This window comes from Typopeltis vanoorti, chromosome 24 (genome assembly GCF_054136105.1).
Source record: "Typopeltis vanoorti isolate ZY-2024b chromosome 24, IOZ_Tvanoo_1.0, whole genome shotgun sequence".
Classification (NCBI taxonomy): domain Eukaryota; kingdom Metazoa; phylum Arthropoda; class Arachnida; order Uropygi; family Thelyphonidae; genus Typopeltis; species Typopeltis vanoorti.
Genome location: NC_143572.1, coordinates 64580404 through 64652492, shown reverse-complemented (window position 1 = coordinate 64652492; position 72089 = coordinate 64580404). Strand labels below are relative to the sequence as shown.

Here is a 72089-nt window from a genome sequence, read left to right as displayed (position 1 = left end):
TGGTGAATAGGAATTTGAAATTGAAATGTCACAATAAAAGTTGCCAATACAAATTAGAGGATAATTGAGATGTTGAAGCGTACCTTGACATATACGGATAAGGTAGTTATTTTGCTTCTTTATAAGGTCTGGATAAGACACACCTGGATGTGCCAGATTTGATCTCCCGGGTTCCAAGGGGATAAAGAAGCTATGAAAAGGATACAGAGAAGAGGTACAAATAATATATCAGGATTATGGGATTTTTATTATGAGGACAGATTGCGAGTATGTAGATCAGACTGGTTAACAGGTGAAAGAAGAGTGATATGATAAATATCCATAAACTTCTGAATGGGTGTTAAAGGATATTGTATGATGAAATGTTTTGTTATAATGCAGGTGAGGAGAAAACATGGTTCAACTATGAAAGCTATGATCCCCTCCACCCCCACGAAGAAGTAATTTTTCATCTAATAAAGAGACATCCATCCTGAGAACATACATTAAAACCAGTCACAATAGCTAGTTCTGCAGTGGTGGAACCACAACAACTGGTTTTAATGCAAGCAACTAGTTGGAAGTGGTGGGAAGTGGATATTTAAGAGTTGACAAATGGCAGGACTTGGATGTGAGACCATAAATATTAGGAATCTGGATAAGTGAAAGATGGCTAATAATTTTAATTCAGCCCACAAGAATGTATTGAGAGATTGGTTTAGACAAACATCCATATAAAGTCACACATTTCGCATGAGTATAGTTGGATATGTGTTCGTGATTTCGATGGTTTGGTTGGCTAAGGATGCATGCATATATAACTGAATTTCCACTTCCTGCGATTCATGTCAGAATTGAGATTTGGATTAAATAACGCCGTCAGAGGCACTGTTGGTTCATTTCCACATTCTCATAACACATGAGCATCCAGGTACACTGCTGTATTCACATTGATGTTGGTCAATATACCGAGTGTCTCCCGTTCTATCTACGTCAGTTCTCACAGTAACTGCAACGTCACCACCCTTGCAAAGTGATCACTTGTTAACCGAACTATTTCTTCTGATTCTGTCACTTTCCAATCGTCAGCTGAATCCAGATATATTTCCATTATCATTCTCTTATATGCGGCATAACGAAACACTATTGGAGAATATTATTTAGCAAAGCAGACCAAAGTAACTTTTTTGGATTTACTTTAGCCTGCTTTGCTAATATTCTCTCAAAATCTGTTTTAACCTTCCTAATCATATTAGTTACCTTGCTTGTGTTTTATATTACTCGTAAGCATGCCGATCACTTTTTGTTTATATTCCTTCCACAGCGTTTTCTTTTTTTCAGTACCTCCTTTATATTGCTACTCTTGATGATGTCATTGTGGGCTTAGCAGAAATGGTGGTGCATCATGGATGCCCGTTCTTCTGAAGAGCACCCATGGAAATATCTGTAGAAGAGAATGTGGAAGGTGGCAATCAGTAAGAATGATTGAAGAGAGTACACGCTCTCTTCTGAATAGCAAGAAAGTTTAGAGAGGTTTTTAGATGCACCTCCTCAAATGTTGGTGCAGTATTCCAAGGAGGGGCATATTCTGGATTTGTAAAAATACATTGTCAGACAGGCGAAAAATAATGTCTTGAGCAAAAAAGGACACCAAATGTTCTGCAGGCCATGATGCCATTGAAGTGATGTATTTTTGCAAGAGAAAGCTGAGTAAGCCCGTCTGCAAAGAGATTTGATTTTGATTGTTAAGTTGATCATTATCAAAAGTGTATGGGAGCAGAGAAAAAAGATAAAGCATTTGGGAATATTGAGGTTATCACTTCTACTGAAGGATGGTATGTAGATCATTTTTTGGACATTTATTGATCTCGAAGCTTAAAATGTCTGAGCTCTGTAAGGCTTGTTATACAAGTAGATGAGTGAAGATTATTATTATCAGCAAAACTAAGAGCGGAAGGTCATTGATGTATAAAAGGAAGAAAATGAGTGAAACAGCAGTGCCCTCAGAAATCATTGAGGTGCAAAGGTACTTTTTGGTTTTGCTTTCTCGTATATGTTGTATCTATGTTTCTATACTTAGAGCCTCCTTAGTTCAGTGGGTATAGCTGATGCTCTTTTTGTCGGAAAGACCTGGGTTCGATTCCCTCCAATGCCGTGAGCAACGTTTATCTGGTCGGTTTCGATGATGTAGCTGGTCCCATACGGAGGTGGAGGGTTTTCTACAGAAACGGCTTTTTCGTCCGTCAGTACAGGCAAATCAGCCCTTTGAACATGGATCATAAGATACATACTTAATCCCTCATTAGGAGTGTTCAGCCCACCCAACAAAAGGGACGGAGGAGATAGAGGGGCAATCTCATACGAGTAATATACTTAGTAGCTCTTTATTTATCAAAAGGAATAGTAGTCAGCCCAAAATTAAGTTATACACTTACAAGAAAGACACAGACGAAAGTACCGTAATAACATTCACTCAATACTGCATACAAGGCATCTAATTTCACATAAGTGGAATGCAAAACTGCCATAGATAAATTTTCTTAGATAAAAAAAAAAACTTTTAGAATTCTTCAGTCACATCATAATATTTTATCTTTCCATATTATTTCATAACGTATATTAATCTAAGCAATCCCTGATGCCTGGTATTGCAGATGCATCGGATGAGGGCTTGTGATCTTAAAAAAATTCCTTTAGAATTCTTCAGTCACATTATGATAATATTTATCTTTTCACATTATTTCACGTCCATCTAGTGATTGGAAGTTTTTCCACTTGGTTATACAATAAATTAAAGATACCAAGAAGTTATATACTTGTCTAATCCTTTATTCAATCGTAAGCAAACAAGTTTGTGCCTGAACTACTTTCATGACTGGGGCAACTCGCATAAAGAAGCTAATGACTTCACTTTCCTTATTATCCCAAAATGCAAAGCACATCTCCTTGCAGATATGTTCCTGAAAATAATTCAGGGCCAAACCTGTTTGCTTACACGTGGATAAAGGATTAAACCAAGTGCATAACTTCTTGGTAGTCCATCTAGTAAGTTAAGCAATCCTTGATGCGATGCATGTTATTACAGATCCATTGGATGAGGGTTTGTGGTCTTAAACAACAGATATTTCGACGTGTTAATAAAAATAGTAGAAGATTACTAAGTTGTAAATATTCCAGTGTGTTACACGATTTCATTTTCAGCAAAAAAAAAAAGATGGCAATTCACAGGTATTTTTTTCCATGGTGGATTCGAAGTCTTAATTCCTTTGTTGGCTACTCTAATGGAAAAAATAAAATGAACCAACGTTTCTATAGGCGACTGTTTGGACTTATGATCATGCATCTGATATTGGAAGAGGAAGATTTAGTGGATTGCAGAAACTCGTTTTTAACCATGTATATCAGAAAATTAACCATAGTAGAATTTCCAGCATTTCAGACACTGGGACAAGCATTAAGTCTTTAATATCATGAGATAGTAGGATTTGTCTCGTCAACTCCGAATACCTTTAAAACAATCGATAACCAGAAGCTCTGCTATTGGTGATGGTGAAGGTTGACTGCCTATCCATTTCCAAAAACGTTGAGTTGAAAGTTCTGCCTAATCCCTATGGGAAAGAAAATGTGTTATTTGGTAAAAAAGATATATTTTTAGAAGTAGTAGAGAAATATTTTTTGATAGAGTCATTTAGAGAGGATAGCTCACATCGCCAGTTTGGTTGACTGAGTGGTTAGAGTATCCGCGCTCCAGCAAAAAGGCTGCGGGTTCGAATCACACCGTGGGAATGGATAGTTGTTGTTGTTGTCTGTGAAAATACTAATGGTAGTGATGGATAGTAGATGGCGTTGGTGTATATGATGCCATTGGTGGCTGAGGTTGATATGGAGACGGAGAGTTGTAGAGTAGGTGCCCTTCCATGATGAGTCTTTGGACTCTCTGGAGGTGTCAAGTAATAAGAATAATAAAGAAAAAGGAAAGAAGAGCTTGTCTTTCCCTTTTCTTTGGCAACTTGCCTAAACAACAGCAGGAAACCACTACCAGAATTTTTGCAAAACATGTAGAAAAGATAGTGAGTAGATTAAATACACCATGCTCCATCTTAAACAATATGCCCATACAAATTGACCTGGAGGGAACAGACAACAGAGTAAAGCCTTTTTATTACTTTATTTTTGATATGGATATCTTTAGGTTGGTCCAAGGTAAAAAGATACACATGGGGTTTTTTAATAAGAGCCCCCCCAGATAATGTTGTATAGGAAATTATCAGTGTCCCAATGAAATGTTTCGAAAAAGTATCGAAGTCAACCCACATTTGATCTGTGCACTCAAATATGCAAACATAATGGAGTGGGACAATTAAGTTTGAAAATAGAGTAAAAATCATACAGGCTGATTAGCAAATCTAAAAAAAAAATGCCACTTGGTTCGCCAAAATGTGATGACATACAGGGTGTTCGGGATAAATTTGACATATTTATAATTAATTATATTTTTCCGTAAGTTACATGTATTAACACACACTTCTCTTCATTTAAAAGTCTGGACCCTTCTTCATTCATATACAAGATGTCAGAAAGGATGGATAGCTGGAACCCACCTGAATCATGGAAGAGAATAACTTGTATCATGATGATTCGTGCCCGCCATCAAAATAAGGATATTACGACTGCTGCCCAATGCTCCCTGAATACAGTAAAAACAATCAGGCATGAACTAGAGACTTGCAATGGTGAGTACGAGGATGTAGCAAGAAGAAAGATCCCTAGCAGACGATCTGATTGCGTTCGTACAGCAGAATTCCTCGCAAATCTGCAGGAACAGGTGTTGAAGAACCCTGGCATTGGAATTCGGGCTTTGTTCGTGGAGTTGCTAACTGTAGTCAAGCCCTGGATAACAAGGGTAGCCAATGGTAGGCCGTATGTATGGCAGCAGGATTCGGCCCCTTGCCACACCTCTGGGAAAAGTCAAAAATGGTTGTCTGAAAATTTCTACGACTTCACCAGTCCAAATGTTTGGCCTCCAAACTCCCCAGACCTTAACCCCATGGATTATTTTGTATGGGGCGCAGTTGAAAAAGACACCAATCGCACTTCCAGTAATACAAAAGCCCAGTTAATGGATAAAATTAAAACAGTTTTTGCGGCCCTTCCCAGGGAGACTGTAGCATCAGCTTGTTCGAGGTTCCGAAGCAGAATTGAAGCTGTGATCGATGCTAATAGTGGTTATTTCGAGTAAATCTTGTTGATAGTATTGTAATTAACTCTGCCTGTAATGTTTTTTTGTCAATTCATTAAATTTAATAGATACAAAGAAGATTTTCTTTTTCCTTACGAAACTGTCAAATTTATCCCGAACACCCTGTATTTTATAAAAGTTTAAGAATAATTCGTGGATACAAGTGATGAACGAATCCACGAAAGAAAGGACGCTTATAGAAAGTTCTTAGCTAGTAAGCAAGCACATGTTCTCTTAGAGAATTTGGAGAAAAATGTTAAAAAAAAACCTGTATGTTTGTCAGAGAAGCAAATGTTAAGATTTTGGAAAGGATATATGAGACAAATCAAAAGTTTATAAAATGCTTTAGGGATGATTGTACATTATAACGTAATGGTTGGATAACCTGAAAACTATCTCTAACCAAATATGAAACTGTTCATGCTACTTTAGACTTGTAAAAAGAAAAACAGCAGTCTTGCACTGTATGATGAGATTCGTCTCTCAACTGATGACATTCACAAGAATTCATACTCACGGAGAGATTCGAATCGCACGCTATTCGATGAACTGCAAATGTGATACTCATAAGTGTTTAAACTCAGCTGAAGTAAATGAAATTCCCCATAAATGAAAAACTAGAGTGGTAGAAATTTTACAGTAGCAGAGAAACTCATGTACCACTTTTAATCGAATGTTTGCTAAGTTTGATTTTAGTCATGTAAGACTTTTTCAGTAATTTCTGTGGAAGCGATTTGGGAACACATAAGTAAAACAGTTTTAACAATGAAGAATGCCCAGTTTTTATCCCTGTAACTTTCAGAAGGCATATGAACCATAGAAGTAAATGATAGGTAATTTTTAGTGATTATTACATTTTATCTAGTGCCACGGGAATGCACTGAACTTCAGCGATAGTGAAACATTATGTATTGATTTACAAAAATATTTGGCTGGAAATAAGACTTGCTGCTTAGTCTATTTAGGAAATGTATAGCTGTTATCGTTTATTTATTTATTTATTATTTTTGTGTATGCGTGTGCAGCTCAGTAGAAGTGGTGGCGGTTTCATCTTCTTTGCTAGGCCCCTCCCCGAAACATAGTCTTAAGCTCGAGTCTAGTCGTCGACTTCAGGAACTTGTTCTAAGCTTTTCTACGATCTCTTCCGAAGATAATCGAACTCTTGCATGGGCAAGCTGGTGTAAATCCTTGAAACTCGGGTGTTTCGTACAAGAAACTCAAGAATATCGATCAAGAATAACATATCGAATGTATGTTAGACAATAACATACATTCTGTTATTGTCTAACATACATTAGATAATAACATTCCTATTAGAATTAGTGACCGTGAAATGGCAGCATTTATTTTTCAGTCTATTTGTTGGTTGCCGCTTATGATGACTGATTATCTTGAACAAGCCATCTCTGACTGCTTACTGGTGAAGCTTGACTGCCCTCTCAGTCTCCGAAAATTAGCTGAGTCAGTCTCTCTTCTCTTTGTGTATAATCCTGTGGAAGTTTCGTTTGCTTCCATATCGTCATGCTGTCTGAAGAAAGCCGATCTCAGTTCGATTCAAGTCTCTGAATCGTGGAACGAAATCGGCTCATTCGACATGGAGTTGTTTAATTAGTCGATCTTGTGACATAAGAAAACGGGCTTTCTTCCGGACACTTGAGTGTTTCGTTCTGAACACTTAAAACAAATGAACTATACTTTCAGACGGATAACGTATTGTTATGTTTAGGGACCACAAGATGGACGAACTTGGATGCAACTCATCTTTGGATGTTTTTATAATGAGTGCTATTCTTGGATTAGACTGTCCCTGATTGGGTACGGTGGACACTGAACTTGCTTCTTTTCTCCAAAAGTTAGACAGGGCTATCACGGCATCATCTACGTAATATAGGGAATGAAAGGTGTTGGTAGGTTTATTTTTTATTTTTATGTTAGTTTGATTTAGGAAAAAAGCAGACACTACACAGAAAACAGATAATAGCAAAATATCAAAAGAAAAATCTGGCGAAGCAAAAGCTTGATTTAGATAACTGAAATTTTACACCATAACAAATGATGAATAAATCTTTGGATTATAAGCACCTCTATAAAATATTTCTTGCTTTATCGTATGCTTTTTTCAAGCATAAAAGAAGGCACCATGATGAAAGGCAACTATTTAAAACGTTTAAAACCAACATATACTGTTAACAAGTCGGAATCGGAATCAAATATATTGGAAGATAGTTAAAGTTGAATAACGGGAAAAGCGAGCTTGTGGTTGTGTCTATAGAAGAATACCAAGCGTTATGCAGACAGCATCATCCTCTTAAATAAATGTGCTAGAAGAAGTGTTCGATGGTCCAGCCAAAATTATCTAAATACTTTCAAAATTTCTGTATCAAAATAATCAGCAAAAAATCCCATTAAACCTGTGAAAACGAGAAGTAAATGGAATATGTCAACTTTTTCACAGTAGCGAACCTAGAGCAGCAGACATAAGTTAGCTATAGTAAATTTCAATGAAGATATATATATCGATTAAATATGATATAATAAATAATCAATTAAAGCTGTTAGAGGATTTATATTGCTTTTATTTTATATTAATCGCCTGTGTAGCTTGTGTAGCTTACTAGAAATGGCGCTAGCATCCTTCGCGCTAGACTGGCCGAAGATAGTCCTATAGATCAAGTCTAGTCGCTGACAGAAGGAACATTTTCCAAGCCTTTCTTTGATAGGTTCCTGAGTTAGTCGATCTCTGGCATGGACAAGCAGGTTTTTTCTCCCATAAACTCAAGAATATAGGCCGTAGAATCCATATTATTTCAGGGAGTAACATATCCTGTTAGTATTAGGTACCAAGTGATGGCAGCAACTTGTTTTCTGGTCTCTTCATAGGTGTCTGCGTATAATTAGTGATAGACATGGGCCAGCTATCTCTGATTGGCTACCGGAGGAGATTGAACTGCCCACTCAGTCAGTCTCCTAAAGCTAGACAGGATTTAAGAGGTCTTGCCTATTCCCTATAAGGAAAATGAGCTGTAACAAATGCAGTAAGCCATTAAGCGATGAAGGGGACCGGTCGCAGTGTTCCGGATGTAACAAAAAACAACACTTCCACTGTTCAGGGATCTCAGAAAGCACGTGGAAAACAAAAGGAGCTGTGAAACGGACCGAATGGCGATGTCAACAGTGCCGTGAGAAAACGAAGAACAAAGACCAGACACCAAAGAAAAGTAACGACGCACATCAAGGTAAGCCGCTTCCGGATCCTAAAATTACAGATAACTTTGATTCATTTAAACTCACGGTGAAAGACTTATTAAATGCACACATGGAACAAATTAACAAAAAATTCGAGGAGTATGAACATTACATACAGTTCAATAACGAGACCTCTGAAGAAATGTAAACCGTGCGAGAAATAAAGACGAAATTAACGGTAGCGATAGAAATGCAAGAAACACTCCAACGCGAAAATCAAGAATTGCGGAAAGAAGTAAACACACTCAAGTGTCAAATGGAACACATGCCACAAAAAGAAAGAAAAAAAGAACTTCGAATTGAGGGAATAACGAAAGAAAATACAGAAGACTTAAGAAACATAATGCAACTGATCGGCAGCAAAATTGGAATTCAAATCGCAACCACAGATATCACCTATATCAACCGAGGCCCACAAAAAAATAAAGAGAGACCGCCACCAATCATCGCTCGTTTTACCAACAGAAATCTGAGAGACTCCATTCTTACAGCAAGCAAGAAAACAAGGCCGACAACAACGATCCTAACTGATAAGAAACTCCCAACACCAATCTATATAACGGAATACTGGACCCCATACTTCAAAAATCTTCTATACCAAGCAAGGAAGACAAAAACTGAGAAAAACTACAAGTTCCTGTGGACAAAGAATTCCCAGATATTTTTGAGAAAGAATGAAAACACTCAAGTATACATAATTACAAGTGAATCCGACTTACAGAGCCTACCAATATAAAACACTAACTTTTCACATCCTTAAGAATAAGATTAGAGCTCATTTAAAAACTATATAATGGAGATCTCAAACATAGGCGAACATATCCAGTCAGACAATATAAACTTCAAGTTCTTTGACTCTTTGAAGAAATGGTTAGACAACATTATAAACACAGATGATAAACACAGATGCGCTAATACTGACCGAAGTTGCGATAAACGACACAGAAATTTACGCATACAACATAAATAATTATCAAACGTACAACTTATGTAGACCAAACAAAAGAGGAGCTGGAATTGTGGCATTTATCAAAGAAATATACAATGTGACAGAAAAACAAACTCACTTCGAGCATGCGGAAACACAAATTTTGGAACTCACAAATAGCCACAATAGTATCAAATACACAATAAACACAATATACAGACCCCCAGATAATAATCCACTCAGTTTTATTCACGAGTTAGAAACATGGCTAAGCGGCATCGAACCGCGTGCAACACACAGGCTCATCCTAATAGGAGACATTAACATAAATACTCTTGATCACGCTTCTTCAACCACTAACACATATCTTGATATACTAAGTCAGTACCACATAAACCCTACCATTAACTCCCCAACAAGAGAAGAAATACTCAATAACTCACTAACACAATCATGCATTGATCATATCAACATACGGGCTCCCATCCATACATACATCATCAGTAATTAACGTAAAAATTGCCGATCGTTACTTTGTCTTTTACGTTTCCTACTCTCCCTCCCACCACCACAAAAGTCGACAAAACTCGATCATACTAAAGAGCATTGTCGATAACCAAGTAAAAAATACAGACTGGAATTCCATACTTAAAATAAATTATCCTGTAACATTATACGAGAATTTTCAACTAAAGTTCACAGAAGTATACAAAAAAGCAACAAAACCTACACAAACGAGGCGACAAACAGACAACAATCCATGAATAAATGAACATACTAAATACTATTACTGTAAAAGAAAATCTATGGAAAAAACTTAAAAAGTCACCCAGTAACACACATATACAAACTTTATACAAAAAACACAAGAAATAAACTAACAACAAAAATTCGTAGGGCAAAAAGACGCAACTACTTTCAAAAATTCATGGAATATAACGACAACATTAAGCAAACATGGGCTACACTCAACGAACTAGTAACCCGAAAAAAAGAAAACTTCAACACAAGATTTTATTTCAAAAAGCTTCGGACAGGACACAAACCAAGAGGAACTAGCAGACTAATTCAACCATGCTTTCACAAACATCACACAACTCAAAAAAGACAAACTACCAACGGTCAACAAAAAACTACCAATACAAATTCAACAACAAACGATGTATTTTCCACCCATAACAAAACAGGAACTGAAAGAAGCACTCCTAAAACTAAAACCAAAGACCACTCCAGGAATAGACAAAATAAGACTCACAGACCTTATAACACACTTTGAAAAAATAAATCCAATACTTTTGAAACTCGTGAACATAATATTCGACACAGGCATTATTCCACAACAACTAAAAACTGCAGTAATTATGCCAATATACAAACACGGCAAAAGAAACAATACTCAGAACTACAGACCAATAGCTACACTATCAGTCATCTCAAAAATTCTAGAAAAAATAGCACACATCAGACTACAGAACTAATTACAGAAGTACAACATCATCTCAGAAAACCAATACGGCTTTCAGAAAACAAAAAGCACCATTACTTTATTAGAAGACATCGCTGACACAATAAACAAAGCTCTCGACAAAAACAAGTACGCCGTCCTTATACTGCTGGAGCTAACCAAAGCATTTGACACACTTGAACATGACATGCTACTCACCAAACTATACTCAATAGGTATAAGAGGAACACTGCATGCATGGTTCAAGAACTACTTCTTAAACAGAACACAAGTAACAAAAATAGGTACAAGTCACAGTCGGAGTATACAAGTAAAACACGGTGTACCTCAAGGTGCCATATTATCACTCACTTTATTCAACATATACATTAACGATGTTCATAACATATCCATAAGAAGTCAAATATTTCAATACGCAGATGACACTGCACTACTAGCAATCCACACAGACATTAACACAGCTCTCTGCAAAGCACAACAAGACCTAAACGAAATCACAACATACTTCCACCAAAACGCAATTCTAATCAACGGCACCAAAACACAGATGTTGATAATACACAACCCAAGAATCATACGCCCTGCATCACTATCGATACATTGTCACACACACATCGCTGCATTAACAACAAAAATACCTGCCGATGTTCCGAAATCAAACCTGTAATGCACGCAAAATACCTTGGTCTCTATATAGATTCCCACCTTAAATGGACAAAACATATTGAATACCTACACACCAAACTCCGGATCATCGCAGCAAAACTCTTCCAAGTTAAAGATATTATTCCACCCAACATAAAAAAACTCCTATATCACGGTATCTGCGAATCCCTACTCAGATACGGAATAATAGTCTATACAAATGCATTAAACAGCCACCTAACAAAATTAGAAACACTACACAGGAAAATCGTGTCAACAGTGATCTGGACACCTTACACGCAACAACCAATATCCAACAAGCACATGGCGAGACACAGAATTCTGAGCATTAAAAATCTGAAACACTACATGACATTAACAAGGAATTACTTCAACATCACCTATCGAAACAACAGAGACACATATCGTATAACACGACCTACAACAACTCATACGGTTCTTTTGTGAGATCACATCAGATATCCACGCAACTCAACAACCTACCAAGAAAGTTAAAACACGTAGATAACTACAGAACATTAAAACACGAACTCTGGAAAATATACCAACAAAGTTAAGAAACCATTTCCAGTAATATACACATCACAAATCACTAGCATCCAATGCTAGTGATTTGTGATGTCCTAGATCCCATACATACACAGTAGCAACAACACAAATAGTGAAGGCTAAATCCCACTCTCTTCATAAAAGCAAACTCAAGCATCGAAGTAGGTGGGATTAACTTGCCTCACTCACCTACAAGTAATCCTTATAAGCAATTGCAGAAATTTGTATGTATAATCACTCTTTGTCAAACTTAAAAAAATAAAATACAATAAAATAAAATAAAATAAAATAAAATCAATAAATAAAAAATTATACAAACAATTCTGCATAATCTTCATTGTTAATATTAGAAGAACATGTGTTGTAAATACATAATATAAAGGCAAAAAAAGTATTATTAAAATTTTTAATTGAAATCTAATGTAGGAATTGCAGCGCTTAGTGCTGAACTCTGTAAAATTATAAGGTGCAATGTCACACAAGATGTTTATCGTATGTATAAATATTTTAGCAATTTTTTTTAGCAAAAAAAATTATTTTATATTATGTAGAAACATAATAGAACAAACGAAGCTGTAAATGCTGAGCAGGTGAATTAATATGAAGTAACAGAAAAATTCACAATAGGAAAGCAAAAAAAAAACAGGCATGTACTGACTAAGAACTATTTAAGACACTTGAGTACCATATACAGTAATCAAACCGATTTAACCTTATGATTCCGAAAACCTTTGTTGAATGTTTCCTTCAACATTATCATTAGTCAGGTAGCAAATGCTGCTATACTATACTATACTAGAGAGATGATTATGAAGCAAAGTGGACTGTACTTATTTATGACTATCCATGTGTGTTCAGGTACTGGTTTGTCTGTTTCGAGGGATGAAAAACCCAAGTTACCAGGAGAAAAAACTGTCTACTACCATATGAGACCGCTTAACTCGCCTTTAGTCGAAAAGACATGATAAAAGTTTCTTATGTGATGGACAGGAATCGAACCCAGGTCTTTCTGACCAAAAGGCTTCCTTTATACTGACTGAGCTATGAAGAATCCGAACCCGTGTAAGTAAAACAAATGACTGGTCTAAAACTATACCTTGAAGAAATGACAGCAGGTAAAAATTCATGGAAGTATTTAGATAAAAACGAAGATTTAAAAAAGAATAAATAAATAAATCTACAGATACCTTTTAATACCCAAAGGGAATACAAGTGAGGCTGGTTAGCCCAAACTAACTTTGAAGAAACATGGGAAGCCAATCTGTCCTTAGGGAATTGCAGTGTGCCCAAGACAACCTGTGTGTTTAGTATCTGTGGAGGGGAGTACAGCAGACAAGCGCCGCCATGTCATGTTCACTAACATATACATTATTGTCTGAAATATTGTGAGTTCTTCAGTAGATTTTCTTGAGTGTGAAGGATGAAAAATCTGAGTTTCTGGTAGAAAAGTTTACTTGTCTGTACCAGAGGTTGACTAACTCGGGAACTGGTTAAACAGACGCTCCAAAAACTTCCTCTAGTTATCTACTAGCATCCAACTTACAACGGTTTTCTTTGTGTGGCCTAGCACAATGGATGCATATGCCATTTCCACTGGGCTACCAAAGCATGTATGAGAGAAGTTGCCTTTATTATTAATATTTAAGAATATTTAAATAGGTACCTCTGTACTATTGTGGTAATGCATGTGGTCTGTGTCCATAATGCTGGAATTGTCAAAGAAAATCCATTATAAGGGGGTGGTCTGAAAAGTTCTCGGCCTCGACCATAGATGGCAACACTATCGGCAAGATTTTTTGCTAAGTTGGTACATCTGTCATAAGCATTCATGTGAACTTGCAAGTTATTCTACCAAGTAGTTTTATACACCTGTCTGAAGCAAAAGTGTTGTCTGTATTGATTGAAATGGATAAAATGTACTATCTTGCGGTTATAAAATTCTTTGTAAAAGAAAGTGTAACGACAAAAGAAATTTATTTGAAGTTCATAAAAGTTTATGAACACTCTTCTTCTTCGTTTTGGACAATTAACAAATGGACTGCCGAGTTTAAACGTGGCCGTACCAGCCTTGGAGATGATCCACGTGAAGGACGTCCAAAAAGTGTAACAACACCAGAAATCACTGATCAAGTGCACGATACGGTATTGGATGATCGGCGAGTCAAAGTTCGTGAAATTGCTGAGACTATAGGAATTTCAAAAGAACGTGTAGAATATATTTTGCATGAAGAATTGCAAATGAAAAAGCTTTGTGTAAGATGGTGCCTCGCTTGCTCACAGCAGATCAAAAACGTACTCGCATGAAAATCTCCTAACAGTTTGTTGAGCATTTTAGCAAGAATAAAGCTGATATTGTGCGTCGATTTATTACTATGGATAAGACATGAATTCACCATTACACACCAGAATCCGAACAGCAGTCATAACAGTGGACAGAATCTGGTTGTTCAGCACCAACGAAGACAAAGTCGGTTCCAGCAGGAAAGGCCATGGCATCGGTATTTTGGGATGCTAAAGGCATTTTGTTTATAATTTATCTTGAAAAGGGTTAAATAATAACCTTGGAATATTATTCCGATCTTTCAACCAGACTAGACGAAGAAATTCATGAGAAAAGTACCGGTTTGCAGAAGAAAAAAATCATCTTTCATCAGGACACTGCACCTTTCCACAAAGGTGTTTTGGAAATGGGAAAATTAAGGGATCTGCACTATGAATTGTTAGAACATCCACCCAATTCCCCACATTTGGCTCCCTCTGACTTCTGTCTCCGTTTTCCTTTGAATCAAGAGGTGATTTCAGCTGCCGATGACTATTTTGCAGATCTTACTGAGAACTACTACAGGCAGAGCCGGCGGAAGCGGGCATGTAGAGCATGCGGTGCATGCTGGCGCCGCTACGAAGGGGTCGCCGCCGCCAGGGGTACCGTTCATAAGTTCGTTTTTAAGAAACAAAATTTTTATCATGAAAACAAAAAAATCTTAGAATGATCAATATTAAAATAAATATTGGCCGGATACACAGAATAAAAATTAAAAAAAAATTGTATATTGCCGCCTCTTTGATTAGCCGGCTGTTTACAGTTTTGCAGCAAGAGCAGGCTAAATGCTTGCCTGCAGCATGTTGTGTCTACTGCAGTCTATGTAAAGTGAAATGGTGAACGGTTTTTATGTGCAGAAACGAATTTTCGTACAAAACATTTGTTGCTAGTTAACCAGTCATATGGTACACATCTCAGTAGGCTACTGACAATAGCGCAGTGCCGACTATTATTTCGTCTCTGTGTCGTGTTGTGTAATAATTTCTTGTGGGTATAAAATAGAAATGGAATCAAAAATTTAAAAAAAAAGTTATCCGGTGCACAGAATCGTAAGCGTCATGCTGCGAAAGAAGTAGATGTTAAGAAGCAAACTGGGGCTCTTAATAAATTTATTAAAATATTAAAATATTCTGATGCAGATTGTAACCAACTCGATACATCAGAAATCAGAGTTGAAGAACCGTGCACATCATCCTGTTTGCATGAAAGTACTATTGCAACTATTGAACAAGATAACAAGACGCATGATTTATGTGAAAAACAGTCAGGAGAAGATTTAGTTGTAGTTGACCACGAAACTAACACATTATTAGTCTCTGTAAATATAGAAGATCCAGGTGAATGGGGAAATATTGATGAAAAATTACGATTTGTTTTAATTGAAATAGGGCCTGTTCAAAAGAAATATCTAATATATCCCAGAGACACATATGGTCATAAATTTGGCGACACGTATTATAATTGAAAAATGGAAAACGGTGAGCTTGTGCCAAGAACATGGCTCATTTATTCCGAAACTTTAAATTCTGTTTTTTGCTTTTGTTGAAAACCTTTCGCACCTACCGAATCAAGTAGTCTTGTAGAAGGCTATAACGATTGGAGAAATGTAAGAAAACTTTGCATATACATGAGACTAACTTAACTCACATGAAAAATTTCTTAAAATGGAAGGAACTTGATAAAAATTTAAAAAACAAAACTACTATTGATTGAGAGATTCAAAGTAAAAGAAACATTGGACGAGTATTAGAACGCTTGATTGAAATTATAATATTCCTTGGTAGCCAAAATTTAACTTTTCGCGGATCATCTGATAAATTATATGAAAGAAATAACGGCAATTTTTTAAAATTAGTCGAACTGTTTGCGAAGTTTGATCCCGTTATGGAAAATCATGTTCAAAGGACCCTACAACGAAACAGTAGAGTACACTGTTTGAGTAAAGACAATCAAAATGAAATATTGGAAACTTTAATTAACGCAATCAGGGATACAATTTTATTATCAATTCGGAAATCTAAATATTATTCCATAATTTTAGACTGCACACCTGATGTAACTAAAACAGAAAAAATGACCATTATTATTCGCTTTGTTTCCTGTGAAAATGGAATTGTTAAGATCAGGGAAAACTTTTTACGTTTTGCAGATATATCAGATTCCAGAGGACGTGCTTTATGCCCAACAATAATGGAACAACTGGAAAAATGGAACATTTCAATTGAAGACATGCGACGTCAACGGTATGACAATGGGGCAAATATGAAAGGGAAAAAATATGGGCTCCAAAATTTGCTTTTGAACAAAACTTCTCGAGCTTTTTACGTGGCATGTGCTGCTCATACTCTAAATTTAATCATTAACGATGTAGCCAAAGTGAATGCAGATACAATTAGTTTCTTTGCAATTATTCAAGAAATATACAATTTCTTTTCATGCTCTTACAAACGTTGGGCAATCGTTTTAAAGTTCGTAAAAAAATAACATTGAAACAGCCATCAGAAACGCGATTGGAAAGTAAAATTACTGCAATCCGCCCTCTGCGATATCAGTTAAGAGAAATTTACGATGAACGTTTTGAAATTTTCAATAATGAAAATTTTAATAAAGAAACTCAGCATGAAGCACAAACATTATGTGCTAAAATAAAGGAATACAAATTTATTTGCTCTCTTATAACTTGGCATGATTTACTTAACAGAATAAACCCTGTGAGTGAAATGCTTCAAGACAAAAATATGAACATTACACTTCCTTTAAAATCTATCGAAAACTTAAAAATATTCTTACAAGAGTATCAATCAGATACAAATTTTAAAGAAGTTCTAAAAACGGCAAAAGAATTGAGTGAAGAGGTGATGGAGAACAGGAATTTAAAACTGGTAAAGAAGTTGGACGACGAAAGTAGACACGACAATTTGACTACGCACTCATGACGAAACGCCACAATCGCCAGAATATAAATTTAGAGTGAATGTGTTTTATGCACTTCTAGACGTTGCAATGTTTTCGTTAATAGAACGTTTTGAACAACTAAAAGCATATTATGATAATTTCGATTTCTTGTATAGCTTACTACAAATTAATAACGAAGATTTACGAAAAAATTGTGTCGATTTAGAGATTCTCTTGAAGGACGGCGACAATAACGTAAATGCAATAGAACTATATGACGAGTTATGTGCTTTCCGGGATATTGTTCGGAAGGATAATTTAAATATTCAAAACCCTTTCGACGTTCTTAATTTTATTGTGTCCAATAATGTATCTTTCCCTAACTTTTCAATTGCTTTAAGAATACTATCAACCTTACCTGTTAGTGTAGCGAGCGGTGAACGTTCCTTTTCCAAGTTGAAATTGATTAAAAGTAGGTTTTAATTTAAAACCTACTTAAGAACAAGTATGTCACAAAAAAGGCTTGTGACATACTTAGGTTAGGTTAGTTTGGCGTTAGTAGCTATTGAAAATGATATATGTGCGGAATTAGACGTTAAGACCATTATTTCTAATTTTATGAATATGCAATCAAAAACCCTAAAATTTTAATAAAAAAAAATTCAAATATATTTATGTAATTTAATTTATTTTCTGTTATTCTGCAAAGATGTTATTTTTTGAATAATTATATTAAATGTTCGAATTATTTCTGAATTATTTTTTTATTTTCTCATCTATCTTGAGTTTCTTTTAATTTCCTAAAAGATAGTTCCACTTATAAAAATTATTCAACATTTTTTACAAGTTATTAAGAATTTAGTAACTTGTAAAATGCAAGAATTTTTAAAACTTTAGTTCAAATAAATTTTAACTTTAATTAAAATTCATTTTAATTTTGTTAGCGATTCGGGTCGGTGAGAAGGCTATAATCCCTCTATCATTATATTAAACGATTAAAGTGAAGTGGGTTTATCAAAATTTGCTTTAACTTTTGAGAATTTTTTGAATATCAGGTTTTTAATAATTATCCTGCCTAGTCAACACCCGCGGTTTGTTACATTTAGCGAACCAATATGTGGCTGTTCTATCAAAATTTATTTAAGAAATTTCAAATAATTTAAATTTTTATTATCGTAAAAGAACCACACAAGCCGGATCGTTAGAGAGGGCGCTTAGATAGACATGCATGTGGGCAGCAAAAGACCCTAGCGCCAGCTCTGACTACAGGGATGGGATAATGGCGCTGTAGCATCGCTGGAATAAATGCATTCGTCTTAAGGGAGAATACGTTAAAAAATAACAATAATTTTGAAATTAAAATTCGTTTTTCTATTGTTAGGCCAAGAACGTTACAGACCTCCCTTGTATATCATAAAGATTAGTGAAAAAAATTAATCCCTGAACCATACATACGCTAACCTGAGACGACAACTAATAACAGATATAATACACCGAACCCTCAGGTTTAGTAGTTTCTGCTTTAATTCCAATCAAGCAAATTAAAATTTTCGTAATAATGGTATACACTACTTTAGATTAATAAAAGTTTATTCTCAAATTTTTCTAGTTGTCATTGATATCGTAGTCGATTATTTTAATTTTTTTAATCATGAACACATAAGCTTTATAAACGATGGATGTCAATCCTTAAGTGCGTTTCCGCGGTACAAAGCCAGATATCACATATCCGAATAACTGTCCTTCCCTTTGCTGTAATCCGGATTATCACGTGACATGTTTCCTCATAACAACCGGTTCTTTCAACAGTCGGCTTCTGCATTTGTGCTAGTCATCCAAGTACGTGCAATCTCGCTCCTACTCCCAGTCAGCCTCCTTTAAGAGACGACCAAGGGTCAGAGGTAGGTAACTAATTATAGTAAGTGAATGTTTGTTGATAGTACTTTTCTTTTTTTCATGATTGTTCAAAGAAATGCGTTACATATTTCAAGCCAAGTGAGGGAGAGAATCAGAGAGAGAGAGAGAGAGAGAGAGAGAGAGAGAGAGAGAGAGAGAGAGAGAGAGAAAGAGAGAAAAAAAAAGAGACTTCCGATGCTTTTATAGAATGAAATAAGCTTCTTGCAGCCCTCATTTGAAATCGGATAGAAATTAATTGTTATGTGTTGATATATGACATGGGAACCATTTTTTATTTAGTTTGAAACACTAACGTAAGACAAATATCACGAAGAATTTACCCATCATTGGATTACTATATAGTTTACTTAGACTGCGAACGGTAACCCAGGTAGAAGCGCATGTTGGCTTTAACTATTTAGAATTAGTTCCATTATTAAAGGTTCCGTTAAAATTTGCATTACTAATTAGTTCAAATCGAGCAATTTTTTTTTTATGTTTTGAAAATGTAAAATACGTTATACTTATGAACCCATTTCCACATAATATACAATTAACTATATTTAACTACAATTAATATACCATTCAAACGATCCCACCTCCCTGGCAGATTTGAGGACCATTTAAATAAATAAAAAGTATGTGTAAGAAATAAATTTTATTTCATGAATATTTTATGCATTTTCTTAATGTAATTTTTTCTTTTCAATTTTTTGCAGTTCCATCTATGTGTGAATGATTACACTAAATTAAAAAAAAATAATAATAACCAATATATGAAATTTATTGTGAATAGTTTTAAAAAATAGATATTTTTACTATAAATCATAAAAACAAAGAAAATATATTTGCTTTGGTAATTGTGATAAAACGATAATTAAATCTGTGTATTTAAAACCCAATTGGGAAAGTGGTTTTTAAAATAATGTTCTTGAAAACTGTGGTTCGGCCCATTAGTGGGTAATCGTATCTAGTTCAAAGATATGAAAGTATTTGAATGAAAAGGAAAAAACGATGAATGAAACTACGATCGCATCCTCTATTATCGTGAACTGTCATTAAACGTTATCCTAAGATTAAGTTTAAGAACCTTCAGATAACCACTGTGGATGTAAAACAGATTTTGAGTAACCTGTTTTGAAATCGCGTAGAGTGAAACATTAAAAAAAAAGACGCATTCGTATAAGTTAGAACACACTGTAGGTAAATTTGGCAGTGGCACTGCACAAAGTTTAATTTTATCTTGCCTTATACTCCAAAAAATCGACTGTAGAACCCACACTATGTCAGACAATCCATATATTGTGTTTGGATTAGGGACCACATTAACGCCACCTTTATTTCAAAATTATGTAATTTTATATTATTTCGTGAGAAACTGCGTGCGAATTCTAATTAATCAGGATATGTACTCATCTTCCGACAGAATCGCCGTGTTTACTGAAGAGTGGAATGGAGGAAGGATGCGAAAAACCAGGAAACTGTGATCTTCTAACCAAATTTATATCGCTCAATATCTTTTTGTCATATCTATTTTAAAAAACTTATAACGTCTTTGATTCCATTTAATGGGAATAGGAGAGGCCTGTTTAGCCCTATGTAACTTTTGGAGACTGAGCGGGTAGTTCGATCTTTAGCGGGGCCAATTAGGGATAGCATCCTGTGAAGAGTGGCGGCTGGCAAGTGCCGCCATCTCGTGGTCCCTAATCCAAACACTATATATAGATTGTCTGACATAGTGTGGGTTCTACAGTCGATTTTCTGGAGTTTCTGGGACGAAAAACCAGAGTGTCAGGGGAAAAAAAACACGCTTGTTGTTCCAGAGATCTACTAACTTGGGTACCGGTGGAAGAATGGCTTAGAAAATGTTCCTCTAAACAGCGACTACATTTCGACCAATTCGAATAGATTTCAACCTATTTCTAACGTGGAGTGCCACTTCCACAGAACTCGGTAATTAAAAATGAATTAGATAGAGAATTAGATGCGTAAAAGAGCAATTGTATTGATTTGCAGTTCGCAAAGAGAGTGAAGAATGAAGCCCTTTTTCCCTAAGATTTTAAAATCGGAATGGTGTTGCAATATGCTCAATCCTCCGAGATTGAGGGAATTTTCTGTGCTAGAAAGAGGGATCTGTGTGTGTGTGTGTGTGGGAGACGACTACCACTCCACATACAAAAGTGACCAAACAGGCCAGTTTTGTGACCTGTTTGGTCACTTTTTGGTCAAAATATAAAATTCCTCTCTTTTTAAGACTAAAGTAGCTTACTGAATTTTTTATTTAATATTTGTTTATTTATTTTTGTAGCTTAACTTTATTGAAAAATTGAAATATTTTGTGTTTTCATAAAACATATAGATAGTTCAGTGTTATTACATTTCAACTGATTTTGTATTTACTTGCAGATTTTTTCCAAGATAACTCTGACTGTAAATTAAAAAAAACTGCGAACTATGATATTCAGAAGTTGCCTTGCCTTTATTGTTGGAATTGCCATATATTTCTGTCATAGTGCTGATACCCAAAAAATATCTGAAAATTTGATTGTCCACACTAAATACGGTAAAATAAAAGGTAAAAATATACCAACACCAGGTGAGAAATCAGTTACAGGTTTTCTTGGTATTCCATATGCCAAACCTCCTTTAGGTGACAAACGCTTCCGTCCACCAGAACGCATCGAGCCATGGACCGATACACTGGAGGCAATCGAGTTACCAGATGCATGCATGCAGGCAAAGATTCCAATGAATAAAGCTTTTGAAAAAGAGATGGCTCTACTTGCTGGAAAGAATCCTAATGAAGACTGTCTGAAGCTAAACGTATGGGTCCCACACCCACAGCCGAAGAAGGCTGCAGTTATGGTTTACATTTATGGTGGAGCATTTGTTGTTGGATCTACGGACGCATTTATTAACGATCCCAAGGTTTTAGTTTCAGAAGGAAATGTTATTGTAGTGTCAATGAATTACAGAGTTGCATCTTTAGGTTTCCTTTATTTTGGGCGTCCCGATGCACCAGGAAACGTAGGGTTGCTTGATCAGACATTGGCCATTCGCTGGGTAAAGGAGAATATTGCTGCATTTGGAGGGGATCCTGAATCCATTACTCTTTTTGGAATAAGTGCTGGAGGTGTAAGTGTAAGTTTTCATCTGTTATCACCCCTCAGTCAAAAATTGTTCAATCGGGGCATCATACAGGGTGGAACTGCAACATCCTCTTTTGCCGTACGTGACAGAACAAACGCCATTGAACAAGGTCTCCAACTAGCAAAACTTGTTAACTGTCCCCATGACAAGAATGACCTTGACAATGTCCTGGATTGCTTACGCAAGAAGGAAGCAAATGATTTAGTGGAACAACAAATTAATTTACATGGAATTCTTGAATTTTCATTTGTGCCTGTAGTAGATGGAATATTTATTAAAGAAAACCCAGAAACGATACTGAAAACTAAGCAGTTCAAAAATACGAGTATTCTTCTTGGAACGTCTTTGAATGAAGGAAGTATGTTCCTCACTAATTATCTTCCTGATATTTTCAGAATGGTGGATGACCTTACTATCACATATGAAGAATTCCTAGAAGCTTTGAGAGTATTTTCTCCTTCTAATGATGAGTTAGTTGAACAAGCCATTATCCAGGAGTACACAGATTGGACCGGATCCGATTTCGTTGGTGGTGTAGATAAATCAGTTACTGATCGGTGTTTTGTGTGTCCTACGGAAGAGTTTGCTACTGGGTTTGCAAATGCCGGAAATGATGTCTATCTGTACAGTTTCCAGTACCAGCCATCTCCTCTTGTTAAAGGTTTTCCTCCGAAGTGGATGGGAGTTAGACATGCTGCAGACTATATGTATGCGATAGGCTTTTATTTGAATGAAGAATTGAAGAGTGAATCACATGATATACAACTGTCGAAAAGATTAATGCGAATATGGACAAATTTCGCCAGATCAGGGTAAGATTGATGTTGCAATGAATATTTATTACCTTTGTTTTTTTTGTTTTAAAAATTTGGTAATTTGATTCACTTAATACATAAAAGTGATTAAGTAATTAGCATGTGTCTTATTAGTAAAAGCGTAGAATTTTTTCAAGTTTTCCTTTTTCTCTGGGTGGGTTGGCGAAACAAATTGCACTCCTGCTTAAATACTATCTTCGCTGGTAAGATCTACAGAAACAAAAAAATCCGGAATGTAAGTGGGAAAAAAGTTCCAACGCTTGCTTATAGAAAGGAACCGGTTTCGTTACGATTTGATACATCCCAGTATGTAAAAAATAGCTGAATATCACGTGACCGACGTCAATCCGAAATTAATGTTTGTATAACTCGCTAAGCTAATCTCCTTAATCGTTGAATGTTATTTCATTAACTTTCGATAATTTTAAAAGAAATTGTCGCGTTTAATTGAACTCAACTCGTTTGGTGGATGTACTTGGCGTGTGCAATAATGCATCGTTTTTTTTGTTTAAAATGTAAGTTTCTTCTGTGATATTATCAGGAAGTGATGTATTAGATTAGTTCGCTCAATATTTGAATTTTATTTTATTTTTAAACATAATCACAAAACCCAATATTTGATTTCGAGATTAGGTTTAAATTATTATTTCAGGCTCAAGATTATCCGGATTATTTTATGTCTGAAGATTACTCAGCCATTTGTCTTAATTTTGGAGCATGTTTTGCGGGAGTTTACAGTCTGCTTTAAATCCGATTGCACGATGATGTTGTCTATAGGTGAAAGTTAATTAAATCCATTCAAGGTCAAAGGTTGACTGATGAAGAATAATTCTGTAGAACAAAAATAAAGTCACTTACTCTCGCTAATCAAGAGGTAGTGAGTTTGAATCTCACAGAAGGGTGTTTCTGCCTTGAAATGTCTTTAAGGGGTTGAAGAATATCATCGCTCGTTCTAAGACTATTCCCATGTTTATCAGTCCTGAAGTGACAGAAAAAAACAATAAACATATTTCGATGTTCAATCTTTAGATAGGCTGACTATACGTACCGTTTTGAATCGGACAGTACCGCTTATTTGTTTATTTTTTTCCCCACATTTCGAGGCCTTCCCGTTGTTTTAATAAAAATATCAATTATGTCTCGTTTATTGGCCAATCATAAATTATTATTCACAACCTATAATCGTATATCAATATCATGGATACCAGTAATTTGTATAACCATGGAGTCGTATTGTTCGATACTAAATATCGATATCTGCAGTGATTTATTCAGAGAAAATAAAAAAATACAAGTTGGCAACACTTGCGTGTCGTCAACGTGTTCTGCTGTCGCGTTAGTGTTTGTTTTGCCTGTATGCTATCGGGTGGCGTTGTTATTCAATGCCGGTGGATGAAATTTCATATATTTTTAAGTCTTCTCTTTTAAAGCTATAAGTCTATCGTTGCAATGTGAAAAGAGGCGAAACTGCAGTTTTAATGACGATCATTAGAAAGAATTCAAATTTATTAAACTGGACGTGCTTTGTAGTGATGGAACAAAAGTGGTATGCAACATTGGAATGTCAATTTTTTCGTTATTCAGAGAGGCAAAAGCGACATCAACCAACATCTACGTAGCCAGAAACATAAGGATGCTGAAAAGACTCTGGCTTAAGTTAGAAACATCACCTCGTTTATGGTGAAAGCGATAAAATGGCAGCAAGTGAAGCTCCTATTGTTTATCATACTGTCACGGTCAAAGTTCTCGCGCAAACTGCTTTTCGACATTGATAAATAAAATTGATAAACAAAAATTTTATTCAGCACGTACCACATCAGAAGCAATAATTACCATCGTTTAATCACCATGCATATTGGGCGAAGTAATAGAGGATTTGAATAAAATAAAAAGCATTACAGTCAGTTTAGATGCATCAAACAAAAAAAACATGAAACTTTTTCCAATCGTTGTGCGGTACGTTTTGCCAAATTATGGTGTTCAAGACAAAATTATAGACTTTATTTCCTTACTTGATGAAACATCTGACCTATACTGTGCTATCTGCAGAAAGTAAATGAAAATTTCGCCTTACAAAACAAAATTGTTGCTTTCTGTGTAGATAACACGAACATCAATTTGGCGGTTGCAAAAGCCTTGGCAAAAATAATGCGTGGCAAAAACTTGAAACTAAAGAGGCAGATTATCGGTGTTAGTGGGGAATATATTATACACAATTGTCTCCAGTGTGCTGTCGACTGTTTACCAATTGATATTGAATGTTTTGCAGTGAAAGTATACAAATACTTCAATATATTCACAGTCAGAGTTGACCCGAAAAACTTGTGACTTTGCAGGAAACATTATGCTAAATTGTTAGAGCATGGAAATACAAGATTTTTGTTCTTGGTTTATGAATTGAGAGAATTTTGAACATGTTTGATGGGCTTCGTACTTATTTTCTTTCTCGAGAAAAATATCCTGAGTAGTAGGGGAGGCTCTTTGAACAAAATACTTCCGGTGGGCGTGGCTTTTCCCTGAGGGTATATGTGTCAATGGCTTCAGCTACGTCATTGTGAGTGACGTCATGAGTTTGGAATGTTTGGAATATTCATGTGGGCAAGTGTGTGAATGGCTTCAGTTCTTGTGTTTTGGTTCGCGTATGGGATTATGGGTGATGATAGAGATAAGGATTCGTGTTGTGATTGGTGGGACACTTTGAACAAAATGCTTCCGGTGTGCGTGGCTTCATGAGTTTGGAATGTTTGGAATTTCCATGTGGGCAAGTGTGTGAATGGCTTCCGTTCTTGTGTTTTGGTTCGCGTATGGAATTATGGGTGATGGTAGAGATAAGGATTCGTGTTGTGGGTGTGTGTTGTTTTCAGATGTAGATACGTGACGTCATTTGTTATTTGTAAATAAATGTCGTCATTTGTTATTTGTAAATAAGTGACGTTATTGTTTTGAATGGAAAGGGAAATATTAGTGGATAAGTAATCGTGTTGTCATTGGTGGACACTTCTGACCAGATCAAGATCAAGATAAGATAAGGAATCGTGACGCGAATGTTTGTTGTTATTGAGTTTGGAATGATAATTTAATTTAACTATATTCTATGTCACACAAACATACAGTTTTTTTTTTCTTCTACAGATGGTTGTACTAATTTTCCAATACATTTTGGGTATTTCTTTCCTGTTAAAGTGTGGGAATTCTTAGAGAAAGTCGTGATGGCTCTCGTGTTTCGAGTTTTTCTGAATAATTAATTATATACTTAAAAAACCTGTCCTTAAACACACATACACACACACACACATATACATATTAGATATAAAAAATCGCTAATCTATCCATGTTGATACTCTAATATATACCCTATGATTATTCTTATGGGAAAAAAAAAAAAAACTATTCAGTATTAGAATTACGCTTACCAAAAACATACGAGCAGTTGTTATGTTTAAGTTAAATATGACACACATCTGTCATTGTCGTCTGTGGGAATTCTTAGAGTATGTCGTGATGGCGGGTGTGATTAGATTTTTATGAATAATTAATTATATACTGGTGTCACTCAAACATACGGTTTTTTTTTTTAAATTTTATTTTATTTTATATAGATGGTTGTACTAATTTTCCAATACATTTGGGGTATTTGTTTCCTGTTAAAGGATGGGAATTCTTAGAGTAAGTCGTGATGGCGGCAGTTAGTGGTTATGTAATCGTGTCGTGATTGGTGGGACACTTCTGACAAGATCAAGATAACATTAGGATTCGTGACGTGAATGTTTGTTGTTATTGAGTTTGGAATGATAATTTAATTTAACTATATTCTATGTCACACAAACATACAGTTTTTTTTTTCTTCTCTAGATGGTTGTACTAATTTTCCAATACATTTTGGGTATTTCTTTCCTGTTAAAGTATGGGAATTCTTAGAGAAAGTCGTGATGGGTCCCGTGTTTCGATCTTTTCTGAATAATTAATTATATTCTTAAAGTACCTGTCCTTAAACACACACACACACACACACACACACACACACACACATACACATTTGACATAAAAAATCGCTAATGTGTCCATGTTGATACTCTAATATATAACCTATGATTATTCTTATGGAAAAAAAAAACTATTAAGTATTAGAATTACGCTTACCAAACAACATGCGATCAGTTATGTTTAAGTTAAAAAAGCACTTACAGCTTTCCAGATGACTCTTCGAAATTCGATTATTCCAAAATAGTTCAATTTTATATCCACAACACAACACAAACACAAAAACCACAAAGAATGAAATTTCTGTAAATACTGTAACCTGAACTAGTTACTTCGTCCTTTTGATTACGGAGCGTAGATGGTGAGGTTTCGTCATTGCAATATCCCCCAGCGAGCGCTTTTCTTCAAAGGGGATGACATGAGTCACAACCGTAAATTGTGAATTTATTTTCCAACACTGAATATTTCTCATTAAGTCTTTTACAGCAGGTTTTCTGAATATTCCAATTGTTGATTAACATGTATTCACAGAACACAAACACAAATCTGAAAAGAACATTTCACTTTTTCATTATAGCTTACTGTGGCTAACACATATTCACACCACAAAACACACAAAACATAGGAGTTGATAGATATTTCTGTAAATAACCAGAAAAGCTAGTGGACTACTTAATTTACTTTAGTATCCGTTTGGTTCTCTGTATTAATCTTTCCCACGGGTGTCCTTCCTCGGTAGGAAGCTCTATGCGCTGTTTTGTTTAGCGTAAGTGTTATTTCCGGTTTCGAATTTCGATTGCTGTTACAGTATGGAATTCAGACAAGTGAAATTATTATTATTTTTTTTTCAAATTGATTGGTTATTTTCTGTATTTTACTTTTAAAAGTCATATTCTAACAGAATAACTGAGTAGAATTAATAAATATATAAAGTATATGTGAATTTATTTTCCAACACTGAATATTTCTCATTAAGTTTTTCTTAAAGTTCCCCAAGCTTAGTGGAAAGTCTATGCGCCGTTTTGTTTAGGGTAAGTGTTATTTCCGCTTTCGAATTCCGATTGCTGTTAGAGTATGGAATTCAGACAAGTGAAATTTTTATTTATTTTTTTTTTTCAAATTGATTGGTTATTTTCTGTATTTTACTTTTACAGGTCATATTCTAACAGAATAACTGAGCAGAATTAATAAATATATAAAGTATATGAGAATTTATTTTCCAACACTGTATATTTCTCATTAAGCCTTATCCGGTCGCCTTTTGTTGTACGTAGGTGAGAAATCGTGTGTTTTGTTTCAAACTTTTGGTTTCCGCTGGGAAATTACCAATATAACTATTAATTTTACCTTCGATTCCTTGTGCTCTTAACCTATTTCTGTAAGTAGACTTTATTTTTGAATTATTTTCCCACACTGTTAGTTTTCATTCATTAACCTTGTTTCTAGATAACGAACAAATAAGACTTTTACTTCAATGAATCAAAAAAAAATTCTCTGGTTACTTTGTGGCATGAAATTTCACAAGGAAAAAAAAAAATGTTATCTTCTTTCTTAAATTTGTATAACACATCTACGACACCCAATTTGTTCATTTAATTTACACATTTTATTGAACGAAATATTATTTACAAATTGTATTTACTGAATCTAACAATACAGAAAATAAATAATTTGAAAAATACATCAAAGGTTCTTCCATGGTTGTGGAATTACCATCGTATGGTTTTGACAATGTGATTCTCATCTGAAAGTTAATTTTCATTTGGTGGTTGTTTGTTGGGAATTTATTACTGTAGTAGTAAAATTAAGGGTTGCATATTTATATTTTCGAATCCAATACGTATACTTCAGAGAATTATTAAAAGCACAGAATCTTTCGTTATGTTTCCAAAAGCATTTAAAAGTACACATTATGTTTTCACGTTTTGGGCATCCAATTTCATTTAAATCAAGAACAGGCCTCCCTATTAACTTCGTTAATGTTTTTGATTTTTCTCTTCCTTTGGCAAGTAATATATGATATTTGCATGTTGATTCTATCATCCAATCTCTTAGTTTGTCCAAAGCTAGTGAACCAATTTCCCACTTCAGCTGATGGTTATATTTTATTAACCAAGAATTCTGTTTTTTAACTCTTTCAGGTAATTCTTTCCAACTACAAGGTGATTTTGTCACTGCATATCTTACACTAAATCCATCAGAAATACAAATTTCTTTAGGAAATAAATTTGAACTGCTATTCAACAAAAATTGTACATCAATTATCCCAATGATAAGTGAAAATTCGTATTTTTCACCCACTGTCGATTTTTCATAATCGTTTTCCTTCATTCTTCTTCTTCGATTACTTCATATGGCACCACAAATAAATAGTTATTTATTATTATTTCACTGATTATTAGCTCTGATCGTATACTTTATGGTAACTTTCGTTTACAAAATTCTAAACAATTAGAACTTTTCACAAAGAAACTTTCAATGAATTTGTGGCTCACCCATTATTTTTGCATTACCAAACACAAATCACAAAACAGCAGCTGCAGAGGATGAACGATTACCTTAAGTCCAAACTCACTCGACTCTCTGGTATTTTCTTATAGTACTGTTTACACTTACCATCCCCTACCCTGACCGTTCCTTCAAAAATGAACCTTTGCGCAGATGACTCAACGACATGTTTTCACAGGCTGTTGGATATACTGTTGGTGTGTTTTTATCTTACTTTGTGTAGGGAAAGGTAAAATTTGTATATGTGTTATCTGTAGAGTACAAACATTTTCTCTATGCCAAACTTTAAAGAAGTGTTAAAGTCACGTTTTGTTGGTTTCATTAGATGCTTCTCTCTTTCTCTCTCTTTAAAATAACCAAATTCTAACAGTTTGGATTTTCGATTATGTGAACGATTTGTTTTCAGATAACTCAAATAATGTCAATAGATAGCATTAGACAATTTCTAAAATAATCAATACATGGATTTTCGTTTTCAACACTTTTTTTTCCCTGTCCTGGCATTAATTTCACAGTTGTGATTTTTTTTAAATAATTAAACAGAATTGCATTAAGATATAAAGTTGTGGATTTAAATATCAAGATCTAATCAGAATAACTGAGTAAAAATTCACTGTGGAAAAACACAACAACAAAAACACATCTTTGTTCATTTAAGTTTACAAATGCACATTTTATTTTGCTGAAATACTATTTACAAGTATATTCACTGAGAAAAATTCGAAACATGTAATTACCTAAAAATATTTCACAATATTTAGTTAGACTCTTAACATTTTCCAAAGAGTTCAATGAATAAAATTTTTGTTACTCACTGTTTCTTGGTTACATTACATCAAAATAGCTGGTCACGCAAAACAATTTTTAAATCAGATACCATGATAACCACACTTCCATACGTTTGATATTGTGTCAGTCTGGAAATGACACCATGCCTCGCTGAACATTCTGTGTATTCTTTTGTCAGCAAATATACACAAACAGTTTTTGTAAAATGTTCGTAAATGTCCCAAAATAAAGAATCTTTATCGAATTGGATAAAATCTTGAAAGTCTAATTTATACCATTGATGAATTTAAATGTTGAGCGATAATTTTTCCCATTAATCGGACAGATGGTAATTCAGTTTCCAAAAATAGTAAATGATTATCAATGTCGTACATTTTTGTTGAAAATCTCTCAGCTTCTTCACAACTAATAGAAAAAACCTTACTTCCATCAGCTCCTGTATCATCAAGTATTAGTTCCCCATCTTGGCATTTCAGAATATAACATTCACCGAGGTCCATTTCGTAGTCAACTCTTCTTTGCAAGTAGCCGAGGATATCAGACCACTTCCTGCGTAATTTTTCCCAAGTGGTCCGGGATAAATACATAACAATGTACGTGTCTTCTAAAATAATAATCGGTTTCCATCCTTTTAGAGCTAGGTGAAGAGTTTTGTCTCGTGCTATTTTCCTGAAGAAAGAAAATTTCAATGACTTTTGTGGCTCACCCATTATTTTACTTTACTTTACTTTCCTGGATACCAATCACCACAACACAATACGATAACTTCACAGGATGAACGAATTGTCGTAACTGCAAAGACACTTGACTCGTTTATTTTTCCTTATAGTACTGTTTACCTGACCCTTAACCCTGACCGTTCCTTCCAAAATGAAACCTTTGCACAGATGATTCACGGACATGTTTCTACATGGTGTTGGATAAACCATGATGACAATGACGGATGTGTGTCACACTGGGAAAATTCCAAGATATCTTATCTCAAAAACATCACCCACAATTCCATAGCCAAACAAAACATGACAACAATGTCGTTATGTGTTTGGATATTTCTGGGGAACATATGTCTCTCATACTGTGATATCACAGAGGGTGACAGATGTCTTCCCTGCAATGCTCCCCCAACCTAACCCCATCACCCTAGTCTCTCACCATCCCCTCTCCTCCAGAAGATGTCTGCTCAGCCTAGTGGATATGAGTGAGTTCATCGTTTGCGGATATCTTTTAGTGATGTCACCTCCAATTGATACTGATAACTTTTTTGGGAAAAAAAAAAAAAACGCGTTTTTTTATTTTTTTTCCAAAAAAGTTTTCATAAAAAATGCGTTTTTTTCCTAAAAAGTTATCATAAAAAACCAGTTTTTAAAATTTTTTTTTTTTTTCCCAAAAAAGTTATCAGTATCAATTGGAGGTGACATCACTAAAAGATATCCGCAAACGATGAACTAACAACGATGAGTTCAATGAATAAAATGAAAAATTTTATTCATTGAACTCTTTGGAAAATGTTAAGAATCTAACTAAATATTGTGAAATATTTTTAGGTAATTACATGTTTCGAATTTTTCTCAGTGAATATACTTGTAAATAGTATTTGAGCAAAATAAAATGTGCATTTGTAAACTTAAATGAACAAAGATGTGTTTTGTTGTTGTGTTTTTCCACAGTGAATTTTTACTCAGTTATTCTGATTAGATCTTGATATTTAAATCCACAACTTTATATCTTAATGCAATTCTGTTTAATTATTTAAAAAAAATCACAACTGTGAAATTAATCCCAGGACAGGGAAAAAAAAAGTGTTGAAAACGAAAATCCATGTATTGATTATTTTAGAAATTGTCTAATGCTATCTATTGACATTATTTTAGTTATCTGAAAACAAATCGTTCACATAATCGAAAATCCGAACTGTTAGAATTTGGTTATTTTACAGAGAGAGAAAGAGAGAAGCATCTAATGAAACCAACAAAACGTGACTTTAACACTTCTTTAAAGTTTGGCATAGAGAAAATGTTTGTACTCTACAGATAACACATATACAAATTTTACCTTTCCCTACACAAAGTAAGATAAAAACACACCAACAGTATATCCAACAGCCTGTGAAAACATGTCGTTGAGTCATCTGCGCAAAGGTTCATTTTTGAAGGAACGGTCAGGGTAGGGGATGGTAAGTGTAAACATTATTATTATTATAAGTACTATAAGAAAATACCAGAGAGTCGAGTGAGTTTGGACTTAAGGTAATCGTTCATCCTCTGCAGCTGCTGTTTTGTGATTTGTGTTTGGTAATGCAAAAATAATGGGTGAGCCACAAATTCATTGAAAGTTTCTTTGTGAAAAGTTCTAATTGTTTAGAATTTTGTAAACGAAAGTTACCATAAAGTATACGATCAGAGCTAATAATCAGTGAAATAATAATAAATAACTATTTATTTGTGGTGCCATATGAAGTAATCGAAGAAGAAGAATGAAGGAAAACGATTATGAAAAATCGACAGTGGGTGAAAAATACGAATTTTCACTTATCATTGGGATAATTGATGTACAATTTTTGTTGAATAGCAGTTCAAATTTATTTCCTAAAGAAATTTGTATTTCTGATGGATTTAGTGTAAGATATGCAGTGACAAAATCACCTTGTAGTTGGAAAGAATTACCTGAAAGAGTTAAAAAACAGAATTCTTGGTTAATAAAATATAACCATCAGCTGAAGTGGGAAATTGGTTCACTAGCTTTGGACAAACTAAGAGATTGGATGATAGAATCAACATGCAAATATCATATATTACTTGCCAAAGGAAGAGAAAAATCAAAAACATTAACGAAGTTAATAGGGAGGCCTGTTCTTGATTTAAATGAAATTGGATGCCCAAAACGTGAAAACATAATGTGTACTTTTAAATGCTTTTGGAAACATAACGACAGATTCTGTGCTTTTAATAATTCTCTGAAGTATACGTATTGGATTCGAAAATATAAATATGCAACCCTTAATTTTACTACTACAGTAATAAATTCCCAACAAACAACCACCAAATGAAAATTAACTTTCAGATGAGAATCACATTGTCAAAACCATACGATGGTAATTCCACAACCATGGAAGAACCTTTGATGTATTTTTCAGTTTATTTATTTTCTGTATTGTTAGATTCAGTAAATACAATTTGTAAATAATATTTCGTTCAGTAAAATGTGTAAATTAAATGAACAAATTGGGTGTCGTAGATGTGTTATACAAATTTAAGAAAGAAGATAACATTTTTTTTTTTCCTTATGAAATTTCATGCCACAAAGTAACCAGAGAATTTTTTTTTTTGATTCATTGAAGTAAAAGTCTTATTTGTTCGTTATCTAGAAACAAGGTTAATGAATGAAAACTAACAGTGTGGGAAAATAATTCATAAATAAAGTCTACTTACAGAAATAGGTTAAGAGCACAAGGAATCGAAGGTAAAATTAATAGTTATATTGGTAATTTCCCAGCGGAAACCAAAAGTTCAAAACAAAACACACGATTTCTCACCTACGTACAACAAAAGGCGACCGGATAAGGCTTAATGAGAAATATACGGTGTTGGAAAATAAATTCTCATATACTTTATATATTTATTAATTCTGCTCAGTTATTCTGTTAGAATATGACCTGTAAAAGTAAAATACAGAAAATAACCAATCAATTTGAAAAAAAAAACAAATAAAAATTTCACTTGTCTGAATTCCATACTCTAACAGCAATCGGAATTCGAAAGCGGAAATAACACTTACCCTAAACAAAACGGCGCATAGACTTTCCCACTAAGCTTGGGGAACTTTAAGAAAAACTTAATGAGAAATATTCAGTGTTGGAAAATAAATTCACATATACTTTATATATTTATTAATTCTACTCAGTTATTCTGTTAGAATATGACTTTTAAAAGTAAAATACAGAAAATAACCAATCAATTTGAAAAAAAAAAAATAATTTCACTTGTCTGAATTCCATACTCTAACAGCAATCGGAATTCGAAACCGGAAATAACACTTACGCTAAACAAAACAGCGCATAGAGCTTCCTACCGAGGAAGGACACCCGTGGGAAAGATTAATACAGAGAACCAAACGGATACTAAAGTAAATTAAGTAGTCCATTAGCTTTTCTGGTTATTTACAGAAAAAGCTATCAACTCCTATGTTTTGTGTGTTTTGTGGTGTGAATATGTGTTAGCCACAGTAAGCTATAATGAAAAAGTGAAATGTTCTTTTCAGATTTGTGTTTGTGTTCTGTGAATACATGTTAATCAACAATTGGAATATTCAGAAAACCTACTGTAAAAGACTTAATGAGAAATATTCAGTGTTGGAAAATAAATTCACAATTTATGGTTGTGACTCATGTCATCCCCTTTGAAGAAAAGCGCTCGCTGGGGGATATTGCAATGACGAAACCTCACCATCTACACTCCGTAATCAAAAGGACGAAGTAACTAGTTCAGGTTACAGTATTTACAGAAATTTCATTCTTTGTGGTTTTTGTGTTTGTGTTGTGTTGTGGATATAAAATTGAACTATTTTGGAATAATCGAATTTCGAAGAGTCATCTGGAAAGCTGTAAGTACTTTTTTAACTTAAACATAACTGATCGCATGTTGTTTGGTAAGCGTAATTCTAATACTGAATAGTTTTTTTTTTTTTTCCATAAGAATAATCATAGGTTATATATTAGAGTATCAACATGGACACATTAACGATTTTTTATGTCTAATGTGTATGTGTGTGTGTGTGTGTGTGTGTGTGTGTGTGTGTGTGAGTGTGTGTGTGTGTGTGTGCGTGTGTGTGTGTGTGTGTGTGTGTGTGTGTTTAAGGACAGGTACTTTAAGAATATAATTAATTATTCAGAAAAGATCGAAACACGGGACCCATCACGACTTTCTCTAAGAATTCCCATACTTTAACAGGAAAGAAATACCCAAAATGTATTGGAAAATTAGTACAACCATCTAGAGAAGAAAAAAAAAACTGTATGTTTGTGTGACATAGAATATAGTTAAATTAAAATATCATTCCAAACTCTATAACAACAAACATTCACGTCACGAATCCTAATGTTATCTTGATCTTGTCAGAAGTGTCCCACCAATCACGACACGATTACATAACCACTAACTGCCGCCATCACGACTTACTCTAAGAATTCCCATCCTTTAACAGGAAACAAATACCCCAAATGTATTGGAAAATTAGTACAACCATCTATATAAAATTAACTAAAATTAAAAAAAAAAAACCCGTATGTTTGAGTGACACCAGTATATAATTAATTATTCATAAAAATCTAATCACACCCGCCATCACGACACACTCTAAGAATTCCCACAGACGACAATGACAGATGTGTGTCACATTTAACTTAAACATAACAACTGCTCGTATGTTTTTGGTAAGCGTAATTCTAATACTGAATAGTTTTTTTTTTTTTTTCCATAAGAATAATCATAGGGTATATATTAGAGTATCAACATGGATACATTAGCGATTTTTTTATATCTAATATGTATATGTGTGTGTGTGTGTATGTGTGTTTAAGGACAGGTTTTTTAAGTATATAATTAATTATTCAGAAAAACTCGAAACACGAGAGCCATCACGACTTTCTCTAAGAATTCCCACACTTTAACAGGAAAGAAATACCCAAAATGTATTGGAAAATTAGTACAACCATCTAGAGAAGAAAAAAAAAACTGTATGTTTGTGTGACATAGAATATAGTTAAATTAAATTATCATTCCAAACTCAATAACAACAAACATTCGCGTCACGATTCCTTATCTTATCTTGATCTTGATCTGGTCAGAAGTGTCCACTAATGACAACACGATTACTCATCCACTAATATTTCCCTTTCCATTCAAAACAATAACGTCACTTATTTACAAATAACAAATGACGACATTTATTTACAAATAACAAATGACGACATTTATTTACAAATAACAAATGACGTCACGTATCTACATCTGAAAACAACACACACCCACAACACGAATCCTTATCTCTACCATCACCCATAATTCCATACGCGAACCAAAACACAAGAACGGAAGCCATTCACACACTTGCCCACATGGAAATTCCAAACATTCCAAACTCATGACGTCACTCACAATGACGTAGCTGAAGCCATTGACACATATACCCTCAGGGAAAAGCCACGCCCACCGGAAGTATTTTGTTCAAAGAGCCTCCCCTGCTACTATCCTGTTATGTTGCGAAAATTGTTTGAAGATCCCTGTTTGAAATTGTGGTTGCCATTTGCAAGAAATCAAGTGTCTACATTCCAAACATACATTAGTTTAATTGAAAAAGATAATATTTCAGCCAAAGAAGTAACCACGAACATTGAAAATCTTGTAAACAATTTAGAGTCCATAAAAAAGTGAAGTGTTTGTAACTACTGATGTGAAAAAGCAACTTAAAATGATAGTAGATTCATGAGAAAATAATAAGGGTAAGTGTTTTGAGGTAGCTGAGAATTTCTATGAAACCAGCTTAGAATATGTCAACCAGTGGAAGTGCAGTTTAAGGAACATTGAGAGGTTCCAGTGGCTGCTACTAAGGAAGACACATGAATAGAAAGAAATCCAGAACAGCCTGAATGAGGATCTCATCACATGCACAGAAAGAGGAGAAACTCGTGTATTTGATCAGTGGATCATCTTAAAATCTATAATTGTGAGGCAGTTGGATTCGTGGAATAAAGGAAACATTCCTGTATCTCATAGATGGGTACAGATTTTTTCTGAAATGCTTTATTCTTTGTCTTGCAGGAAGTACAGCACCTGTTGAGGGAATATTTTCTGTTATGAACAGGATGTGGTCAAAGGAGAAATCTAGATTAAGTATTGAGACAATGAGGGCTATGTTAGTTGTAAGACAAACCTGTGTCATTGAGTGTGAGAACTTTTATGATAAGGTGTTGGAAGAGCGAAATTTGCTACGTAAGATCACTTCATCGGAGAAATATTCATGGTAAGATCATAGTGAAATACAGTCCTCCTCTACGTCTACCTAAATTTTTGTATGGGTTCTGTCACTGAAGAATAATGATAAACTCAATATATTTATGTTATAAAACTTTTTTTTAACGTTTTACTTTTTCATGAATACAGAATATTACATAACCCCCGTCCAGCTTTTGTCTCAAGGAAATATGGTCAGTCAATCTTTAGAGCAGTGTTTGTGATTGGCTAACCATTTGCTCACCAGCTGTGCTAAGGTACCACGAGTTTACAATATTTCATGGTTGCACGCACGCACACACACACACACACACACACACACACACACACACACACGCACGTGAGCATATGCTTAGTTAAAAATCCAAAGATTATTTTGTTTTTCTAACTTCGTTCATCTGCTGGCTGGTCTCATTTCCTTCCATAAAGTATTACCGTGTGTGTGTGTGTGTGTGTGTGTGTGTGTGTGAGCACACTTCATAAACGTAACGAAGCTTGGTACGAAAGTTCAGTAGTTTGATGGTGTTGTCATAAATTGACCAAGAATTGATTACACTTTTAAAATCAAAAATGAAATGTCTCATTATATGGTCAAACAACTCTATAAATGAGATTATCAAATGGTTTTAACATTACAGTTATCTCTAAATGGCCACTGTTCCTGTGAAAAGTGTTTCGTCCAAAATTGAAATGTACTTTACTCAAGTACCATTTGAAGTGCGATTGAACCAACATTTAAGATTGATTTCATCGAGTGTAGCTTGTCTGTTTGATAAACATATCGCTGAAGTCAAAATCGGGAGATATTGCTTTTGTTTCTTGGAGTGAGAAGAATGATATTTCACTCTCGGAGACAACAGCCGTGTTTGCTAAAGAACAGATAATGATGAAGCATAAGCCACTAATTACTAGCTCATTTTCGGAATATATGGTGCGTTGCCTGAATAATAATAATTATATAAATAAAAATTGGGAAATTGCAATCATGAAATCGCACTGACAAATTGTGTGTCATGAAGATAATTATAACTATCACTTTAAATATGAGTACAGCCGCAGAATGACAGTCCCTCAATTCGCTACTAATAAAAAGGCAGGAACAAATGTAGATTTTGACATGTAGTGTGTGTGTGTGTGTGTGTGTGTGTGTGTGTGTGTGTGTGTGTGTGTGTGTGTGTGTGTGTGTGTGTGTGTGTGTGTGTGTGTGTGTGTGTGTGTGTGTGTGTGTACTTGCGCATGATAAGACTGCGTACTCAGAAGTCGAAAAATACGGTTTACTGTTGGTATAAGTGACCGAATTCAGGAGCTGGCGATCGACCAACTTAATTTACTCATAGTTATTACATTAAAGACTTAGTTCTGGTTCTAGCGACCGACATGAATATTTCTCATGGGTTAATCTTGTAATCGTGTCTGTATAGCGTTTCTATTTCATATCTGAAATATCACTTCTATTGCTAACCTCAAAATGGTAAGGCGATGTACAGGAAATTATTAGTTTCAATTTTGGAAACCGCCATTTTTTTTTTTTCCAAAAAATTTGCGTCTGTTGTTTCATAAACCATATAACGCCGCATTTGTAATACGAGAGCAGGTTTTAACAAAACAAAACAAAACAACAACAACAAAAAGAAACTGCTGTCTGCATTAACTACACTGGTGCCCAAAGTTAAGGAAGAACTACATTTTTACCCGTATAAAATTTTTTTTCCTAACTACAGCCAAATATACACATAAATTTATTGCCAGCATACTAATATATTGCATTCCACAAAAAATGTGCTATAATTTTCGTGCAGTTTAAATTGCAATACGATTTTGGCAAAAGTTACAAATTTCCAAATGCCATAGTTAAGGAATGAATGTATGGAATATATCCACACTGAACTGCGATACAGTTCTCACAGCGTCGTACCATGGTTACCATCAAGTGGTTCAGGAGGTCTTGAGGCGAACTGGCTGATTTCTCCTTTACAGCAATAATGAGGCCCTGTTCAAAATTGCTGCTCACAGTTCCCCTTATCCAAGGAGAATAAGAGGAATTTGGAGCAGTAATAGGGAGATGCATTTTTTAGACTGCGTCACGCTGTTGTCTCCCAAACGTGTTCTATGGTGTTGAGATCTGGTGAGCGTGCTGGCCACTCTATTAAATTAATATCCTCGTTCTCCAGTAGTATCTGGAGGACGAAATCTCCACGGAAGAATCGAAAATGACGGTGAAGTACTTCTTTGCACTATGGGTCACCACTCATAGTCTCTTTTTACAGCTCATCACGTCTATTAAACATAATCCCTCCCAACACCATGACCCAAACATCACAGCATTTATCCCTTCAATGACATTTTCACTAAGGTAAGCAGTACCACTTTCACGCTGGGACAGGTGTTGTCTAAAATAGGAGGTGACTATCATCTATAAAGAATACATTACACCATTGGTGTCTTGTCCAAATTCTATAGATACAACACCACTTAAAACGTGCTCTACAATGAGCTGTAGATATAGGGACGTAGATTAAAGTTTTAGGCAGTGTACCTCTTCTTGTCTCAGACGTCTTGCCACAATTTGTCGAGATATTCGCGTAACTGTAATTGGATGGAGCTGACTTGCAAACTGACCTGTGTTGCGTCGATTACACTTTCCTGTTAGAACAAAAAATCTATCTTTATGTTCGTTGGTGGAGCGCGAGCGACCTCTTAGCAAACCTCTGGAGCACACATGCCATTAGTTTGAAACACTGCTTAGAGTTTGGAAACAACGCTGTGTTCCAAACTTTCTGTCAACATCAGTAATTCTGCGGCATTCTTCAATCTTACCAGGAATTCTTCCCCTCAAGAAGTCATCCAGAAGATGTCTTTAAAACATTACTAGACATTAAAGATTCCAACTTTCTTCACGAAAAGAGCTTCCTTCAAACTTCCTTCTTTTATACGATGGTAGTAGTAGTAACTGTTGAATGTTGCTGTTGATGATGAAGGTTATCAATGTATCTAATAGAAGAAAATGTATGTACTATACATTACTCCTGTCATCGTATGAAGTTTCTGTAGCTCAAGTGATATCATCGATGCCTTTGGTCGGAAAGACACTGGTTTGAATCCAACCAAGCCCTTTTATAAGGACTTTTCAACTGAGCGGGTGTTAGCCAGTGGAGGAAGCGTTTGTCCCTTTTCAGAAATTCGAATTTTTCATTCCACAAAATGGGAAGCCTTCCAGAAGAACATATGATTGACAAACTTTTAATACACAAGTCCAGACTGCTGATATTGAAAAAGTAAAAATCTTGATTTTCGATAATTTCAAGTTATCCAATTTATTATGAATCTTCAGTTCTAGTTTTTCCCCATTAGTTTATTATATAGCTGACCTCTTCAATGCCAAAATTTAGATTTTAACATGATAAGTAATTAATTCCCCCCCCCCCCCCCCACACACACTCTTCCCCAATCTTAGCTAAAAAAATTAAAACTGTCGGTAGAATTGTATCCATAATTAATAGCTTTCATTAACATAGTGCATGTTGAATGATATATATATATTTTTTTTCATATTATGTTGAGTTAAGTTAAATTCCTACAATTTTTACTTATTTCAGCAATCCAAATGTATCACCAGATGGCTCTGAAGAAAGTCAAAAATGGCCTGTTTACACAACAGAAAGAAAAGAATATTTAATCTTCGATAAGCCAGAGTCTAGCTCTGTAGGTCGTGGACATCGTTCCAGGCAATGTGCCTTTTGGCAACGATATATCCCTTACTTGACCCAATGGACAGGTTTGTATATTTAATCTTGTTTGTTTTGAGCTATAATTCATTTTTCGATGTGAACTAAATTATTTTCATCGAGAATTAAATCTACCGAACCTTTATGGTCGTTTGTCAAAATTACGCGTGAAGCTCAGCGAGTGAGTGGATGTGAAGCATAACAATTTCCTTTCATTTAAGTTAGCGAAATGCAGTGATTATAAAATATCTAGTCTTCTAGCTCGTAAGATGACTGGTATAATTATAATAATAAACGCTACATCATTTTTTTCTTTTTCATCATCATCATGCGTATCAATGATTTAGGCCTAGCAAGGCCTGTTCCGGCCTTAGAAGTCATCGTTGAATCGTTTAAGAGGACTTCCTGGTTTTCTTTTTCCTAATGGCTTGTTTTGGCAATCCTTCTGTTTTCATTCTTTGAACGTGTTCCATCCATCTATATTTATATTTTTTAATTTTTTCTATGACTGGTTCTTGGTTTAATTCTTTCATAATTTCTTCATTTGTTTTGTGATCAAATAGGGTATACTTTGCAGTTGTTCTCATAAACTTCATTTCTGCTGTTGCTAATCTTTGTTTGTCTTTTTGTTTTATTGTCCAGATTTCGCTTTCATACATTAAGACTGGTAAGGCTAATGTATTGTATACTTTTAGCCTGGTTTGTTTTTGAACTAGGTTTGGTTTAAATATAGAGTTAATTACACCTGTTAATTTTAAATATTTTGCAATTTTTATATGATCATACATCCTAAGTAGTTAAATGAATTCACCTGTTCTAAGATCTTATTATCTATTACTATTTTAGTTCTTGCTGGATCTTGTCCTTTAAAGGCCATAGTTTTCGATTTTTCCGTTGATATTATCATACCATAATCTTTGGATATCTCATTTTGATCTAAAAAAGCTTTCTGTAAGTTATCTTCAGAATTTGTAATTATTATTTGATCGTCGGCAAAGAGGAGAGTGTTTAAGTTAACTGTAGGAGAAAGTTTAATTCCTTGATGTATATTTTTATTCTATTTTATTATTACTTCATTTAAGTAGATATTAAAAAGAGTTGCTGAGAGGGGACATCCCTGTCGGACCCCTTAGTTTATCTCTCTCGTATATGATAGCTCGTGATTTAATCTTATTTGTATTTGATTATTTTGATATATACTTGTGTTAACTTTTAGGATATTATTTGGTATTTGTCTTTCTTTTAATATGTTAAATAATATGTTTCTTTTAACTTTGTCAGATGCTTTTTCAAAGTAAATAAATACAATATGTGTGTTTCTAAATTATATTCTCTTCTTTTCTCTATTATTAATTTTAGGCAAAAGGCCGGGTCTATACAGGGTGTTCGGGATAAATTTGACATATTTATAATTAATTATATTTTTCCGTAAGTTACATGTATTAACACACACTTCTCTTCATTTAAAAGTTTGGACCCTTCTTCATTCATATACAAGATGTCAGAAAGGATGGATAGCTGGAACCCACCTGAATCATGGAAGAGAATAACTTGTATCATGATGATTCGTGCCCGCCATCAAAATAAGGATATTACGACTGCTGCCCAATGCTCCCTGAATACAGTAAAAACAATCAGGCATGAACTAGAGACTTGCAATGGTGACTACGAGGATGTAGCAAGAAGAAAGATCCCTAGCAGACGATCTGATTGCGTTCGTACAGCAGAATTCCTCGCAAATCTGCAGGAACAGGTGTTGAAGAACCCTGGCATTGGAATTCGGCCTTTGTTCGTGGAGTTGCTAACTGTAGTCAAGCCCTGGATAACAAGGGTAGCCAATGGTAGGCCGTATGTATGGCAGCAGGATTCGGCCCCTTGCCACACCTCTGGGAAAAGTCAAAAATGGTTGTCTGAAAATTTCTACGACTTCACCAGTCCAAATGTTTGGCCTCCAAACTCCCCAGACCTTAACCCCATGGATTATTTTGTATGGGGCGCAGTTGAAAAAGACACCGATCGCACTTCCAGTAATACAAAAGCCCAGTTAATGGATAAAATTAAAACAGTTTTTGCGGCCCTTCCCAGGGAGACTGTAGCATCAGCTTGTTCGAGGTTCCGAAGCAGAATTGAAGCTGTGATCGATGCTAATGGTGGTTATTTTGAGTAAATCTTGTTGATAGTATTGTAATTAACTCTGCCTGTAATGTTTTTTTGTCAATTCATTAAATTTAATAGATACAAAGAAGATTTTCTTTTTCCTTACGAAACTGTCAAATTTATCCCGAACACCCTGTACATGATCGTCCTTTTCTAAATCCATTCTGTACTTCTAGAATAAAGTTTTCGGAATATTTCATTAGTGTGCTATTTAAGATTCTGCTATATATTTTGTAACAGGAATTTAGTATACTGATACCTCTATAGTTTTTAGGGTCATCTCTATTACCTTTCTTAAAGATAGGAATCACAATTGCTTTTTTCCATTCTATTGGGGGGATACCAGTTGAGTAAATTTTATTTAAAAATAATAAGAGTCTTCCTTTGAATCTTGTTCCTGCGTATTTATATAGTTCTGAACCTAGCTTATCTTCTCCAGGTGATTTTCCGTTTCTTGTTTCTTTCAGGCTGATTTCTAATTCTTATTAAGTAATTTCCTTTTCATTTTTGTTAATTGTTTGCCAGTTGTCTTTTTAAAAATATTTGTGTGTCCACAGTTCTGTGTATTAATTTAGAAATTCTTCTAATTTCAATTCAGTGTTTAATTTTATGTTTTATTTGGTATCTGCATTTAAGTGTTTCAAAATCTTGTATACATTATGTCTTATTTTATATAAATCATCTTCTAAATTAGAAACAAATTTTTTCCATGATTCACTACGTCTTTTTCTGACTTCTCTTTTAGCTACTCTTATTCTTTTATATTCTATTTCATCTTCTAATCTTTTACTGCTTAACCATTTGCGATAGGTTTCTTTTTTCTTTTTGATTATTTCTTTGATTGTATCATCCGAGATCTTCAGTTTTTTCCTTTTACTGAATTTTTTGGTCTTTCCTAAGCTTTCATTTGCTGCTGCATTTAGTATCGTTTTTATATTAAGCCATTCTATTTCTATTTCTTCATTTTGTTTTATTTTATCTAGATATTGGCTAATTTTTTGTTCATATAGCCATTGTACATTTGTGTCATTCAATAGTCTAGTTTTATAAACAAATGTTTCAATTTTTCTTTCTGTTCTTGTTACTTGTTGCCATTTAGGTGGTAATCTTAATTTTATTTAACAAGGAAGTGGTCACTGCTTATTTCATATCCTCTGTGAATTCTAACATCTAGTGAAAATTTTGATGTCTTTTCACTTAATATGAAGTAATCTAATATTGATTTCAACCCTCTTGCTGCCCAAGTATATTTATGTATGTCTTTATGTTTATAGAAGGAATTCATTATTTTAGGTTATTTTTTCTTTTTATTTCAGGTTATTGATAATATTGTTTTTACTATTTAAATTAAGTGGATATTGAATCCAACATTATTTCAAAGCCGAATAAGAAACTCTAAGATAAAAAACCGAAGAGTTTCACCCCTAATATCGATAGAAACTATAAAAGTTTGGGCGAATCCAAGCGATAGAAGTTTCGGCGAATCCTTTATTACGATTTGCCCCAGCATGAACCAGGTGTTGGCTTACGCTTGGATTCCCCGAAGCTTTTATAGTTTCTATCAATATTCGGCGTGAAACTCTTAGGTGTTTTATCTTAGAGTTTCTTATTCGGCTTTGAAATAATGTTGGATTCAATATCCACTTAATTTAAATAATTTTGCATCGCTGAAGTGAAGCCTGTTGGCTCTTATCTCAGTAATTGTTTTCACTAAATATATAAATATTAGTCTAATGACTTGATAATAACGGGAAATTGAAATTCCACGCGCTCATAACTACTTGCGATCACAGTTACCGCTTTATGTTCATACTATAAATGTTAGAAACAGAACAAAAAAAAGATATATTTTACACAGCAAACAATTTAACTATTTTTTCAAACTTAACTAAGGAGAAGTCATCATTGGATGAAGATTCATACATGTTCAGAGAGCCATCTGTCACTCAAATTTAACGATACTTTGTTTAAGCAATTTGGTATTATCTCAAAAGATGCCATGACTAATAATGGTCAATAATTTATTTTCTTCACCTTTCATATGCGGCTGTTTAAGGATACTGTCTGGTTAATATTTTGCGTTGTTCGCGTGGCCCCTAATGGATAAGACGTCTGACTTCGGATAAGAAGATTGCAGGTTCGTGTCCTATCGACGACTGCAACTGGGCAAAACCTTTTTCAAAGTCCTTTGACAGAATACCACATGGAATTGTAATCAGTGAACAGTAGCATATGGGGATAGATCTAGGGTGGTGAGATAGATAGGAGGGTGGCTGATGGAACGATATCAGAGAGTAGATTATTCAGGATGAGAGTCCGAAAGAAGGTCTGAGCTACTTGGCGTGCCGCAGGGCTCTGCTCTTGCACCGCTACTGTTTAATTTGTGCATTAACGGTATAGGAAAGGAACATGAGAAGAACTGTTTTGCAGATGATGCAAAGTTGGATAGATTAATAATTAATACAGATGATGTTAATATTTTGCAGGATGATTTGGATAGATTGGATGACTGTGCAAAGGAGAATGGACGTTCATTTAATGCGGCAAGGTGTAAGGGTAATGCATTTTGAGGTGAAATGAATATTAGCTGCATATCACATTGTCGGAACTGTACTTGAGGAAATTGACGAAGTCAGAGACATATAGCAAAAGTAGTTGAAGCAGCTCAAACGATTACTTGGTTACTGAATAATACTTTGATGAGCAGAAAAAAGCAGATTATTGTTCCTCTTTATCAAGGCTTTATCAGTGATGAAGAAGAGGTGTATGATTCAGAGGCGTGTGATCAAGATGGTAGGAGGTCTATAGAATGACCCTTACGAGAACAGGTTGAAGATATCTAAGTTAAAGAAACTGGTTGATCGGCGGAAAAACATTGATAAGATTGAGACATACAAATTATTGAGGGGTTTTGCTAGACTAATTCAGAGGAATTTCAGAACAGTTCTGGTGGTGAGAAAACTAGCGTCCGTCCATAGAAACCGAGTAAGAGTGTAGTTAGCAAGGAGGTTAGAACTAGATATTTTGCTTGTAGTGTAGTGAATGAGTGGAACATGTTTCCTCCTCCTCCTCCTCCTCCTTCATCCCTGCTACTGCTGTATTATTGAGGAACAGTCTTCCCCTAATGTCTTTCCCAAGGAATACAATATACTGGCTTTTAAATCAAATGTAATCAAGTTTCTCCTTTTCCAGCCCATTATCCTTGCACCGTACTAACGTGGTATACGTTGATTATCCAACCTCTTGTGTATGGGGTCAACACAAAAGGATCGTATTGTAATTTGCACATTATTGCATTTAGAAATGTGTGCAGTGCATTGTTACATCATGTAGTTGTATTTGACTCTCCCATTGTTTTGTTTTTCCAAGGTAAAGATGCTTAGTTGATACGGAAAAAAAACAACGAAATATCTCTTACATTAGATTAGTTGAACATTTTATCTTTTCGATGTGGTCAAAGTGCCTATCCGGCAGGTAATGCTTGAATTTAAAAAACTTGAATTTAAAAAATTCAAGTTTTTTTCAGGAACGCAGTTCCGGGATCGATCAAGTCCACTTCTCATCCATAATTTTAGGCATAATATCTTCTTTTGTTGCATGGAACAGACATACGATGTTATTTATTAAAACAGCAAGATATTTGCAGAGTATTACTGGCGCTGTTTACATAATTGTGTAAATGGGGCATTTTTCTCTTTCTTCTGTTTGGGCTAAGATGTTTTCTTCTGAATGTTATATTACTACTACCATATATTACTAGACATCCGGAAGGAGTCCGGGACTCATCAAGGAAAGCGACATATCATCCACACTAGTCTTATTTTTTTTTCGAATTCATTCATGCTACACAGTATTTGATCTAACGCTGGATCATCTAAAGCTGGCTTGAATGCACGAAAAGATATGCTTTCTAACCAACAGGCTGTAGATCTAATTCCCACCAAGAGCATGATGTTTATGTTTGGCTTGCTAATTCCCTGTGAAAAATGCAAATGCAACATTATCACGTCTTTTAGCAGCAGCCTTCACATCATCAAAAAATCATATGCGATATGGTAGTGAAAATGAGATTCCAAAAAAATATGTTAAATATGATATACTAACTGAACTGTACCACCACCTCCAAACGCAAGCAATTCTAATCACGCACCGCTCTATGAGAAAAAAAAATAAGCTCTCACCAGTTCTTGATTGTGCTCATTCACAACATTCCATGAATGACGCCTCGTCATCTCCCCAGCCTCCACAAAATGAAAAAAAAATTTGGAAATACTGCTATCCAGTATATCCATTTCAGAAATTTGTAGGTTTCTATCATCATCTTTTTCCTCATCTTCGCTAACATTTGCAGTCCATATATTCATAATCTATTTTCAAAAACTATATTCCACAGTTTCGATGTCATTTCCAATATACCTTTCACTACATTATATTTGAAAACTAGATCGATCTGGTTATAGTAGTTCAGGTGAAGTAGTATCAAGTGACCTTGTAAAGGGGCAAAATAACTTCCATATCTTAACATGTGAAGGATTGTCTCAGCATTCCAATTAACATCTGAGTTTCATTTTCAGTCTTTGCTATATGGCCCCTGACCTTCAACTTCCCATCAATTAAAACTCCAAGATTCCTAGCCCAATCAGTTTCTTTTAGCATATTTCTGCCAATATAATACGACATTGGATATACCACATTATGCCAAAGTGCATAACTTTACAGTTACTCAAATTGAACTGAACAGCCATTTTGTCATTTCCACATATTTAGACTTTTCAAGTCTTTATTCGAGTGTAGCATGCAAGTAATCCTCGATTAATTACCCTGTCCATCATTCCACCATCAGAAAATTGCTATGTGTCTTCTGTCAAATCTTTCCCATTGACATTAAATGAAGACTGAAAAGCAATGGAATAGTGGCTGATCCTTGGTTACACCACTGGTTATCTTTCAGCTTGCAGATTCACATCCCCATACTTCTCTTTTTGATGTCCATGATGTATTCTGTGAAAAGCTTTTGCAGTGTTTAAAAGTATCATGGTGTAACCAATTCCATTGTCTAAATCATGCATATTATTATTATGAAATGAGAGTAAGCTGCTCAAGAATGACCACCTTACTTTGCTAATTACAAATAACAGATTATTTGTGAACCAATTTCTGTATGTGGGACATTATGTTAATGGAGCATCGATAGCAGGAAGAATGCAGTGTTGGTATGATGGAACACCGCTGGTATCGTCTATCACCAGAAACACATTAATGCAGGAAAACAGTAAAAGAAATAAAATTCATCAATTTTTAATCATTATAATAATAATTATAATCATTTTAAATTATTGCACGCATTTTAGATATAAAGAGTATCGTTCTTTTGTCTTATTACCAATATGAAAACTCTGCAAACACTTGAAGTTTGATTATATATATAAATTTTATAAAGTTTGTTAGTCTTCAATTCAACGTAACACAATATCTCACTGAAGTTCATCTTTTGGTATTTTGTAACCAAAAATATTTTGATATGCTGGGTAAAAATATCCATTCTTAAATTATAAAATATAAAAAATTCATCCTTTTTTGACCGAAACAATATTCTTTGTCAATTTCATTTTAAATTGAGAAATAAATGCCTTGCAAAATGAAGTGATGTAACTGTTTGGATATAAAGAATTCGTGAGTTATGAATATTATAAGTTATAATGAAAATTTCTTATTTCAGAGACCAACAGTCATTGTGAAAAGAAAGATTGGCAACATTCCGTCTGGACAAGTCCTTAAAAATGTTATTGTACAGTTGAGTTTAACTTTCTGTGCTATTTTTGTACAGTTGAAATTAGAAATAAAATCTTCTTCCAAATTAAATGAATTCTTGGCCAATTGTATTGAACATGAAAATGTACGGTTGTATACGTTTTAAGTTAAAAGTAAATAAATAAACATAAAGAAATTCGTTTTCTTTCAGTATTTAGTATTAATCAGTTGTTTAAAAGTACTTTTATCACCGAGAAAGTGTAATGCATGTAAATTTATCCGATTTTCTTTTATGCGCTGCCCATGTTTGATGATACTGAATATTCAACCTACTCACTTCGGTGGTGTGGTCTTGACTGGGTCTTAGAAAATCCATCTCTACATCATTGCTTGAAAAAAGTGTAATTTTGTTTTCTATAGTAGGGTTCAAGGACTGTCCTGTTATTTTGGACATCCACAATACTAGTGTGCAAGAAGATAGTCAGCTTCCTCTATCTGTGAAACTGTTGTGCTATCTGGTCTTGTGTGTCGAAGATGGAAGCTGTATATTAATGCTTTAACAGTGATTAATAGGTTGCGGATGGATGTTTTTTTTTTACTCTGTATGGAGGGATTGATATATTCCACTTCTGTATGAAGACAAACGCATGTTAAGGTTGCCGTTTCCCTATTCGAACGGATTAAATGGGTGTTGCCGAGACATTCTAAGTAGACATATCGGACTGTTCCTGCTCTTTAGCAGAAGACACAGTTATCTGAAACATTCAGATTGAATTTCTGTAATATAGTTTGGGTGGGTAGATCATTGTGCCACATTCTCTACCTAATATCTGCAGCATCGGGTTTGCTAGCTCTTGTGCGATATGATAAGTCACATTGAAATAGTCTTCGGCAGGATAATGCAAGATTTTATGAAGTGCTTTGTTAGGGCTATTGTCTCTACCATGCATTGTTGATTTTTATCAAAAAGAGAGCCACCGGATCTTCTGCGTCAGGAGGACTGAGCCTCTCTTCCGTTCTTCTACCAGGCCGAACAGCTAGAAAAGCAGATTTCTCAGTGTGTATCTGCTTTGTCCGATTCCCATATACCAAGTATGTGATTGATTTTGGAAAGTGCCAGGTAATGCTTGGAGAAGAATATCATCCAAAACCCTCTCGCCAAGCCAGCTCAATGGAGGAAAGAAAATCTCTTTCTGAGTGATGGGTTCCGTACAATCGTGTTTTGGAAGATGGGTTCCATGAGGATTTCAGGAAGGGATACTGTCTTCACCTGTATGATGGAGGTTTAACTCCTTCCATCTTCGAACGATATCTTTGAAGAAATTTGTTATGCTAACTGGCACATGCGATTTTGTCATTCTTAAGATTGTGCAGAAAAGGAGACATCTAGTGGCAGAACTGAAAAAATATTCGGTGGTGCTTTTGCGTGTCATTTTCTGTTGAAGGATATTAAGAAAAATGCGAGTACAGAATGTTGTTATCCCGATTTTTCTTTAACAGAGTACTTGGTTTGGAGTAGGAAAGCCAGTTTGTTTGGTTCCATTATGAATCGATAGATGGTTGATTGAATTTATATGATAAATTACACTGGTGGCGTGAGAATCTTTAGTGTACGCCAAAGGACACTGGTAGCTATTTGATTAACAATTATTGCTCTTCCTCTAGTGGAGGCAGAGATATGTATTGCTGCTCGCTTTCCTAGCTTGCTTGAACTGTTTATTGAGTGTATACCAGTTTTTATCCACGTAAGAGGGTATTTTCCTAGGTAAATTCTCTGGTATTTGTTTCCGTCTAGAGATCAGTGACCAGACAGTGGGAGTTCTGTTTTTCCATTTGCCATACCTCAATCCTGTGGTTTTGTATTCATTTAGTTTAGCTCCTGAGGCCGTTTGTTCTGCTCAACTATTTGATTAACATGATTGACATATTTGATTAAATCCTCTTCTTTGCGGGCTGTAACTAATAACTTCATCACATACGCTATTAGGGTTATGGCTTGGTAAGACATTTTAGGACTGGATACCATATGCGGCATGATTACTATACGCAAAAAGGCCTTAAGACCATTGTGCAAAGAGGACCGGAAAGTGAACAGCCTTATTTAATACTACTGATATATGCGATAGGTATGGCGAGCCTGTTGTTTATTTTCATGCAAAAGTTTGCTTTACCATTGTACATTAATGATATTGGGAAGGGTGACAAACGACATACAGCACTTTGCTGATGATGCAAAGATAGGTAGGGTAAACAGGAATGGTGGTGATATGCAGTACTTGCAGAATGAATTGAATAAGTTGAATTGTGTCATGGGAAAATGGATGTCAGTTGAATGTCAGTAAATGTAAATTCAAGCACTTTCGTGTAATTAGATATCCAGTGTCGTTATATTGGTGGGATTAGGCTAAAAGAATCTGATGAGGCTAGGGATCTTGGAGTGTTAATAGATAGGAAGTTGAAGTTCAGGGACCATGTGGCAAAGATTGCAAATAGAACTCAAAAGATAATCTCAATGCTGAAACGAACGTTCACATGTAAAGATAAGGATATTATTTTACCTCTTCGCAAGGCCTTGATAAGAACTCACTTGGACTATTGTGCGCAGGTCGTCTCCAGGTTTCCGTTGTGATTCTGATATATATTGGAGAGAGTACAAAGGAGAGTGGTAAAATGATATACGGATTGTGGAATACTCATTATGAAGACAGATTGAGAATTTATAGACTGCAGACAGCAAACAGGAGAAAGAGGAGTGATGTCATTGAGACTTATAAACTTCTGAAAGGGTCTAAAATAAATTTAGTTTAATCCTTTATCCAAGTGTGAGCAAACAAAATTTGTGCCTGAAAATATTTTCAGGACTGATAAGGAGAGATATTTCCAGGCGCAAACGTTGTTTGCTCACACTTGGATAAAGGATTAAACTAAATTTATTATAGTCTGACTATAATAAATTTTTATTAAAAAATTTATTGAAAAAAATTTATTAAAAATTTTCTATTCATGGAAAAATAAAATCTACCAACAATTAACAGGCTTGTCGATGGGTAGCCCACTTTCACCTTCATGTGCCGACCTCTATATGGAAGACCTGGAAAACAAAATCTAATCCCAAATTATTCCCAAACCTATAATTTGGTATAGATATGTGGACGATATCTTCATCGTTTGGAACAACAACAAATATGACTTATATGTCTTTCTCAAAAAGATCTCCTTCCATCATTCGATTAAATTTACTTTGGAACTTGAAAGAGACAAACGACTACCCTTTTTAGACATCTTAATCCAAAAACAAATTGATGGCAGCATAAATCTATCGGTTTATAGGATGCCGACCAATACAGGACACTACCTACATTTCAGCTCCTCTCACCACATCTCATATAAACTCAGAATTGTACACATGTTAAAGAAAAGAGCTATTAACATCACAACAGACGACGAGACCCTTCAAGATGAGTTAACATTAATTTCTAACAATCTATACTTGAACGGCTATCCAAGAAGACTAATCAATAAAATCCTTTTCTCTGAACCACCACAAAGAGAACAAGAAGATATTCAATATATAAAAACTATTGCAATCCCGTATGTAAGTGGCATCTCCAACAAGCTCGCCAGCCTCCTCAAACCACACAAAATATGAGTAACATTCAAACCAATAGAAACTATTCATAAACTACTAAGATCTCCAAAAGACAACCATCCTTTCTATAAATATGCTGGTGTTTATAATATTCCATGCTCATGTGGCTCAAGTTACATCGGACAGACTTCAAGAAGCCTCGAAATCAGGCAAAAGGAGCACATTGGCTACGTCAAAAACGACAGACAGGACATTTCTGGCCTATCGTCTCATTTCTCTACAACTAACCATGTCATCGAATGGAACAAAAGCTGCTCCCCCTACATAGAGCAAAATTACCATTCACGAATTTTCAAAGAAGCAGCCACAGTCGCTCGTTCTACTGTTAACCTTAACAGAAATCAAGGTTTTATACTCCCAGAGATATGGAAAACCATAATTAGATCTCTAAAAATACAAGAAATAAACTTTAACACAAACTACAGGAAGTTCCTTAGCAACAGCTAGCTAACCTTGTACACGTGATACGTGTTTCATTCACGTTCGATGCTATTTTATTTGTAATTATTCTTGTCAGTTTTACAGTTACTCATAATTGTGAGATTGTTTTAAGCCCATATCTCAGTGCCCTGAAGATGCTAACAGTTAAAGTGTGGCGAAACTAGTTGGTAGAGTTAATAAATTTTATCAATACTTGATCTGTAAACCAAATATTATTATACTTATTATACTATAATAAATTTTTTGGTTACAATTTTGTACTTTGTAACCAAGTGCAAAATTAACTTCCAACTTCTGAAAGGGTCATACAAGATTTCAATTTATGGAGAGTGGGGAAAGGACGAGAGAGGGGCATCCTTGGAAGCTGAGAATGAAGGCCACCAAGCGGGGTGTGAGGACTAGATTTTTCTTTCATAGGGCGGTGTGTAATTTGGAAAGGATTGCCTTTGGATGTTGTGAGTGCAAGCAGTGGGAATGAATTCAAGAATGAGTATGATAGCTGGTGTGTGGCCTCGCACGATGAGTCTCTGACTCTCTGGAGGTCTCTAATAATAATAATAATAATAATAATAATAATAATAATAATAATAATAATAATAATAATAATAATAATAATAATAATAATAACATCCGAATGGATAAAATGATGCCTGAGACTTTCAAGCAGTTGAATAGGTAGTGATGTTCAATGCGATCGAAAGTTTTTTCTTGGTCTGCTTATCAGATTCCTTATGAGGTGTAGCTTTTCGTATATAGATCGTCCACGGATTGAATAGCTTTGGTGCCTATCTATTATTTCTTTCAGTGCTGGTTTTAATTTGTTGTCAATGGATTTTGATATTATTTTACAGTCGATGTTTATGATAGAGATGGGATCGCCAGTCGCCAATGGTCTGGATCCATTGTAGGATGCAGAGTGCAGTTGAAATCTCTTCTAGGATGAATTGGTACTCATTGAATTTATTGAGGTCGTTTTGGACGAACTCCAGTACCTGAACTGCAAACTTTTCTTTCTGTGGTATGTGTACATTAATTATATATATTTTCTTTCCTGTCTCAGATCTAATGAGTGAATATATTGCACACCCACGAAAATTATCGATGATCCTTAATTTTAGGGCACATTTTACTGGATTCCAATACTGACTCCTGATCTATGAAGCTGTATGGCAGGGCGGTGGTATACGGCCAGTTCTTCCAATGCTGATTTGAAACTTCGAGGTGGAATGGAGGTTAGTTTCTGCAGCATAGCTATTTCTATCCGATGGGTAAGCATATGCTGCAGGACGAGCCTGTTTCGCAGTGGTGTGGCACATCCTTTAGCGTTTAGTGAGAGAAAGTTTACTGAGGTGCTCATATTTAAAAATCATGAGTGTGTACCTGAGTAGCTTATCTTCCTTGGTGGATTTAAAAGGTGCCATTCGCAGAGAAATTGCTTGCATCCACCCGGATATGCGCCACGCTTCTCTAAATGGTGTTCTCATCCGCTTGGAGAGTATAATTGCTTGTGCAATTACACTCTGAACAATTACGCACCACCAGCTGTCATACCTTTTGTTAAATTCATTCATATTATTTACGCTTTCGCCTGCTTGAATGGCTGATGATAGCATACCTGATCTCTATCCAACAGTTGTGGGAAGCATGATGTTTGCAACTGTTTTGCTAATTCCGTGTGGACAAAGCAGCTGCAAAGTTATCACTTCATTTATCAGACTTCACTCCCAAAGCTCCATGAGGTTCCAGGAGTGACAAACAATGAGACTCCAATGAAAGAAGTTAAATATGAAAAATTCACTGAACTGCTTTCGCCACCTCCAAACGCAAGCCATTCCAATCAGGTACCGTTCTATGAGAGACAAATCCAGCTCTCACCACTTTCTTGACTGTGTTCATTCACAATTTTCCACAGATGCCGTGCTGTCATCTCCCGAGTCTCCATTAAATAAAAAAAGTACGCCTGCTACTATTCAGTATATCCATTTCAGAAATTTGTAGTTTCTATGATATCATCGTATTCGTCATCTTTTCGAACATCCGCAGTCCATAATTCTCAATTTATATTCATTACCTAAATATCACTAATTCGATGACATCTCGATTGCTCCCCTCTCTACATTTCATTTTAAATCTAGATCTGGGCACATTATTTCAGGTGAGGTAGTATCAAGGAACCTTGTAAAGATGCAAAACGACTTCCTTATTTTTACATGTCATGGTTCGTCTCTGCATTGCAATTATCATCTCAGTTGCATTTGAAATCTTTGCTATATGGCCCCTGAACTTCAAATTCCTAGGTATTAGCATGTTCATTGCCAATCACGCGATATCGCGCGATGCAAGTTCTCACCAAACGACCGATCACGCGTTATCGCGTGGGCGTCGTTAACTAAATAAAAAAAAGCTGGCCACCACACGAAATTCCAATTTTCAGCTTGGCAATGAAAGTGTTAAAACTCCAAGATTCCTAACCCAATCGGTTTCTTTTAGCATAATCCCACCAATATAATTCGACATTGGATACCATCTTATGCCAAAGTGCATAACTTTACAGTTACTGACATCAAACTGAACAGCCATCTTGAAATTTCCACAAATTTAGACTATTCGAATCCTTCTTCGAGTGCAGAATGCTAGTAATCCTTGATTACCCTGCCCATAATTCCACAATCAGCAAACTGCTCTATATCTCCAGTCAGATCTTTACTATTGGAATTAAATGAAGACTGAAAAGCAATGGACTAGTGACTGATTCCGAGTCACACCACTGATTATCTTGAATCTTGCAGATTCATATCTCCATACTTCACTTTTTTATATATGACTGTTAGGCATTCTCTTATTCAAGCTAATAGTTTATAATCCTTCCCATATTCTCCAAATTATGTAACAGCCTTCCATGAACCAGTTTATGTATGCTGGACATCATGTTAATGGAGCATCAATAGCAGGAAGAATGGACTGTTGGTATGAGGAATGCTCCTGCTCGCGTCTATCAACAGAAAGACAGTGATGTAAGAAAGGAAGTGGAAACGAATTAATCATTTTAAATTATTGCGAGTATTTTAGAACAATTTCTTTTTCTTATTACAAATAAGTAATCTATGCAAATACCTGAATTTTGACAATTTTTAAACCAAAAATTCATCATAACACAATATCGTACTAAGTGCAAACAAAAAATCTGGATGAATCGAAATAAAATTCCATTCTTAGTTTATATAATGCGAAAAAAAATTCTAATGTTTGTTGATGCTGAATATTCAACCTTTTTACTGCAGTCAGGTGATCTTCACCTTGGTTTAGAAAATCCTCAGATTTCTCTATATCAGTGGTGCCCAACCTTTTTCCACTTGTGTGCCACTTTTAAACCTATTTTTAAAAATTGCAATCCTTGTTTTTAAATTGGCTGTTATTAAATCCTGACGCTTTTGTTCAGTGCCTATCTTAATTCAAAATACTGGAAATGAGCTAATGAGTCGGAAAAGAAAATTACTACACTAAAAATACAAACCACAAATTTAATTTTACAATATTCAGGAGATAGTAAAAAGGCATGCCCCTCTTTACTATATCCCAGTGTGGGTGTACTCTTAGCTGTGGATACGTGTTGAGAAGTACTTGGCGACGGGTTAATCCACATCAATTTTTGTTTTTTTAACCGTTCCTGTTTTCAACCACTAATCCATAACTGACACTCTAAAAATTACTGACAATAATAACTGAAACTACGTTAAACATTAAATAAAAAAACTACTTGAAAATAATCACAATTAAAGACAACGCACTTACTTATACTCTGTCAATAACTGAACTGATCAAATAGTCTGGCTACGGATGGATTTATATTTTCGGAGAAGTTCTAGAAACGTCACAAATGGAAGTCAGTGGAAGGTTCGATATCGCAAAGGTCATTTCTTAGTAATACGCTATTGTTCTGGAAAGGAGGATGGGTGACAAAAGTGACGCATGAACTGTGCGTAATGATTGGTAGAAAAGTGGTTTGGGTGAGGGGGTTCAGCCACGCCCTCACCAATCATCATTCGCAAATGTGAGCTAGTTTTGAAGTGTCTCCATTAGCGGTGATTCAAACTTAACATTTATTGTTCCATAACTAACGTTTTGCATTTTGTTTACTTTACTTGTTTTCCGCCATTACTGATTATTTTTCGTGTACCCCTGAACGGCCCAGCACGTACCCTCGGGGTAGGCATACCTCCGGTTGGGAAGTGAGGCTCCATATCATCGTTTTTAAAAGTTTCCCTTTTTTATTTATTCTAGAGAAAGGTTCAAGGAATGCTGTATTCATTTTCTCATAGGTGTTACTAGCGTGATTTAAATATATAGTTTTTCCTTGGTTAAAAACTATGTATAGTCTTCGTAAAGAGATAATGTTTACCAAGTTATTAGATCAGATTTGTAATATGCAAATAGATTAATTTAAGGACGTAAATTGAGATTTACATAAAATTTACATATCGTGAAAGGTGAACAAGATAAGAAATTATATATAAATATCTTTATCTGTAAAGCCTGTGTAGCTCAGTGGAAGTGGTGTTTGTACTCATCAACGCTAGACCGCACGAAGAAAGCGCGTCGTGATTTCGATTCTAGTCACCGAGTAGAAGAACGTTTTCTAAACCTTATTTCGACCAGTTCATGAGTTGGTCGATCTATGACAGAGCAAGCGGGTTTTTTTACCCTGAAATTCTGGTTTGGTAAACTCAACAAAATTGTACGTAATCCCATACTGTTTCAGACATTAAAAATGTTAGAATTAGGGACCACGTGATAGCGGGACTTGTTAGGTGTCTCTTCACTGTGTTCAGCTTAAAGTAGTGATAGCCTTCAGTCAGCTATCTCTGATTGGCTACCAGTAGAGATTGAACCACGTAATCAGCCTCCAAAACTTAGATGGGGCTTAAACGGCCTTGCCTACTCCATATAAGGAGATAAAAAACGCACTAGCTGATTTATTTTTATATTTTTACATATGTCTGTGTAAAAATCAGAATTAAAATGATGCTTCAGATGTGAACAAATCTAGAATATACACCATCTATCAATAATAATTGTCCGGACACTTTAGCAATTTACAGTTGATACCAGCAGGTGAACCCTAATATCGAGTATGTTCACATTTGGCTTGGATCACCTCTTGCACCCTTTGAGAGAGGCTTTTCACCAATGTGGGATAGATATCAGATGGAATTTCTCTCCATTCCTCCATCAAAGCAGCACTGAGTTCAGGGACAGATCGAGAACGTGCTGCTCTGTATCTCAATTGAGGCTCCAATTCGTTCCCATAGATGTTCGATAGGATGGAGGTCAGGATCCTGCACATGCCAGGGCAGTCGATTTACATCCTTCTCTTCATACCATTCGATAACAGCTAGAGCTTTGTGGCATGGATCATTGTTGTCCATGCTGCCTCCTCACCAACACACTGCCATCAGACTGGAAACAAGTGAATCTTGATTCATCGCTCGAGAGTACCGTTTTTCAATTATTTAAGTACAGTTGGTCAACCGTCCAGTTGACATGCTCTTTGCACCAGTCCAGAAGAGCCACCTTATTCGTTGTGATGTTCGGTTTGGGTGCCACGCACTGTATACTTTTCATACAGTATTAGTGCTCACCATGAGCCTCCATAGCTTAGTCGGTATAGATGAAGCTTTTGAGTCAGAAACACCTAGGTTCGATTCCCGTCCATGGCGTGAGGAACCTTTATCTGGTCCCTTTCGACTAAACGTGAGTTAGCCGATCTCATACGGAGGAAAAGGGTTCTTTCATCCGAAAAGTCGAGTTTTTCGTCCCTCAGAATAGGAAGACTGGCCTGTGAATACATACACGAATGTCATCATCATCACGAACCATGGGCTCACTGCCAGTTGGTGTCCCGTGCCTCTTCACTATCTTCTTCCACTTTTATTTCTCCAGTGCATAGTGTCATAGTTTTTGTGCACCGATTCCACACCAGTCCTTTATGTCGTCTATCCATTCTCTGTATGGTTTACCTCTTCTGTTTACACCATCCATAATGACAAGCATGAAAGTCTTTATCTTCCGGTCCTCACTCATTCTGCAGATGTGTCCAAATAATTGCAGCTTGCATTTTATAATCTTCTGCATTAGATTCTCCTTTGGTTATATCTTCCGATGGAGCTCTTCATTTGTGACTTTCTGTACCCATCCTGTTCTTAGAATCTTCCTGTAACGTTCTTTCGAATGCCAAAATTCGTTTTCTTGATTCCTTATTTATTACCCATGTTTCAGATCCATACAGTACACCACTAAAGATGCATGTTTCCAGTCCTCTTAGTTTTTTTTGCAGGCTGATCAATTTACTTTTCCAGATGTTATCAATGGTCTTCAGATTTGTTCTTCCCTTTGCAATCCTGATTTTTATTTCTTTTTTTTACAGTCCAAATCATACGTCATTTTACTCCCCAAATATGTGAATTGTTCTACATTTTCTATATCAATTCTATCCACTTGTATCTTTTGTTTTATGTTCTTCTCACTAAATACCATTGTCTCTTTTTTTCCAAGTTCATAGCAAGTCCAAATCTCTTCCCTTCCTTATTTAACGATTTCAGCGGTTTTTGTAGTTCCCTAATAAGAATGTCATCTCAAAATCGCAGATTGTAAATTCTCATACATGCACTGATATTCCTTTTGCACTTTCCTTCATTTTATGCATTGCTCTTTCTAAATGTGCGATGAAAATGCTTGGTGATATTGGGTCCCCCTGTCTAGTACCTCTGCTTGTTCTAAACCATTTCCCCAAATCATCACCTATTCTAACTTCTGCCACTGCATTCTTGGAAACATCTTTTGATATAGCTATTAGTTTTTCTTTCAATTCCATAACATTATAGCAGTGCTAATATCATTTTCTGGTCAATACTCTCAAATGCCTTCTGCAAAACAAAAAAACAAGTAAGCAAGTATATATGTTTTTGTTTTTGCTCCTAGCTTTCTCTGCTATTAACCGCATTGTCAAAATCTATTGAATTTTAGTTCTATCTTTCCTAAATCCTGCTGGCTCCTCTGCAAGGTATGCTTCCAATTGCGTTCTCAATCTTTCTGTCAATATCATCACTTACCAAGGTGACTTGCCAAGGCAATTGTTCTAAAATTTTTACATTCTAGCTTATTTCCTTGTATAATGTCACTAATATTTATTTCACCCACTCGTCTAGCATTTTCCGTTCTTTCCATACCATATTACATAGTTGGTGCATTTCTGTAACCATACTTTCGCCACCATATTTAATCATTTCTCCAGTGATGTTATCAGTAAGAGGACCCTTGTTCTGTTTTAGCCGTCCTATTGCTTTTTCTATCTCTCCTCTTAAAATGTCGATATCATACTCATTACCTGGTAATGAGTATGATATCCGCTTCAATTCTTCAGTCAGTTTCCCAAAGATATTTGAATGAATCTAGTTTTTCGTCATATAACTCACTACAGTATCTTGTCCACCGCTGTTCAATTTTATCTTTATTCATCAATACTTTGCCTTTTTCAACTTTAACGGCAGGCTATTTTGTTTGCCACCTGCTATTAATGGTTCTAATCATTTTGTACACCTCCCTCGTTTTATGCTCTCCATAGTACTGTTCTATATTACTGCACTGGGCTTCTAACCATTTCATCTTATCCATTCTGACTGCTTTTTAAACCTCATTACCCTTTCTTCTATATTGCTCCTCTATTTGTTCTGATGTATCTCTTCTTATCTTCAACATTCTTTTCTCCTGTAATAACTACAGTATTTTTTTGTCTAAACCATTTCTTCTCGATCTTCTATTTTTCTGGTACTGTTTCTTCAACTGCATCTTCTATCGTCTTCATTTCTCTTTTCACTCTTAGATTCGAATATTTTTCTTTGTCCACACTTTTAAGTTTCTTTGCTAACACTGTTCTATACGTTCTTCCTATGTCTGCTTCACGTATTCTTGCCGTATCTCTTCGTTTCTGATGATGGGGTTTATATTTCCTTTTAATTTCAACCTTGATGTTTGCAATCACTAAATTATGATCGAATCTACATCCACTCCTTGAAAAGTTCGACACTGCTATAGTGATGTTATCCATCTTCTTTTAATCGTAACCATATACATCATGTTCTTGGTTTTCCCATCATTTGATCGCCACATCCATTTTCTACACTCCTTTTGCTGGAATATTGTGTTATAGATCATCATCATCTCATGGTCCACCGCAAATTCTGACATTTTTTAACCTCGTTCATTTCTTTCTTCGAAATCATATTTTCCCATGACTCTTTCCCAAACATCATTATCTACTAGGACTTTGGCATTCCAATCTCCTTCAATAATTAGTACATCTTGCTTTGGTAATGTTTCTATTGTCTCTGTCAGATCTTTGTAATACAGGGTGTCCCAAAATTCACCCAAGAAGTAATTTTGATAGAAAACACAGGTTTTTAATTAAAAATTGTAATTTCTTATTGATTCATAAAGTATACAGTATAGGGTTATACATGGAATAGCATATCGGGTAAATGTCCTCCACGGCTTTGCTGGCACATACGCACTCTTTTGTCGAAATTTTCCATGACCGTTTTGCATAAATGTGGCTGAATTTCGTTGATACAGCGCTCAATTTCCTCCTTGAAGGCGTGGGTGGTCGTGGGCTTGTTGGCATAAACCTTAGAAAAAACCCCAAAGAAAAAAGTCCCACGGCGTTAGGTCACATGATCTGGGCGGCCAATTCTGATCACCAAAACGGGAAATTACACGACCAGGAAATGACTCATGCAGTAATTGAATTGTTTCTCGGGCTGTATGGCATGTGGCACCGTCTTGTTGAAACTACATGTCGTCCACATCCATATCTTGCAATTTAGGCACAAAAAACTGGATTATCATGTCGCGATAGCGAGCACTATTAACTGTTATTGCCTTACCAGCCGCATTTTCGAAGAAGAATGGACCGATGATGCCTCCAGCCCCAAATCCGCACCAAACAGTGACACGTTGTGGATGCATTTGTTTCTCAACAATCACTCGTGGATTTTCTGAACCCCAAATGCGACAATTTTGTCGATTAACGAAGCCATCAAGATGAAAACGAGCCTCATCGCTGAAGATGATTTTGTTCGAAAAATAAGCATCCACTTGTTGTTGTTCCATAATCCATTCAAGCGTTGTTCTTTCGTGTAGCGCTCCATTTTTAATAACCCTGAACTGTCAGTTGTCACGCTGCTTTTTTTTTCTCGTTGGCAACACTTTACCGCACAAATGGCGCTAAATTTAAATCTTGCGTGAATTTTGGAACACCCTGTATAAGTCAACATCCTCATCTGTGCTGTCAGATGTGGGTGCATATATCTGGACTATTGATATATTAGATGGTTGCGCTTGAAATCTTGCTACTATGATTCGTTCATTGACTGGTTTGTAGCCTAACAGTGCCTCTCGAGCTCTTTTGTTAAGAAGGAAGCCAACTCCTGCTTCGTTCTTGGAGTCATGGCCAGACCATATTACTTTGCATCCATTGATCTCTCCAGGTGATGTCCATCTAATCTCTGCCAATCCTAGTTTATCCCACCGATATCTCTGCATTTCCTCACGAAGTAATTCTAATTTTCCGGATATCCAAAGTATCCGCACATTCCACGTTCCTACTGATAACAGTTCTGTTAGTTTCAGTTTCTGCTTCCATTCGTTATTGCCCTTTTCGATTCAACCCCGATCGCTCGATTGGTATTGCGGGCCTTTTTAACCCGGGCGACGTCCGAGCAGGCATGTTTGAGTTGTTGATCATATAGACATCAGATAACTCGTGTTTTTTCTTTACAGTCAGTGCATCGACACTCATCTGGCCGATCCTCCTCCTTTACTTAATCCCTCACTAGGAGGACTGAACCAGTCCTAAGAGACCGTTGAGGAACAGGGGAAACCCATACGAATAAATAAAAAAGTGCTCACCATTGTTTTACTGGCGCTTTGGAATCACGGATGGTCCGTGTCGAGGTTTCTGCATGCCTCCCGTTTTAACTCCCTCCTGTCCCTGATTTATTGGCATGTTCAGGCATGTTAGGCTGCTGTCGTGAGTGTTTTCCTGCACTGCTGATGCCAGAACGTCTATATTTGTTAAGCACATCGCAAACCATTGATTTTGGATTCTCCAGTTGAGCATTAATTGCAAGTATGGACATGCCACCAGTGTGACAGCCCACGATGACACCTCATTCGAAATCACTGAGTTCACGTCGTGTTTTCATGCCTTTGTATTCAATTGCTTCTATGAAATACTGTTTCCTACTATCTGTATAACCGTTTTTATGTTATTAACAAACCAGGAATGTTCCATAACTTCAAATAACAGGGCTGTCTGGACAATAATTGGTAGATAATGTATACACATATATTGGTCAAAACAATGGAAAAGTGACATATTTCGATTATTATGGAGTTGGTAAGCAGCGGGCATCTCGTCTAGTACAGCCTGCATTCTTCAAGGAAGAGACTCTTTCAGTGCTTGAAACCCACCGGAGCAATTTTACACCATTTCTCCGAGAGAAATTGGATTAATTCGACTTCGTTCTTTGGAAATGGGAAAGGTTGCCTAAGAGCTCGCTCCAACATGTCCCATATATGTTGTGTATGATTTATGTCTGGCAAAACGATGGCCACGACAGACAGGACACCTTACCGTCATGTTCCACAAACCACTGGGTGACCACATTTGCTCGATGAATGGGAGCATTATCATGGTAAAACGTGATTGGTTGCGTAGAAGAAAATTGTGTCAACATGGGATGAATATGATCACTTATGACTGGAAGATAACGTGCAGCATCCAGTTTGCCTTCCACAATAAGTGGGCCTAAACTACTTCCATAAGAATGCTCCCCAGACCATTATGGAATCTTTCACAGTTGGAAACAAACACTCTGGGTGGTAAGCTTCCTTCGGCTGACTTCATACAAGTATTCATCCGTTTGCAGCAAAAAGTGTGAGAGCGTGGATTAATTGGACCATATTACACCCCCTCCACTCCTGTATAGTCCACGGACCGTGATCTTTGCTCCATTGGACGCGACGACGTGTTTTCATGGGAGTGATCAAAGGTTTGTGTAAGGCAATCCGACCGTGATATCCACCTCTGTGTAGTTCGAGGGGCAAAGTTTTGTTGAAATGTGTTTCACACAACCGGTATTAAAATTTTCACACAATTTCCCAGCAGTAAGCTGTCTATTTTTCGTGGTACTTGTAGATTGTCTACGTTGTAGCGAAAAAGAGCAGGCATGACAGAAACATAAATAATTAAAGGCGTTTTATAGGATTGAGACTGAAGACATTTTTCAATGCATGGTAGGAACGGAGAGAGTAAGGGATCATTAGTGTAAATTTTGCAATAGTGTGTTAGGAGTAGATTGTGTTTGCTGATAATGCGTGGAATTGATTTCCAGAGATGGTTTTAAGTGCTTTGTGAGTAAATAAGTTTAACAAGAAGCAGGTATACTTTTTCATGGGATTAGGCACAGTTCATCTACATATTCACGTTTTATGGAAGATAAAATTGTTTCATATTATCAAATATAATGAGTTCAAGTAACATAAGAACTAACATCAATGCTTTTTTATTTACTGTGTGATTGTCTGTTGTGCTGTCTACACTTTCATAATGTGGCTGTTTGTGGGTCCACAGAGAGTGATAAACATTTGTTTCTTCTTTGATGGTATTCATATGTATCCAATTCACATGTCTTCAATAAATAAATCGCAGAGTGATATAATGTTAATAAGCTAGCTGCTGCCACTGGCTCTCTCGTCATCAGTGTGATCAGTAGCAGCGTTGACTGGCTTGGAATGTTATCGGAATGCTAATGAATATAAGGCAACATGCGTTTATTGAATTATATTCAATGGGATATGTTGCATTGTGTTGATAGTTTCTCCCGATTACTTTTTTACAGGTTTCTAGGCAGGTTTATCAATGTTCAAAAGGATGTTGCAGGATGTCTAGTCTCCATAGGCTGGAAGTTTGGGGATAGAACCATTAGCTTTCTTACTGCATATTCCCTAATAATACCCACCAGCGATGTAGGTTCTTCATTGCCTTATACATACATAGCTTATGGCAAAAAATGATGATAAAAAAAGAAATATAATGTCATAAATATATTAACAAAGTTGAAGAGTTTAAAATATTTTAAGTTATAACTTTAAAGAAAATATGCATCTAATCCAAGGAATTTTAATATTAAAATGAAAATTAAAATTAAAGTCTTAATGTTATAATAATAAGAAACATATACAACGTTATAAATTATTATTATGTGACACCTCCAGGCAGTCCAAAGACTCATCGAAGGAAAATTTGACAACAGCATCTAACGATCGTTCCCTTTCAACTACCAACCGCGCTCAAATTTCTTAACTTTTTGCTGAGCCATTAGAAGCAGAGGCTCAACCAATCGACCAACCTTTGCTCACTAACATGCATGCCCACAATGGGATTCGAACCAAGCAGTCTTTTGGCTGGACAGAAGATACGCTAACCACTCAGCCAACCTGGCCGGCATCCATGCTAATTCAGATCTAAATTTGTAATCCAGGTCACAGCTTCAGGAGCCTTATAAAGAGGGATAATAACCTCTCTGTCTTTACTTGCCAATGTGTTCTTCAGCATCCAAGTAATCATCTGAAGAGTTCTGCCAACTCTTGTGATATGTCCTCTGAATTTCAAATCAGTCTCATCACCTCAATATCCCTATCACTTTCCTGCAAACTAGTACTATCAATATCATACGAAGTAAGAAGTATGTAATCTGTTCATGCTGAAATGCGAAGATTAAATTCACAACCATTGTCCTTTGCCCATATTGCCAATTTATTTAAATCATCCTGTAGGATATCTACATCACCTTTATCACCTATTGCCCTTCCCGGTTTTTGCGTCATCAGTGAACAACTGAATATTCCACCTGAAATCTACTATATCATTAATGTACAAATGGTTCAATTTGATTCCACACCACCATGCACTATCCTCTGATGTGTCTTGCAACTCCCCCCTCCCCTTCATTCATTCCACCAGTCTCGTATCCATTTCCATTTCCTCCAACTTATGCAGTAGTTTCCCATGCGGTATTCTGTAAAGTTCCTTTACAAATTTCAGCACTATCATTGTGTAGCCATTTTCTTTTACCGATTCCGTTGTCACCTTATTATAAAATGGAATAAATTTCTGAGGCAGGACCTACCTTTACAAAGCAATGCTGTTCCTATAGAGTATCATATTCTTATCCACACCTTCCTGAATTTTACTTTTAATCAACTTTTCGAATTCTTGAACCACCACTCCAGAGATACTAATTGGTCTGTAATTTGTTACTTCGGTATTGGAGCCACCTCTATGTAGAACTATCTTGTCCCCTTTCCACTTCCATGGAACCTTGTCAGAACTGTGACTTAGATTAATTTCTCCAAGATTTCTTTTAAACCACTTCATGACTTATGAGCCACTCTGTATAATATACTTTGTAACCGAACAAACAACAATAAAAGAAACTTTCTTGACTTACGCTATGGCAATAGCTTTTTCCAAATTCATTCCTAAATAATCCAAAGAATCCGTTATTATGTCTTACATAGCCCATCATAAATGAAGTTAAACAAAAAATCTTTAGATTCCATTACAGAAATGATGCAGCCTTAATTTAAATTAATTGTTATCCAAGAGGGAAGGATTGTTGTTGCCGAGCATATGTTCAACAACTCATTCTCTTTGTGTTTGTTCAGTAAATACCATATAGCGTGCCGTTCATTTAATTCTTCCCTTAAAAGTAAGGAGGGGAATAATTGCAATATGACTTCTACAAGGCCATCCTGAGCAATATCCGTTGCAGGAGGAAGGTAGACGCAGCATACTGTTACGAGAGTTCCAACTGAGTGCCGAATGTTGGCCCAACTGAAACATACTCTAACGGGCTATCATAGTTCCATTACACGTATTCAAGTCTAATATGAATACGTTTTCTATTCATTGTGACTTTTCACCCATTCATGAAACTGATTTACTGTTGGTTGAACAACACTTTCGAATCTGTGATTATTACCAGTTTTGTCCTTCCTGATCTTCAGTCATGTTTTCATCTGTTTACGTGTTTTACAAATTATCATTTCACCAACTTTATTTTTCGCACAGAAATAGCGTTAATGCTCACAACTGAACACCTTTTCGCTAATACTGACGGCAGCAATTGCCAATCAATTAATCCATCATTAATCAATTTATCACTAACACTCAACATGAGGATAAAACCAATCCCAAATTCAGCCTAGTCGTGAATGCTCACTTGTCATGGAATTAGCAAGTCGATTCTGTTCTCAGAGTTGAAGAATGGACATTCCTCAAGAATGTCCATTAGTTATTTCTCAAGTGTTTGGCGAAACTGCGAAAACGTTTTGCGTGTCGAGAGAGAGAATTAAAATAAAATGGAAATCTTAAATTGAGAGAAGATTTGAGAGATTATTTTTGAAGTGTCCGCGTGGTTAGCCTAGTGGCCTTGCTCTTCGCAACCATATGCCTGGGAAAGGAGTGTCATGGGTTCGATTCAAGTCGCTGACGTGAGGAGCTTAAGAATCTTCCTTAGTCATAGCCAAGTTAGCCACTCTTGGGCGTGGACAGTAGGGTTTTTTTTCCTCCCCAGTTAATCTTGAGATTTTCTTCCCGGAAGCAAGCAAATCGGCCTTTTGAACTCGTCGCTTCTACACACATAGGATACTCCGGGAGACATAGGGCCAACCATCTTAACCTCATATAACGGTTGCGGTTATAAGAAATACAAACCCTCGACACCGTAAAGGTAAAAGAGAGAAAGATTAAGAACGAATTTTTGAAGTGAGGTATCGAAAAACATTAGGGAAAAAATCATCCTGAAACCGTATATTGACCTGAGACGACAGGTAATGGCTGCCCTTGACCCATATAATACACCGAACCCTCATGATTAGGTGGTTATGCTTTAGTTCCAATCAACCTAACTAAAATTTTGATAATAAAGGAATACTTTAGATCGGGGGTCGCCAAAGTTATTTGGCCGTCGACCCCTTCAAGAGTTTCTTGACTTGTTATCGATCCCCTCTATTTTACTATTACGTAATTATAATAGGACAAGCAAAAAAAGACGCTAATGTGAGTTTTTAGATTGTTTATTTTATAGTTACAGTGTTTATTGTATGTATAATATAGTATATATTATTATATTACTATTACTGCTACTATTACTATCACTAGTAATATCACTGGTATTACTACCAGCGCTGCTCAACTCTTCAACATAGAGAAGTTTAGTTCGTGAATGAATAACGATTGAATTATAATATGTATGTTGATGAATTTTAGAACATTAACGCTCACTTGTATGTCGATGCGCAAAAATGAGACTCGGATCGAATACTTGTATCAGTAAATAAGAACCACGCACGTGTTGCAATCTCGCTCCCAGTGCGCCGGCCGGCAGAAACCACCAACGTCCGTTTATTGGTAAAAACGTCATTTTGGCCTACTTGATTAGCCTCTAACTATTTTCATGACCTTACTCCATCGTACAGGTCCTATTCATGGACCTGTAAGATGGAGGTACTGATCCCACGATTCACTCTTAATTGCGTTGTCATTACCTCCATGTCTTTTGTCATGGAGGTAATCCAAGTTAACCGAATTAAATATTACTCATACAATGATGTCTTATATTTTTCTGTCGACACCCAGTCGCCCCAGGGAGTCGATATCGATCCCTTTGGCGACCACTGCTTTAGATTAATAAACGTTTATTCTCAACTTTTATAGTTTTCATTGATATCGTAGTCCACTATTTTATTTATTTTTTTAATCCTGAGCACACACCCTTGATATAAACGGGGAACACCCATCATTGTTAAGTGTTTTACCGTGGCACAAAGCCAAATATTCTCCATTCTTATAACATATTAAATGTCTTTCCTGTAATTCAGATTATCACGTGATATCTTTCCTCATAACAACCACTTCTTTCAACAGCGATGATAACAGGTGGCTTTCTGCATTTGTGCTAGTCATCGAAGTACGTACAATCTCGCTCTTACTTCTTAAGAGACGGTCAAGGGTCAGAGGTAGGTAACTAATTACAGTAAGTGATTGGTTGTTGATAGCACTTTTCTTATTTTCATGATTGTTTAAAGAAATGCGTTACATATTTCAATCCAAGTGAGGAAGAGAATCACAGAGAGAAAGAGAATTCGAATGATTTTAGAGAATGAAATAAGCTTGTTGTAGCCCTTATTTAAAATGGGAGAGAAATTAGCTGTTCAGTGTGGAAACAAGACACCGGAACCATTCTTTATTTGTTTAGAAAAACTAAAATAAGAAATATAGAACGTAGAGTTCACCGGTCATTGGACTATTAAAGAGTAATAGTTGGGTTTAACTATTTAGAATTAGTTCCCTATTATTAAAGGTTCCGTTAAAATTGCTGTTACTGATTACTTGATACAGAGCGAATATTTTGTTCATATTTTGAAAATGTGAAATGCGTTATGCTTATGAACCCATTTCCGTATTATATATAATGAAGTACAGGGTAGCGTTTATCTATTATAAAGTCCCCCACACGCTGATTTAGGGACCATTTAAGTTAATAAAACTATGCCAAAAATATACGTTTTATTTTAAGAATATTTTATGAATTTCCTTGAAGTATTTTTTTATTTATTTTTTTACAGTTCCATCTATGCGTGAATGATTACTTAAAATAAGAAAAAAATAATAACCAATACATAAAATTTCTTATAAATAGTTTTAAAAATATATATATATTTTGATAAATTATAAAAACATAGAATATATTTTTTTCTTTGTTTTCGCTTAGGTAATTGTGATAAAACGATAATTAAATCTGTATATTTAAAAATCAATTTCGAAAGGGGTATTAAAAATAATGGTCTTGAAAAGGGTCGTTCTGCTCCATTATTTGATAATCATATCTAGTTCTGAGATATAAAAATAATAGAAAGAAAGGGGAAAAATGAATAAGTGTATGATTACATCCTTTATCATCGTGAACTGTATCTAAACACTAAACACTATCCCAAGGTTAAGATGCAGACCTTCAGATAGCCATTGTAGATGTAAAACATCTAGAGTGACATGTTTTTAAATCGCCTGCAGTGAAACATTCCAAAAAAAAAAAAAAGAAATAAAATTGATTGGTTGTCGAAAGTTTATCCTTCAACTTGACACCTTGCGATTTTATCTTATAAGACATGAAAATAATAAGCATTTTCATGTCTTTTCCTTTAAGCAGATCACGATAATAGCCAACGTTCAGCAATTTTTTTTTTTTTGCCAACCAGTAGAGACACATCCGTATAAGTTAGAACAAAATAATACCTACCATTGTTGAACTTGGCAGTCGCCCTGCGCAAAGTTTAATTTTATCTTGCATTACACAATAGCGCCACCTTTATTTCGAATGTAATTTTATATTATTTCGTGAGAAACTGCGAGGGAATTATAATTGATTTAGGATATGTACTCATTTTCCGACAGAATCGCCGTGTTTACTGAAGAGTAAAACGGAATAAGAATGAGATAAACCAGGAAATTGTGATCTTCTAAGAGGATTATATCGCTCTCTATCTTTCATTATTGCAAATGACTATAGACGGCTTTTCAGTACATTCAGAACAAAAATAACTATCATATCCATTTAAAAAAAAATGCTAACGCCTTTGATTCCATTTAATGGGAATAGGCGAGTCCGGTTTAGCCCTATATAACTTTTGGAGACCGAGCGGGCAGTTTAATCTTAAACGGAGGTCAATTACAGATAGCTCGCTCAAGATTATTACTAACAGTGTCCGGCATCCGGTGAAGAGACGGCTGACAAGTGCCCCCATCTCGTGATCTCTAATTTGAACACTACATATGGATTGTCTGAAATGGATTTTCTTGAGCTGATGGAACGAAAAATAGAGTTTCAGGAAAAAACAATCCACTTGCCCGTGCAAGGGATCAACTAACTCAGGAACCAGGTGAAGAATGGCTTAGAAAATGTATTTTCTAAGTAATAAATGTCTTTCTTCGGGCGATCAAGTGCCATCATTTACTTTTTCAATTTTTATACTGTCTAAACGAAAAAAAAGCATTATATTGCTTTGTAGATCGCAAAGAGAGTGAAAGATTAAATCCTTTGGCCCTAAGATTTTAAAATCGGTATGATGCTGCAAAATGCTGATTTTTCGGAGATTGAGGACATCGTCTCTACTAGGAATAGAAGTTATCTCTCTCGATGTGTGTATGGAGGGGGGTAGTGGATGTGTTTTACTGATTTCGGATTGAAAAGTAGGATTACTTTATCCTGGGAACTCGAATATTTAAGTCATGAAATCAAACAAAAATCAAACATAACATTTCACATCGCGACATTCTTTATTAAAACACTAAAACAAGAGCCTAAACACCTTCATCTAACAGAAGTAAATATTCATAAAAAAGGATATTATATACCCATATTAATTCCATTTTTATATGTACCTACAGAGAGTTCACTTATCACGTGAGTGGTACTCCTGGTAGCTTTCTGACATGAGATGATTGCTGCTGTTTGATAGATAGAGGGTTTTGTCCTCTTACGTTTCATGCCTAGTCTCTGATGTGGATCAGTTGGTTCGAAACAGCTGTCAGGCTAGTGAACCGAAACGCGATATATGTATCTTGGAAGTTGTCTGCTATATCTTCAACACGCTCTACAACTGTATTTCCTGATAGGCTTTGAATTGCTTGCTTTTTTTCGGGACGTATGATTTCGACTGCACTTAAAATACAATTTTTATTAAATTCTCCATCAGTAAAAGGTTTCGAAGTTCGAGCAATTTTTTCACTTATTAATTTATCAATTAATTGTA

The 72089-nt window shown here is 35.5% G+C and overlaps 1 pseudogene; it reads left to right on the top strand.

Annotated features, from left to right (window-relative positions):
* Window positions 1-21637: 21637 nt before the first annotated feature.
* Window positions 21638-49093, top strand: LOC150093328 (acetylcholinesterase pseudogene; annotated as a pseudogene).
* The last annotated feature ends 22996 nt before the right edge of the window (window positions 49094-72089 follow it).